The 72,089-nt window shown below is 49.1% G+C and overlaps 1 protein-coding gene across 1 annotated transcript; it reads left to right on the top strand.

Annotated features, from left to right (window-relative positions):
* The first annotated feature begins 22,503 nt into the window (after positions 1 to 22,503).
* On the top strand, positions 22,504 to 69,904 carry LOC142494774 (uncharacterized). The gene is made up of 5 exons (XM_075599214.1): positions 22,504 to 23,039; positions 25,826 to 27,813; positions 28,538 to 28,651; positions 49,071 to 49,184; positions 67,677 to 69,904. The coding sequence occupies exons 1-5, from the start codon at positions 23,026 to 23,028 to the stop codon at positions 68,939 to 68,941; spliced, it is 3,495 nt and encodes a 1,164-aa protein (XP_075455329.1). The 5' UTR covers positions 22,504 to 23,025; the 3' UTR covers positions 68,942 to 69,904.
* Positions 69,905 to 72,089: the final 2,185 nt, after the last annotated feature.

Below are 72,089 nucleotides of genomic sequence, written 5' to 3'. Positions count from 1 at the left end.
TCCGTACTCATTCCTCCCCCTGGTGGACGGAAGAGTACAATGTCTTTTAACTAGTCCTTTACTCGGTCATCCGCAGCATGGATGCGGTAGACCAGGAGGCCAGGACTTTTCCCGCGGTCCACTACCTGGTGAATGGAGCGCTCCTTTTTGGGCTTAAAAGAGGCAACTTCTACTACATCACTCGTAACACAGTCCTTTTCCCTAAGAGCTTGCGAGGCTTCCACTGGGAAGCGAAAAGTAAACCATGTCTCTTTTCTCAAAGTCTCTGGTTCACCCGGCAGGGGGTAAAGGGTAGATACCTTACCACTGTGGTGATCCACGGTGGCCAACAGGTCCTCGGGGACACTGTCAGTTCCCACCTCGACTGTCTTGGGACCTGTCCCCGGCACTTCTGGGGCAGTCCACTTACTCACTGGAACCTTGGGAGCGGGGAATCCCAGTCCTGGGACCATTTGAGTCAGAGCACACGGGCTCGCACTCGGTTCAGTTGTGATGACACACGGATGTCCAGCTACGTTCTTCTGCTCAGCATGAACTTTAGTTGGAGCATTTTTCACGGCCACCTCGACCGGAGCCTGTGGGGAGTAAGGAGGTTCCTCACCACTCCGCTGGCTTGCTATGGATTCCTCTTCCTCTGGAACACTGTCAGGTACCATCTGTGCTTCACTGGACACCACGATGGGACTGACTGTTCTCTTCACTTGGACGATAGGTGATAGGTACTGGTCCATTCGCACTACTGGACAGCTATCTTCTAAGGGAGACACCTCCGCCAGGACGCGATGCCGAGTGGAGCCATTCGTCCTGGTGGCCATACTTAAGGAGCTACCGTGCTCCGCGGTCACCTGGAGGCTCACACCCAAAACCCCTGGGGCAGTCAACTCACTCTTGTCTTCGTTTGTACTGGTCCCAAGCCTAGGACCGAGGGTACCATTGGATTAGGCCGGACTGGCCGTTGTAGGGCACACGGGCCCACAGCAGGGTCCGCAACATCTGGATACACCTCCTCTAGGGCACACGGGCCCACAGCAGGCTCTGTATCCGCCGAGATAGTTGGTTCAATGACGTCACTAAAGTGGTCCGCCGGCAGGCGCATCACCACGAGCGGTTGGTCGCTGAAATCACCAAAAGAAGATGGGGGTATAGACACCTTACCCTGTGATTCCGTAATCTGCGAGTCTGGGCTCGGTGGTTCCTGCTCTACCAATAGGACATCCCCTTTGAGAGTGTCTGGAACCGGTTCTGCAACATGGTTTTGGACACACGGGTCCACTGAGGCCTCTGGAATTAGGACAGACGGATTAGCAGTGTCACTCACTTTTGCAGGGGGTCAGGCTTCCCCGCTTCTTCCTCAACTGGCTCCGTAGCCTGGGGTGTAATAGGCTTCAAGAACCGCACACCGCAGCATTCACATTCGGGCTCCCACGCCAGTGCACCTCTATGACAGTCACAGGTGGGACTAAAGCACTGTACACCCGGTTCTCCGCCTACCTCAGTCGTCTTGAAGTCTAGCGGTAACTGGGACATGTCGGCTCCCTCGTCATAGGCTTCTTGCAGGCAGAGGCACATTAGCATAAGGAGATCTATTCCTGGCGCTCGCCAGGGCACATACACATTGAGGTGTATGTCCTGACAGTCTATCTCCTCCTCATACATCATCTCATCCTCAGAGAAAAAAGAGTCTATTACTGCATCAACATATGGTTGCAAATCCCAGTGCTTGCTCCCCCTGGTGAAATGTGAAGGAAAGGCGAGTCCTACAAGGGAGGGTCTCTGGCTCTGCGCGGAGTCACTCACATCACAGGGGAGGGACTCTGATTTTCGCGCCAAACCCGGACACATTGTTGCAATACTTTCCTGTGCAGACTGGCAGTCAGCAGCATGTGCGCTCTCCTGTTTTGGCGGGAGACGCCATTTTACTGGGTCTGCGTAGACTAGGGGGTATCCCTCAGACGGGCCCCCGGGCATAAACAGTGCGGACGATGCCTCCGCCCGGCATATATCCTTAGTGGGGATTGCCACAAAAAGTATGGTTTTCCATGTGGCCGTGGAATCCTTGTTCTTCATCTAAGACACATGCACACGGCCACCCAGGAATTCTACGCATATAGGACTGGACCCCAACCGCGGGTATAGTTGCGGGAAGGCCTCCTACCGCCACCACCTCACAGGTTCCATATACTGCCTCAAATCCAAGGCATGGACCTCGTGTCCGGACTTTACGAACATTGTGGAAAAAAAATAGGAATTGGACAATTTGGAAAAATGGAACAGGGCACCCCAGGTCAACTATCTCAGCAGCGCCTCCAAATGTAATGGGTATTCCCCCCCCCAATCGCAGATCTGGTGTGGGTGCGGAGAACATACGGTGTTACCAGGTGTGGTGCTTTACCTGTTAGGCTCACAGGAGGGCTGAGCTTCCGCCACGGGGAACCTGGGGCAACTATGATATTATGAGTAACCACTTACTCGGTGCAGCGCCTCCACCTGCGATGGCTCCCACCAGAGGGGGAGTAGTTTCTCGCAGGACAAATACAATAATCACATACACAGTGATGTATAATAACTAGTGACTTTACTAACATGCAAGACAACATATCACGGCAATACCATAATAACCGGTGTCCCTCTCTAGAGGAGACACTTACTGCGTCGCGCAGAACACTTCCCCAACACTAGATGATCCCACCCAGTGTCCCGAGAATCCCCACCCAATGTCCCGTACTCTTGGAGAGAACGTGGGTGACTGGGCAGTCACTATTAAACTAAGGGCCCGTTGGTGCACTTGTTGATTTAATAGTACCTGCCCGAGCACTCCCGTGCTCGGATCTCCAACTGGCTTCACAAAGGATCAGTCGTATGATGATTCCGTCTGATCTCAAACTGGAACCGCAGCATCCGCTGAGCCCCTAACTGACTTTTATAACTACAGGGACAATAATGTACTACAGGCTAGAAAGGGAAATCAATCCCTAATTGGGTGCTCTAAAATAACATCCGTGAAGGCTTGTAAGCAAACAATATCCAATTAGTGGGTCCAGGATATGTAATAACTAAGAGCAGGAATTATTGTCCCCAATGAAAAGATAAGTCCATCATGTAATGGCAGCGCAGTTTAAACACCATAGACAATCACTATAGGGAGGAAAACCTCTAACCTGACTGGCGTGTAAGTCTCACCCGGCGGTCCCTTCTGTGGCAGGTCTCACGCTCCCAGCGGGTCTTCTCGGCAGAGAGTGTATATACTCACATTGCTGCCCTGATGTCGGTGTGCTGCTGTGGGGAAAGAGATTTAGCTGCTCCGTCGCGTGCGTCCGTCCCGGCGGCTGAGTACAGGAAGTAGGTAAGGGGGCTCTGAGCACTGCTTGATGATATCAGGCTGGAGGCAACGTGCGATGAAAAATACTTTATTATGGCATAAAAGCCCGATTAAAAAACATGAGAGACAATTCTCTGACGCGTTTCGTCTTGCGACTTTATCAAAGAGTGCTTTTGGCAGCCAGGGAAGTACCTTAAATAGCCCCCTGTTCCCGTATGAGGATGGGAATCCCCACCCCCCTATGACGTAATCCACACAGCTGATGCGGTAAATGTGTAATGGAAGCTGCGGCTCTCGCAGCGTAATGAGAGAGACTTAACTCAAAAGCTGCTGGTGGATAATGACACCCCCTAAGGACATTCATGCTGGAGCCTAAGTAATTAGCAAGAACCCCGCTGGCAAAATAAACACTAAGGTTCAAATCCTACACATACAGCTATTGGAGTGATATGATATCCAATGAAGTGAAAAACACAGTCATAGCATTAAAAGGGACCCCCTAGCTGCCACAGCAAACTGGCATATAGAGAACGAAAGACCAAACATAAATCTAAAAAAGAAATCATATAAAACTATAACTAAACCACAATAACTATACATCTGTGTGATAACATAGGAACAGATAAATAAAAAACTAACTATGAACTAATCTTATAATTATATAAAGAATCAATATACACCTAATGTGTACTAAAAATAACATATATGAAAAGAAAAAACAGACAAAATATAAACATAATCCCATGTCTATAAAACAGGAATGATGCATAGGAACTGATTAGTAAATGTATCAACAATATTACATTAGCAGGTGATTTAAAACAGACATAACCATATAAGACATTGATATCTAGTTCGAAACTGCAAAAGCCAAAATATATGTAGTTTGTAAAGTACTACTTATAGAATAAATTTAGCACCATAAGTGTACTGCCCTTACCCTCGCGCAACTTCTCCCTAGCTCTCGAGGCCTCCCTGCGCATGCGCGAGCTATCTGGGGCTCTCCTGCTTCTGGGCCATTCCTGCGCATGCGCGAGCTAATGCGCAATGGCGGTGCCCTCCTCGCCCGGCTCCGGGAGCGCCGGGAGCCCTGTGACGCGCGTGCGGCCTTGGCAACCCCCGAGCCGAGACCTGACCGCCCTCACCTCTGCGATCGCCGGGCGGAGCCGCCATTGGAGTCGGCGGCACCCGCGATCAGCAACCAGGTGAGGGGGTGCTGACAGGCTGGGGAGACCTGGCTACATCCTCCCCCTGGTGAAAAACCCAATGCCCTCGCTTGGGGAACGACGTCATTCGGCACAATTTTTATATAATCAAAATGCAGTGCATAGAAAATACAACTGATCATTTCGACTTTACACAACCGGGTACATGGCAATTCACATACCATACCTGAGACTAGGTGAGACCATTTGTGGGGTGCCCCTAATTGATCATATGGGGGTACCTCACTTTTGTGTCCGTGAGCCTCCCCCAGAAAAATCTCTTGGAGAGCACACTTGAGGGCAACAGTCACAGGTTCCGTACTCATTCCTCCCCCTGGTGGACGGAAGAGTACAATGTCTTCCGCCTGTCCGCCCTCACCTCTGCGATCGCCGGGCGGAGCCGCCATTGGACTCGGCGGCACCCGCGGTCAGCAACCAGGTGAGGAGGGTGCTGACAGGCTGGAGAGACCTGGCTACATATGGTTCATGTGCTCTTAAGTAAAGACCTTAGTTATTATACATACGGTGTGCTGATTCTTTGTATGTGTCCTGCAAGGACCTATTCCCGCTCTGCTGGGAACCATCGCAGGTGGAGGCGTTGCACCGAGTACTGGGTTACTCCTAATATTATTGCCCCAGGTTCCCCGTGGCGGAAGCTCAGCCCTCCTGTGAGCCTAACAGGTAAAGCACCACACCTGGTAACACTAAGTTCCCCGCACCCACACTATATCTGCGATTGGGTGGGGTGGTATACCCGTTACATGTATAACCCTGAAAAGAATGGACTTTTCGCATTCGAGCTGTCCAATGAAGTGGGTCCCACCTTGCTGCTAACCGTGTGGAAGCGCCTCCTCAAAAAGGCTCCTACAGGGGGCTCAAATGGAGTCAACAGAAAATAAGATGCACACAGAGCGCAGCGGAGGTTAATGACCAAACCATATAATATTACTCAGGTGCCAATAATCTAAACACTTGCTAAGTAGACAGATGTAAATTTATTGATCAATATAATTATGATAAAACGGGTCCACATAGACCACACAGACCTCACAATACAAGCGATGCCTGGACTGCTAAACTTCACCTGATGTACCCATGTACTAGTCTAACATGGCAACCAATGCAAATACACACATTAAAAAAGACCTGCGGGTCACAGAACATACACCCCAATGGCTGAGCATTCAGACAAATACAGATACTGCTGCCGGGCGAGAAGCTGAAGGGGGGAGGCGGGCACCCACCAGAGAAGCGCGAGCTGGAGGCGCGCACCGATGCCAAAGGTCCGGACTGCACCAGTAGCGGAGATCTCACCACAGCACAAGCTTCCTGGTCTCTGCCTCTACCCCAGCCAGTCAGCACACATGTAGAGTGATCTCTCGTGACCTATACGTGTTTCGCAACAACGTGCTTCGTCAGGAGGTCACGTATGAGGTCACCCACGCGTTTAAATACAAAAATATAGCCAACCCCTCGGTTGACTCCTCCCTACCTTAAAATCGCATCAGCATGTACTTAAATACCTATACTCTGCTGGTAATGCTTCAAATAGGGACAATACAGTATAACAGCCATCACAGATACCCTAAAAATACACCAAAGAAAAAATACATCTTACATAACTGATAATATGAGGTACACCCAATATATACACAAAACAATTGTAATGTTTAAAAATAAACACCTGTTTTAAAAACATAGTATTACAATGATAAAACATAACTGTTTAACAAGGGAATAAAAATAGGAAAAAGATAAGATGTGAAGTAATCTATCTTAAAAATGGTGTGAGCTCTATCAGCTCAATGAAGCCCTTGGGGTACTTCGAATCAAACATATAAATCCAGTACTGCTCCTTTTTACGTAAAGCCAGATCCACATTCCCCTGCCTAGGGTGATGTGGAATGGTGTCAATACCCATAAAAGATACCGAACTAGGGTCACAGTTATGGACTTCTTTAAAATGCTTTAAAAGTGGGGTCAAGGGAAGACCCTTTGCCAATATTTTAGGGATGTTTTTGACATTCTCACTTTAAATGCCTTCTTGGTCTTCCCTATATACTGTAAATTGCACTGACACTGTAAGACGTAAACTACTTGCGTAGTAAGACAGTTAATAAAATTATTCAATTTTAATGTCTTTTTTGTAGTGAACGATGTGACCCGTTTGTCCACCTTGACATGGTCACACGCCTTACACCTCCCACATTTAAAATTACCAACTATTCCTAAACATGACCAAATATTGCCTTGCATCTTAGTCAAAGGGGGAACTTTACTGGGGGCTAATAAGCCCTTCAGATTTTGCGCCCGTCGAAAAACAATGTCAGGTCACAAAAAAGAGTTAAAAGAAATACCATGTAAGATTGATAAAACCAAAGGTGATATCATTAATTTACCAATGCTGGATGGTTTACCGAAGTTCGTGGATGAGATGAATGTGAAATTAAAGAAATTTGAGAATGGGATTATGTTGCTGAAAAATAAGAACATTTTTAAGAGATAAAAATGACTAGGTCTCCGTCTTGCCACCCTCAGGGGCGCGTCGATCGGGGCTTCAGGGCAGAGAGGTTGAGGTCCCTGGATCATGGCACTAGTTGCAGTTTAGATGAGTCCCACTTACAAAACAAAAAATCCTACCACTAGCTGTGAGGACAGGAAAAAGACTAAGGTGCAGGTAGAGGGAGGGGCTTTATGGCCTACCTGCAAAAGTCAATTTCCTGTCCTACCTAGACTGAGGAGGGATTAACCCAAAGATGCCCACTGCCAGGGTGATCAGGAAAAATTACTACACCATGAGAGTTTGGAGTGTTGGGAGAGGGATATTCATGCATAAGGTGGTGTATCTCTCTGAAAATGGCCCATTTTCCCATTCCATCACAATAGTGGATCATAATGGAAGGGAAGTATGCAGGCCTGATCCCCGCCATTACTATTAGTAAGGATTCTCCATGTTGGGAGTTTCCCTGTTTAGTTTCACCATCCAGAGTGGGTGGGTGTGCAACCTACTATGTACAACTGTGTGAACTAATCAAATGTTATTTTGGGCTTGTACAGGTTGTTCACCTGCAGGATGGCCAAGTAAATTTGGTCCAAGTGGGGACCATTGGATTCCACCAGAGGAAGAGTGTAGCCCTGGGTAGTTTTGGGGCTATAGTTCTGTCCTCCTCCTGGCAGTAATACCTGTAAGGGCAGGTTTGCCAGGAGCAGTCATTGGTTTTCCCCACACATGCAGTGCAGTGAGTCAGTGAAGGTAGTGTCATCAGGCCTAATGTCCAATTAGAGGCACAGGGGTGGTGCCTACTGGAGCTTACTTAATGTACTGTAACTTCCTATTTAGTCAGTTGGTCTCTACATTGATAGAGACAGGGTAACCGTACTAAGCTGCCAGGGCTCTGGTAGGCTTGAGGCCCTCCCTGCGGGGAGCGTGGGTAGACCCATACCTCCTATCCTACCAGGGGATAGGGGAAGAACTAGAACCACTCTTGGTGCCCTTGACTGGGAGTGAGTTCAGGGACATCCTGAGGGGGAAGACCTGGTGAGAACTGCTGCTGAATCATGAAGGACAAATAAAGAGCCACTGCATTTTACCTGTACCTCCTGCCTGAGACTGAAGTATATTGGGAGGAGGGGGACGTGTTCTTTTGCAGAGACTTCACCCCATACAGCTGGGGGCTGCACAAGATGGAGGTGCTGCACCTGTGAGTAGAATTTGGGCAAGACCCCAGAAGCCTGTCCTGTTATTCCCCTTTACCACCATGCAGAAGAGTCAGGGCCCCCCGTTAACAGCAGGTATGCACCACTCAGACCGATGTAACCTGAGCAGTATTTCCCCTAGGAGACCCCATGTGAGATTTGGGGGGGAAACAGGGTTACATGTTTTTTAAGTTCACCATGTAATCTTTACATTTTGACACAAAATTATGTTCATAATGTAACCCTTATTCCCCCCCCCCCCCCCAGACTCATCGGTGGTGTCTAGGGTGCGTGAGGGCAGATTACATGCGTAGTGGTGGTGCATACCTGCGTGGAACAGGAGGGCCTGAGCTGCCCGCGTTGTTATTGGGGAGACAGGACCAGGCTTCTGGGGTGGTAGCCTCCATGCTTTCTTAGTGGTGCAGCGCCTCCATCTTCTATACTCCCAGGAATATGGGATAGGACCTGTATAGAAGAACCTCCCTGGTCCAGGGGTTGAATGCTCCAAACTCACAACACAGTCTTTGTATAAAAGTATAGTCTCTTTATTGGTCAGACCAGCGACTCCAAATGTAGTGGCGACCAGCAGCCACAACAACAACAGCAAAGCCCCGGTAGTCACTCTCCTCCTCTCCTCCAAGTCTCTCCTCCGACAGGGTCAATACCCAACAGCCCACCTCAGAGGTTAGCCTCTGGGTGGAGACTGGATTCTCCCCATAACCCCCAGCCGCGGGGTGAGGGGCATTGGTCCACCGGGTCTATTGTGCTATCAGCTCTACTCAAAGTGGCTGAGTCTCTCCGCTCCTCTCCCTGCTCCTGCACGGCGGCACAGGTGAGACCGCACTGTCTCCTCCAACTCCTCGGACAGCACCGGACTCGAACTCGCCCAGGACTAACAGAACTGTCACTTACAGGAGCGGCTGCTAAATATAGAGTCAGTCCCACGCCTCATGATGTCAGCAGAGCCTCCCCTCTGTCTCGTGCTTGCAGCAGAGTCAGGGGCCTGCGTCTACCACTCATGGCAGGGCTAGGAAGTGGGAAAACCCATGATAACTACTGGTGCCATTCCCTTAACAGGACTTACCACAGTAGGAGGAAGATAGGTATAGCACGTGCTGTTTACAGGGGGCTACACTCTCCCTATGGTGGAATCCAATGGTCTCCACTTGGACCTAGTTTTAGCAGACCCATCCTGCGGCGAACAACCTGGGAAACAGCACACAGTATGGGACATTGTCATATACATTGCGTAATGAGGTAGTTAATCGACAACACAACCGGTTCGCCCAACATGGAGAACCCTACAGGTAATGCTTCGGATCGGGCTTTCTTATCCGCCGCCCATTATGATCCATGACGGTCACAGCGAACGACTGAACAGGCCCATGCTCAGGACGATAAGTTACACCATGCATGTAGATACATCGACCTATGCTCCATATGCGGACCAATTCGCTTATTTTATCCTCATTATGATATCCTCCCTGACCGAACTTGGTCCGAAGATACTCCTGCACAGCCTCCCTGAGCCAGTTATCCCTATTCTCTTCTATCTCTCTCATGATGGGCTCAGGCACGTAAGGATACTCATATCCGTGAGACTGCCGGTACCTAGTGTGACAAACGCCCCTCTTTTGTAGCGCTGACATCTGTCTGGGTTCTTCCCGACACAGTCTTCTAGGGTTATTTATACAAAAACAGGATCATGCAAAGTATTATGCTGCTTAACTCAGGCTTCTGCCTGCTTTATTTTCATCCAAGTAAGGGACTGCAGCTTTAACATGTGTAGATTAGAGGTACTCAGATACTTTCATTCAGCAGTTCTCATTTCAGTGTTATAGTATTTCCCACACTGTTATTTCAAGTAAAAAGAAACCAAATTATATAAACAAAATCCTATCCCTTTCAGGGATCTAACTACACATCAGAATAAGTCTCACTAACAGCTGCTGGCCAAATAACCTGGTTCCCCAGCTTAAAACAATGCCCTCTCATTTAGGGTCACTTAGATACAGCACAGTCTTTCAGCAACAGCAGTAAACATTTGTTTTTGTCTTATCTGTTCGTGGTGGGAACTCGGTCCCAAGTGTCCAGGTAAATCCTCTGGTACTGTGATACTTGGAGGGGCCGTCCACCCCGAAACTGGAAACAGGGGAGCAGCGATACCCCCAGCCTCCAGGCTCTAAGGAGAGAGAGTGAAATGCAAAACCTCTCTGCTCTAAATACCTGTGCATGTGATTAGAAGAGCAGGTGAGGGAGAGCTAGAGCCATTGTAATCTGTGGTCTGGATTTTCCATCCAGCTGCCTGAGTTAATGGGAAGCTGTGGAACGGATCATTTTTAACTATTCCTGCACTTTCTGACCTAAAATGGGGCAGAAAGCTGCCTAACATCTTTGGACTATGTCACACTAGCAACTATGGTCTGGTCAGCTCGACTTAGTTTGGTGAGCTTGCGGTGCCCCGCCCTGCTTGGCAGTACCCAAAACACAGGCTCTTCCGGAGCTACTTCATCGTACAAGATACTGGGGCCTCGGGGTACAATCATTTTCTGTTCTATCTCCCGAAACCTATGATCTAACTCATCCTCCACCTCCTGCGGAGTGAAAGAACCAGCCGCCCACCAATGGTCTACTACATTGTTCTTAATTAATAGGAACCGTGTACGGTCCATCCTCTCGTGGTATCCTGTGAACAAAGGCGCCCACCATTTGTCACGGTGCTTGTACTCAGTGGCAGGACTAGGGCGTTCTACCTCCGACTCTACCTGAGATGATACACCGGACGTACCCGCATCAGTAGATCGCGAGCAATCTCTCCTCCCTTTGGCGTTGATATATCTAGTAGGATTCATTTTGTGAACCACCTTTCGGGTATGCCCAGCCTCTACTGGAGTGTGGGACCCACGGGCCCTCCCTCTAGCTGCAGGAGAAAACGGCACAGGGTTAGGCACAGGTATAACACTTGAATACGGTATTTCCCCATCAGAACCCTCATCGCTCAATTCCCAATCCCGCAAGTCCTTGGAGTATTCGGGGTATTTACATAACTTATCCCTGGTAGGTGCTGTGGCACTACTCGTGACGGGGCAGGGGCAGTGGCCGGGGCGATGGAGCTATGGGCTGGGGCAGGGGCAACGTTCATGTCATTGTCCAGCAAGCGGGTGATACCGCGACCAGTGGACGCTTTCTTAAACGTGCTCTCCGCCATGCGTCGGGCTTCCCTGGAGGGGCCTCGACTCTGTAGAGTAGCCAGGGCAATGGCTGAATCTATGCTTCGTGAGGAGAACACTCCTCCCGGCCTTCTTTTTCCGGTGGAGCCAGAAACGACGTCATCAGGGGTGCCCGCAGAATCTCCATCCGCTCCGTGGTCACGCACCGGAAGTGCGTCGAGGACCGGCATGGGCGGTGGCGGAGCATCCGGTGCACGGCCGGACGAGTAGGCCTCAAGCCTCTCCTTCTCGTCCTCCGTGGTCGCTGCTGTCGCCTGGCGGGGGTAAGGGGGTGGTGGAGTCTCCTTACCGCTCCGCTACTGTTTGATGATATCGGGCTCCTCTAGGGTCGTCTCGGTCTCCGTCTCAGCCGCACTGGGAGTCACCACGGCCGTGGGACTCTTACGGGCCTCCGGCCGCACCAGCGCTCGCCGTCTGAAGGTTTCCGGACTCGTCTGCTCCCTCTTGATGCCTCTGGGGTGGTTCACCGGTAGGCGCATCGCCACCGATGTCACGCCAACCTCTTCCTCCGAGGATATCAAGATCGGTTCCTCCGCTATGGAGTCACCCGGTTCTTCTGCGATACAACCAGTGCGTATAGGAACAAAGTAATCTCGCTCTGGTGCCTCCACTGCGGTCGCGCTCTTCTCTGTCGACAGCTCGCTCAGTTCAATAGCGGGCTGGGCCTTGGTTCCTCCCGCTTGGGTATGACGGTGAACCAGGGCAGTCTTGTCTTTGCCTCCACCAACTCCGTTAATGTTCCCGGAGAGGCACCCCGCGGTGTCTCGATCAACGGCCACGGCTCGTTCGGCCAAAGGTAGAACATTAGTAGAAAGGTGAGGGAAAGAACCCAATTTAGCACTCAGGTTCACTCTCTGAAGAATAGTGAATGGTTTAAAACATAATCTTTATTAATAACAGTATATATTAAAAAATGGTTGATAGAACGACGTACTGAAGGTAGGTAGATCCTGAATAAAATAGCCGTGTTGGCTCCGGATCAGACTCATAAGTGTACCAGAGGGTTTTAATAAACTGCTGGTAACATATTAGCACAGAATTCCTGATGTGGACCTGTGTGGTAAGTGAATACTCCAGGTGTGTCCGGGTATGTGCTGAGACTATAAGTCACAATGCTGGTATTATATACTAGTAGGTGATAGTATATGTGACTTATAGCAACTAACATACATGAAGAGCAAATAAACTATGTACATCAGTTGTAATCAATTCAATCAGTTAAGCTCCCCTGATGTACATAGTTTATTTGCTCTTCATGTATGTTAGTTGCTATAAGTCACATATACTATCACCTACTAGGATATAATACCAGCATTGTGACTTATAGTCTCAGCACACACCCGGACACACCTGGAGTATTCACTTACCACACAGGTCCACATCAGGAATTCTGTGCTAATATGTTACCAGCAGTTTATTAAAACCCTCTGGTACACTTATGAGTCTGATCCGGAGCCAACACGGCTATTTTATTCAGGATCTACCTACCTTCAGTACGTCGTTCTATCAACCATTTTTTAATATATACTGTTATTAATAAAGATTATGTTTTAAACCATTCACTATTCTTCAGAGAGTGAACCTGAGTGCTAAATTGGGTTCTTTCCCTCACCTTTCTACTACTGTATACACCCAAAGCACCGTTCACAATATCATTCATTCATTTGTGGCTGCAGCAGGGGCTCCCCTATTATCCCCAAAGGTAGAACATGCCACATTGAGGGCATCAGGCCTTGGTGCTTGGTACCGCGCCCGGTATCCCGCAGTGGACGCACAAACACCGGAGGTACTCGTGCTCAGCTACCTCCACTACCAGTAAGCCTCCTGGTAGTTGGTAAATTAAAGTGTTCATCTCGGACATGGTTTGCTCAGGGTTGGAACAGCTCAGTGTCTCAGCTCCTTGCTCCTCGAATGCCAGACAAAAGTGAAGCTCCTCGCTATGGCTTCCGGTCCCTCCCTTCACTGGGGAGGACTCTCCTGATTGGCTCTCCTTGGGCCCCCTCCCTCTGGTGGAATCCAGAGGCAGGGCCTTTTCTCCTTTAGGGTGACGTGGCTTGGCTTTCTGACCAGTCACAACACCTGGGGGTGGGCTTTCGCGCTGCTCCGCCTGCAAGGAATCTGGGTTTGGCGCCAGACTCTTGCACATTTCCCGCCACATGGATCTCACTGTCTCTTTGCACGATTCACGTGCTTGCTCCAGGATTGGCGGGAACCGCCATTTTAGATCGTCTCTCTTGCTCCACGGAGCACATGTAGGGACGGCCGCCATTTTAGATGTGTCCTCCAAATGTCCATGTGCCCTATTCTCAGTGTCTACTGGGCATCTCGTACCTAAACACTGACTAACCTCCAAATGTGTGCTCTACATTCTGTTTCCTACTAATATGGGGTGGCTGTACCCCAGGCTCAGCGGAACTCCTCTCCTCCATGCACTGTACTCGGTGTCTACCATGCAAGTGCTCTGTGGTGCTCTGTGTTCGGTATGTGCAATTGTGCCCTTCCTTCTCCAGCACTTGCACGGAGAGTGCATCTCACTCTTCCCGTTCCGCCTCGCTATAAGCCTGACCTGTTCTGGCATATATCTCTCAGCAGCGCCTCCAAATGTAACCCTTATTCCCCCCACCCCCCCAGACTCATCGGTGGTGTCTAGGGTGCGTGAGGGCAGATTACATGCGTAGTGGTGGTGCATACCTGCGTGGAACAGGAGGGCCTGAGCTTCCCGCGTTGTTATTGGGGAGACAGGACCAGGCTTCTGGGGTGGTAGCCTCCATGCTTTCTTAGTGGTGCAGCGCCTCCATCTTCTATACTCCCAGGAATATGGGATAGGACCTGTATAGAAGAACCTCCCTGGTCCAGGGGTTGAATGCTCCAAACTCACAACACAGTCTTTGTATAAAAGTATAGTCTCTTTATTGGTCAGACCAGCGACTCCAAATGTAGTGGCGACCAGCAGCCACAACAACAACAGCAAAGCCCCGTTATTCACTCTCCTCCTCTCCTTCCCTCTAAGTCTCTCCTCCGACAGGATGGTCTGGGATGGGGCGTCAATACCCCACAGCCCACCTCAGAGGTTAGCCTCTGGGTGGAGACTGGATTCTCCCCATCACCCCCAGCAGCGGAGTGCTGGGCATTGGTCCACCGGGTCTATTGTGCTATCAGCTCTACTCAAAGTGGCTGAGTCTCTCCGCTCCTCTCCCTGCTCCTGCACGGCGGCACAGGTGAGACCGCACTGTCTCCTCCAACTCCTCGGACAGCACCGGACTCGAACTCGCCCAGGACTAACAGAACTGTCACTTACAGGAGCGGCTGCTAAATATAGAGTCAGCCCCACCCCTAATGATGTCAGCAGAGCCTCCCCTCTGTCTCGCGCCTGCAGCAGAGTCAGGGGCCTGCGTCTACCACTCAGGGCAGGGCTAGGAAGGGAGAAAACCCATGATAACTACTGGTGCCTGCCCTTAACAGGACTTACCACAGTAGGAGGAAGATAGGTATAGCCCGTGCTGTTTACAGGGGCTACACTAATTATCCCAGATTAATTTTTCAGTCAATGGAATGTAAGTAATGTATAATTCCCAACATTCAAATAATTTCTATGTTTTGCAATGAGTTAAGCCAATCCATTATAAGCTTAAAAATCAAATTGTGTGCCTCTTTCTTACATTATAGCATTGCGTGGGTATTACACAGTGATATATTTCTCCTAGTTCCTATAATACACATACGTACACATCACTAATATAGTCCTATAGCAGGGGTGCACAAACGTTATGCCCTGCGCCCCCCTGCCTGCTCTCCCCCAATGCTCGTGCCCCCCCCTTAACTTGTCTCAAGCGTCAAATGACGCTGTGGGGTCATGTGACTCTGCAGCATCATTTGACACTGTATTGCCATGGCGACATGTTGCCGAAAGCTGTCTGAGTCAAAGGAGTTACACAAGCCTCCCGCGGTCCCCCGGCATTTAAATGCTTTGGGGAAGAGCGCAGGGCCTCTGTAACCCCCAGTGTGCGCACCCCTGTCCTATAGTACGGTAGGAAGTGAGTTTTACATTGTGATCTGTTTCCTCTTCTTCCTACTGTATAACACACACACACACACACACACACACACACACACACACACACACACACACACACACACACACACACACACACACACACACACACACACACACAGGGACACACACAGGGACACACACAGGGACACACACAGGACACACACACACACACACACACACACACACACACACACACACACACACACACACACACACACACACACACACACACACACACACACACACACACACACCCATCTCACACACACACACACAATCCTATAGGAAGAATAAGATTACACTTAGACATTAACTACAATTAGACAATTATATTTAGAGTGAGGGAGTAATTAAAGTGGTTACCCTCTTCTATACCAGCGGTGTGCAAACTAGGGGGCCCTAGATTTTCTAAATTAAATGCCGGGGGACCGCGTGAGGCCTCTATAACAGGGGAGCACAATCTTTTCCCCTGCGCCCCCCTGCTGGCTGTCCTCGCCACGCGCCCCCCTCCTTACCATGGTTCACGGTGTCATGACGTCGCGTTGCCATGGCGACGCATCTCCAGATGCCAGCTGAACCACGGTAAGAATTACAGAGACCTTTGCTGCTTCCCAGGCGCTTAATTTAAGTGCCTTCGGGAAGTGCGCGGGGCCTCTGTAAACCACTTCAACACACTTACCTTCCCTTCCAGCGACACGTCGTCATAGTAACCTGGCGTCACGGGATGTTACCATGGCAACGTGACGTCACATGACCCCGAGCGTTATTTGACACTGGGGCCGAGCATATGGGGGGAGGGTTAGGCCTTGACCCCGCTGCCTACTACAGCGTCCGCCGCACGGACGAGAGCCCTCCCCTCAATGGCGCCGGGCCCGCTGCGAGGGGGGGCCGCAGCGCTGGGGCGAGAGCTGCTCCTGCTCTTAAAAGAATTGAGAGCAGGACTCGCGTCGAGTGATACGGCACGCCCCCCGGCGGTTCAGCCAATGAGGGCGAACCTGCCGGGTGACGTCATGGCCGCGCCCCCGTCACTCCCCCACCACGCCCCCCCCCCCGGTCTCTCTTCCTGCAGTGAGCTGCAGACCAGGTAATCGGCTGCACGCGCCGCCAATCTCGCGGGCGCGCGTTGCAGCGGAGATACCGGGGCCTTAGGCTAAGGCCCCGGTCACGGCGCTCTAATGCGCGCCCGCGCTTTCGGCTGCGCGTTCCGGCGATTCCCCGGTCTGCAGCTCACTGCAGGAAGAGAGACCGGGGGGGGCGTGGTGGGGGAGTGACGGGGGCGCGGCCATGACGTCACCCGGCAGGTTCGCCCTCATTGGCTGAACCGCCGGGGGGCGTGCCTAGCCGCTCAACGCGAGTTCCCGCCATTGCGGGGAGGGCTCTGGTGAGCGCAGCGTCCGCCACAGCGGACGCTGCAGCATGCAGCGGGGGCAAGGCCTTAGCCTTAGAGACGCCGAGAGCAGGCAGGGGTGCGCAGGGGGAAAAGTTTGCGCACCCCTTCTATACCACAGATGCCCTGCGATAGAGAATGTGAAACACATTGTTTCATTATTTCCCCACTATAACACTAATACGACTATTCTTAATTATTTTCTAATGTGACAAAATATCACTCATCACAAAACCCCTCTCATTGCAGCATTCAGCTTTGCTGTAGGAGAGGAATTAACCCTTTAGATACCTATCCTAACCGGGTTCCCTAAGCAAATGTAACCACCCTAATAGCATTACAGAATGCATTTCTCTAGACTCTGAATAGAGAAGGGTTTTAGACAAAGCACAACTAGTTCTCCTGTAAACAATCTCTTCCTATGGCATTGTTATAGTGACCATAACAATTGTGTCTTTAACTGTTTTACATTTTACAGGGATATTTATGGATTACCTTAAGGCTGAGTCCATGGTAACTGCAGCCGTGCGGAGGTGCGCTGAGGGTGCTTTCCCTGGCCTTAGTTCGCGCACCGTCCGGGGGCGTGTCGGGGGGCGGGCCAGTGACGTCACAGAGCTGGATCGCCCTCATTGGGCGAACCGCTCACGTGACTGGCCCTGCGCTCCCGTGAGCGCTCAAACTAGAAATTTGGTAAGACCTACGCCTCCGCACGCGTGCCCCTGCTAAAGCCGCTCTCATTGCGGCTGCAGGGGCTCACTGACAAGCGTCAGCGCGCCTCAGCGCTGACCCTGGACTCAGCCTAAGACACACTTGCTTAAAGAAGTATATGAGTAATACTATACGCATGATACATCAAGCTTGGGCCCCTGCAGACGACTTACCAGAATGCCGTCCCCCTTTCTCTGTACGTTCCTAGCTACCAATTAGGCCTCGGACATGGTAAAAAATACCGCGCTGACGCTCCTGCTCAAGCAGGAGCTTTTTTTGTGTCCTGGAATGAGTGTCAGCGAGCGCGCTTGAGAGGCGGTGCTAGAGGCGGGGCTAGCGCGCCACGTCACCGACGTTAGCGAGTGCCATTGGCTTTTGCCGGTCACGTGACCGGCCCTCCGCTTCCCTCAGCGCGAAAACTAAAATCAATCTGTCTCCTGCAATTCCGCACGCCTCAGCACGCCTGCGGAAGCCACACACAAACCAGATGCAGGAGGTACTGTAAGTGTGCTGGCTCAGCGCGGTCTTTTTTACCATGTCCGAGGCCTTAGATTGTAAGCTCCTCGGAGCAGGGACTCCTCTTCCTAAATGTTACTTTTATGTCTGAAGCACTTATTCCCTTGACCTGTTATTTATATTATTACCATGTGTATTACTGCTGTGAAGCGCTATGTACATTAATGGCGCTATATAAATAAAGACATACAATAACCTTTGCCGGATCCCTTAAATATGGTCGCCAATGTGACTTTGCTTAGAAAAGTCTTGTCACTTAACCCAGATAGCAGCAACTGTAAATGTGACAAGACATTAAACATACAGTCTGGGATATTAGTGGGGAAATGTAAGTGAAGGTGTTACATGCCTGAGTGCTGTCCCTGCTGTGTGTGTGTGTGTGTGTGTATACAGTATATCACTAATTTGTGTGAAAGTCCTGGTGACCAGTTGCAGGTCTCGGGGAGAGGATTTCTGGAATCCCAGAGATACAATGTGTAATCATGTATCAGCTCATGTCTGTTTCACTGCAACTTGTGTCTGCACAGAACAGGCAGGGGAGGGCAGGGGAGGGCAGGGGAGGGGGGGGGGTGGGGACAGCAAGTGGGGGACAGCAAGCGGGGGACAGCAAGCGGGGGGGGGGGGGGTGAGCCCAGCAAGCAGGGGAGTGAGGGTGAGCCCAGCAAGCAGGGGGGGGGGGTGAGCCCAGCAAGCAGGGGGGGGGGGGGGGTGAGCCCAGCAAGCAGGGGGGGGGGTGAGCCCAGCAAGAAGTGGGGGGGGGGGTGAGCCCAGCAAGAAGTGGGGGGGGGGGGTGAGCCCAGCAAGCAGGGGAGGGGGGGGTGAGCCCAGCAAGCAGGGGAGGGGGGGGTGAGCCCAGCAAGCAGGGGAGGGGGGGGTGAGCCCAGCAAGCAGGGGAGGGGGGGGTGAGCCCAGCAAGAAGGGGGGGGGGGGTGGGTGAGCCCAGCAAGCAGGGGAGGGGGGGTGAGCCCAGCAAGCAGGGGAGGGGGGGGTGAGCCCAGCAAGCAGGGGAGGGGGGGTGAGCCCAGCAAGCAGGGGAGGGGGGGGGGTGAGCCCAGCAAGAAGGGGGGGGGGGTGAGCCCAGCAAGCAGGGGAGGGGGGGTGAGCCCAGCAAGCAGGGGAGGGGGGGGTGAGCCCAGCAAGCAGGGGAGGGGGGGGGGTGAGCCCAGCAAGCAGGGGAGGGGGGGGTGAGCCCAGCAAGCAGGGGAGGGGGGGTGAGCCCAGCAAGCAGGGAAGGGGGGGCACAAGAGGAAGGACGCAGCAAGCAGGGGGGGGACACAGCAAACAGTGTGGAGGAGACAACTACAGTAGCAGGGGGGAGGAGGGGAGTGCTAGCAGGAGGAGGAGAGGACAGCTAGCAGGAGGAGGGGACAGCTAGCAGGAGGAGGGGAGTGCTAGCAGGAGGAGGAGAGGACAGCTAGCAGGAGGAGAGGACAGCTAGCAGGAGGAGGGGACAGCTAGCAGGAGGAGGGGAGTGCTAGCAGGAGGAGGGGAGTGCTAGCAGGAGGAGGGGAGTGCTAGCAGGAGGAGGGGAGTGCTAGCAGGAGGAGGGGACAGCTAGCAGGAGGAGGGGACAGCTAGCAGGAGGAGGGGAGTGCTAGCAGGAGGAGGGGACAGTTAGCAGGAGGAGGGGAGTGCTAGCAGGAGGAGGGGACAGCTAGCAGGAGGAGGGGAGTGCTAGCAGGAGGAGGGGACAGCTAGCAGGAGGAGGGGACAGCTAGCAGGGCACATCCGGTTTGCAGGTAAGACACAGTAACTATGAGACGTCTCCCCCTGGGCACAGACATGGCTGCTGTGTCATGTAGGAGAAATGAGGCACATCCTGGGGGGGCAGATAATGGAGACGCAAAGGATACCGCGGGCAGTAAGGGCAGTGGGACTGCCCTCTGGGAACCTAAAGCCATTCATTAGCTGTCCCCTGTCCCCTCCCGGCACTGACACTCCCGGCACTGACCCTCCGGGCACTCATCCTCCCAGCACTGACCTCCAGCACTGACCCTCCCAGCACTGACCTCCAGCACTGACCCTCCCAGCACTGACCCTCCGGGCACTGACCTCCAGCACTGACCCTCCCAGCACTTCTCACCCAGGGCGCCAGCTCCGAATTCATTTAACACACACAGCACAGGAAGGAACAGATCCAATATGGCTGCTGACAATGTAACACAATGTAATGTAACACAGACACTTCTATTATTTGCTGAAGCCTCACACCCTGGCTAAGCTGGGCCAGCCCTTACTGAGGAGAAAGTATCACCTTGTACTGATGAATTAACCGATTACAGCCCTAATCTCACACACACACACACACACACACACACACACACACACACACACACACACACACACTATACAGACACTTCAACATTTTGTATATAAATATAGGTCCCACTGTAGTCTCTCTAATTGTGCTGGAGGTACTTGCAAGCAATGCCTATAAAAGTCCCCTAAACTATGCAACTTAGCACACATAATACTTTCTGTTTAATGGGTACACCTGGTCTTTCAGGACCCAAAACATGTGGTGTATCAGTTGCAGCGTGTACATGTGTGTCTGTGTACCAAGCAGTCCCTGATATGTGTCTGTGTGGCACCTAGTTCCTGGTATGTGTGTCTGTGTGGCATGTATGCCCTGGTATGTATGTATCTATCTCTGTGTGGCATGTAGTCCCTGGTATGTATAGTATTGTACAGGAGGGCCCCAGTCATGCGGCTGGTTCCGTTCTATTTTTTGTTAGGTGCGCATTCGCAGGCCGGCAATGTGCCGTTATGCGCAACATCGGCAAAAGCCCCCATTCTGTACATGCGTGACCCTGAACCAGCCCGTTCTGCGAATGCGCGACATCGGATCGGCCTGTTCTGCGCATGCGCAGACATGGCGGCCCCCTTCTCGGTACCGCCGTATCGGCGGATCGCCGAAAAGCAGGGCTCCGAGAAGCGGGGCCTTGCTGTAATGCAAAGATTCTGGATTCAGCCAATAACTTGCACACTCTGATTAAGTAAAAGTTCTTAGTCCCATAATATAGTGGGTGCGCGTGCGGCACTTATAGTTGGCTGTGGATAGCCAGCTGTCCTATATAAGGGCCGCGCACGACAGTGAGCGTGGAGCTGGCCGACAGGAGGGAAGCTTGAGAAAAGTACGTTTTCACGCTGCTACCGCCGCTGTAATGTATGTGTGTGTGTGTGTGTGTGTGTGTGTGTGTGTGTGTGTACAATGTTAATAACTAATTTATTCTTACTCAGTGTCTTTTTCATTTTAAAAATATGTAATAAATTAATAACACACACACATACAAACACACAGACCACTACAAACCTCTCGCTCCCGGCAGCACGGACCACACACACAAAAAGTGTGCTTCACGTGTTCGCACAGGCGCCCGCACCTACTATAGAACGAGCCTTAGAGATGTAATCAAAAAGGGATTTTACTTAACTTCGGTTATGTTCTCAGTTACAGCTTGCACAGCTAAACAGCATACAACAGGAAAACGCTCCAAACACCTGGCGAAGCCCCAATCTAGTCTTATCCCGAGAGAGAGAGGGGAATTCTTGGCCATGCACCTGCACGGTCCGTGGAGAAGCTTCTGCCACTATCCCCAACCTAAGCTCTTATTTATAGCATTTTCTGTTAGGCTTCCTCCAATCAGTGCTATGTGTTGTAGCAAAATGCATACTTCCTTTGCAGTAAACAACTGTATATATGTTAAACATGTGACACACAGAGAGAGAGCTCTGCTCACCCAAAGCACATGCCATGGCACACTTAAGCTGATGAGTGGTCAAATATGTGACGAGAGAGCGAGCTCTGCTTACTTAAAGCACATGTTATGGCATACTTCAGCTAATGAATGGTACTTTCCAATACAAGTATGTATTGTATTGTATGTCTTTATTTATACAGGCACGTTTTCCGATGGGAACACTGATTAAATGAAAGGTTCCGTTCCTGAAGGCATTTTTAACACTAAAATACACCAAATATTTTATGCAGGCAATAAGATATGCAGCACACACATAAATTATATAGTGTATACACTGTATTATATAATATAACATAATAAATAATATATTAAATAGTATAATATTATATATACGCTCTTACGACTCTTCTCTTTTCATTGTTGTTTATGTGAATGTGTATATATATACACACATACACAACGTTGCAAAGCGTCGTAAGAGCGTTGGATAAGCCATTTTGGCGTTGTAAAAATGAATATAGGTATGCATTGCATAGCGTTGAATAAGCCATTCGTTGTAAAGCGAAGCGTTGTAAAACGAGGACTGCCTGTATAGCGCCATAAATGTACATAGCGCTTCACAGTAGTAATACATGTTGTAATCATATAAATAACAGGTCATGGGGATAAGTGCTTCAGACATAAAAGTAACAATAATGAAGAGGAGTTCCTGCTCTGAGGAGCTTACAATCTAATTGTAATTAATCTATGTATGTGTGTCTGTGTGACATGTAGTCCCTGGTATGTATGTGTGGTACATAGTCCCTGGTATGTGTGTATGTGTATCTTTGTGGAATGTATATATGGAAGAAAAGGAAAAAAAGAACAGTGCACATACAATAAACAATGAACACACTGAATAAAGTGATATAAGCGAAATAGCTATTCTTTCCCTGCAGCTGAGGTTTGGATCTCTCACCCAGAGAGAAAGAAGGCAAACATCCAGAAAAACAAACCTAAAGGTGTGCAAAGGAAAAGAAAAACAAAGTGTAATATGTAATGGAAAGGGGCAGTTTCCACTTTGATGGTCCACACAAGAAATCTTCTTGGTCAGACAAAGAGAGAGACAAAAATATCAGGCATCATTCCTAATGGGCTTCTGGTCGTCTCGGTATGATGTCGTGAAGATGACAGATCCAACACTGCTGGACTGTGAATCCCTTCAGATAGATGTCATCTCAGAGGTAGAAGTATGGAAAGATAGCAAGGCAAAAAAACACAGTGTAACCTGATTTAATACATTTAAAATGACATACAAAATGCACATAGCACTCACAATGTGTAAGATATTGTGCATAGAGGGTACTCCCAAAGTCAGTATGCCGTGATTCGTAGATCTGCTCGACTGCCTCGGTGTCCTGCACACACCCCTTCCAAACGCTTCTGCGTTATGTGGGATTCCCGAGACGCCGAGGCAGCCGAACAGATCTCCAAATCATGGCATACTGACTTTGGGAGTCATTCTCTCCCATCTCGACTACTGTAACCTCCTGCTGTCCGGCCTCTCACCTGTCTCCCCTACAATCTATCCTAAACGCTGCTGCCAGAATCACTCTACTCTTTCCTAAATCTGTCTTGCCGTCTCCCTTTCTCAAATCACTCTCTGGCTTCCTATCAAATCCCGCATCTCTCACTCAATTCTCCTCCTTTTTAAAGCTTTACACTCTTCTGCCCCTCCTTACATCTCATCCCTAATTTCTCGCTATGCACCATCCCGACTCTTGCGTTCTGCTCAAGGATGTCTTCTCTCTACCCCCTTTGTATCTAAAGCCCTCTCCCACCTTAAACTTTCTCACTGACTGCTCCACACCTCTGGAATGCCCTTCCTCTCAATACCCGACTAGCACCCTCTCTATCCACCTTTAAGACCCCCCCTTAAAACACACCTGCTTAACGAAGAATATGAGTAGCTCCGTGGCTAATACTATACACCTAGTACATAAAGCTTGGCCCCTTGCAGACACACTTACCAGAATGCCCACCTACTGTCTGTATGTTCTTCCTACCTACCAATTTGATTGTAAGTTCTTCGGAAAATGGACTCCTTTTCCTAAATGTTACTTTTATGTCTGAAGCACTTTTCCCCTTTATGTGTTATTTATATTATTTGTTATTTATATGATTGTCACATATATTACTGCTGTAAAGGGCTATGTACATTAATGGCGCTATATAAATAAAATATAACGAGAAGCTGCACACCACAAAAAATAAATCAAAATACTTGCAAAGACCGGTGCTCCTGGTTCAGGGATATCTGCCTAAAAAATCCAGTATTGAGGAAAGTAGAGAGATCCCGGGCAACTTGTATTCAGCACAAAAAACACAACGTTTCATCCCTCCTAGCCAGTCACTTGATAAAGTCCCCTAACCTCTAACCCTAACCCCTGGGAGGGATGAAACGTTGTGTTTTTTTGTGCTGAATAAATTTTTCTAAAGAAATTCGAAGTTGCCCTGGATCATTCTACTTTCCGCTATATAAATAAAGACATACAGATATACATACAGGTGTCTGTGTGGCATGTAGGCCCTGGTATAGAAGTGGAAGTCAGGTGAGGGGACGTTACTGCACTGATTAGTCTGCATTACCCACTTCTCACTGTATCATATAGAAAGGGGAGACCGTGTCAGTATGGAGCAGAACTGCTGGGCCTGAGAGGGTATCCGGAGCATTTATCAAAGTCTCTCTGATGCCAAACAGGAGCACCCGATGTACAGCTGAACCCCATTATAGCGCGGTCCTCGGGGTCCACCCGAGACCACCGCGTTAGTAGCGGGGTCGTGAAAAAACAAAATGGCTGTCGCAAAAATAAAAATAAAAGAAAATGGCCGCCGCGCTCCCGATCGGGAGGGAGTAAGGCAGGAAGGAAGAGATGGCCGGAAGCCCTACACGTCCCCCAGCAGCGGCCCTCCGAGTCCAGCCGCAACCTGCTCCTTACCTCCCACCACCGGCATCCATCCCCCTCCACCGGCATCCACTTCCTCCCCCCCCCCCGAGGCCCCCACATCTAATGGCCCTCCGCGGCATAATCAGTTTTGGGCTTAGCCCACGCGGCCCTCCGAGTCCCAGCCTGCTCCTCACTCACCTTCCTCCTGACACCCCCCCTCCTCCCGACACCCCCCCTCAACCCAACACCCCCCCTCCTCCCGACACCACCTCCCGACACCCCCCCCTCCTCCCGACAACCCCCCCATCTCCCGACAACCCCCCCCTCCTCCTGATGCCAGCTCCGCTCCGATCTCCAAAGGTAGGGAGTGGGAATGGGAGGTGTGAGTGTGGTGTGCTGTGCAGTGTAGTGTGCTGTGAGTGCTGTGATAGTGTGTTGAGAGTGTGCTGTGAGCAGTGAGTGCTGGGAGTGTGTGCTGGTAGTGTGTGCAGTGAGTGTGTGCTGTGAGCAGAGTGCTGGGAGTGTGTGCAGTGAGGGCTGGTAGTGTGTGCAGTGAGAGTGTGTGCTGTGAGCAGTGTGCAGTGAGTGCTGGGAGTGTGTGCAGTGAGAGTGTGTGCTGTGTGCAGTGAGTGCTGGGAGTGTGTGCAGTGTGCAAAAAAAAAACGGGAGCCACGTAAAAACCGCGTTATATGTGGATTTGCGTTATATAGGGGCGCACTATAACGGGGTTCAGCTGTATTAGCTTTTTTATTCATACTATAGAACTGTACAGTCTATTACTATGTTGCACTAACAGGACATTGCTAGTCTTATGGCTGTTGCTTTCGGACTCTATACTGTGGTTTGTATACTAGATGGTTGTGTTATAACATAATCCTGAACCATTAATTTATTTTGCAGTGTTTAAAATGTAAGTTCCTGTTTGAGGACCATATGTTTGTTTTTGGTGCCCCTGTCTTCTCTGACTCTTTTGTGATTGTTTTGTGTTAATACTCGTAGGTTTGAAAGCTTATACTAAATGCTGTATATTTGTCCAAGAAAACAGATCATACTAATTACATTTCTTCTTCTCTTTTATACAGATACATCTGTCACCCAACAAATATAAATAAAGGAACATCCTATCTCAGCACCTTCAGAGAAACACTGCCCACTACCAGCATGGACAGAGGAGCACTGCCCACTACCAGCATGGACAGAGGAGCACTGCCTACTACCAGCATGGACAGAGGAGCACTGCCCACTACCAGCATGGACAGAGGAGCACTGCCCACTACCAGCATGGACAGAGGAGCACTGCCCACTACCAGCATGGACAGAGGAGCACTGCCTACTACCAGCATGGACAGAGGAGCACTGCCAACTACCAGCATGGACAGAGGGGTCCTGCACACTACCAGCATGGACAGAGGAGCACTGCCCACTACCAGCATGGACAGAGGAGCACTGCCCACTACCAGTATGGACAGGGGAGCCCTGCGCACTACCAGTATGGACAGGGGAGCCCTGCCCACTACCAGCATGGACAGAGGCACACTGCCCACTACCAGTATGGACACGGGAGCACTGCCCACTACCAGCATGGACAGAGGCACACTGCCCACTACCAGTATGGACAGGGGAGCACTGCCCACTACCAGCATGGACAGAGGCACACTGCCCACTACCAGTATGGACACGGGAGCACTGCCCACTACCAGCATGGACAGAGAAGCATTGCCCACTACCAGCATGGACACGGGAGCACTGCCTACTACCAGCATGGACAGGGGCACACTGCCCACTACCAGCATGGACACGGGAGCACTGCCCACTACCAGCATGGACAGAGAAGCATTGCCCACTACCAGCATGGACAGAGGAGCGCTGCCCACTACCAGCATGGACAGAGGGGCACTGCCCACTACCAGCATGGACAGAGGGGCACTGCCCACTAAAAGCATGGACAGAGGGGCACTGCCCACTACCAGCATGGACAGAGGGGCACTGCCCACTACCAGCATGGACAGAGGGGCACTGCCCACTACCAGCATAGACAGAGGGGCACTGCCCACTACCAGCATGGACAGAGGGGCACTGCCCACTACCAGCATGGACAGAGGGGCACTGCCCACTACCAGCATGGACAGAGGGGCACTGCCCACTACCAGCATGGACAGAGGGGCACTGCCCGCTACCAGCATGGACAGAGGGGCACTGCCCGCTACCAGCGTGGACAGAGGGGCACTGCCCGCTACCAGCGTGGACAGAGGGGCACTGCCCGCTACCAGCGTGGACAGAGGGGCACTGCCCACTACCAGCGTGGACAGAGAAGCATTGCCCACTATCAGCGTGGACAGAGGGGCATTGCCCACTATCAGCATGGACAGAGGGGCACTGCCCACTACCAGCCTGGACAGAGGAGCACTGCCCTCAACCAGCATGGACAGAGGAGCACTGCCCACTACCAGCATGGACAGAGGAGCACTGCCCACTACCAGCATGGACAGGGGCACACTGCCCACTACCAGCATGGACAGAGGAGCACTGCCCACTACCAGCATGGACAGGGGAGCACTGCCCACTACCAGCATGGACAGGGGAGCACTGCCCACTACCTGCATGGACAGGGGAGCACTGCCCACTTCCTGCATGGACAGGGGAGCACTGCCCACGACCTGCATGGACAGGGGAGCACTGCCCACTACCTGTATGGACAGGGGCACACTGCCCACTACCTGCATGGACAGGGGAGCACTGCCCACTACCTGCATGGACAGGAGCACACTGCCCACTACCTGCATGGACAGGGGAGCACTGCCCACTACCAGTATGGACAGGGGAGCACTGCCCACTACCTGCATGGACAGGGGCACACAGCCCACTACCAGCATGGACAGGGGAGCACTGCTCACTACCTGCATGGACAGGGGAGCACTGCCCACGACCAGCATGGACAGGGGAGCACTGCCCACGACCAGCATGGACAGGGGAGCACCGCCCACGACCAGCATGGACAGGGGAGCACCGCCCACGACCAGCATGGACAGGGGAGCACTGCCCATTAGTAGCTTGGATCCACACATGTTAAGTGAGTATAGTAGATTTTGTGGTGACTGAAATCTGCAAGGAGGGAATGTCTGATTGTTGTGCCGTTATCTGAGTCAAACACCCAAACTAATTAATTTTTTTGTTCTTATTGAACCACTAGCAGGTAAGATATGTCTTCAAATCTTTGTCATTTTCTGCCAGGAGGGCCAGTAAAACATTTATTTACGACAGATATTATATTATACCAATATAAGAGGAGGTGAAATCACAGGAAGAGCCCCTCACTCCCAGCTTTACATGATGGAATTTCCGTTTCCTATTGCCAGGTTTCCCAGTGATTGTGGAGGTTAGAGATTAACCCTGAGAAAGCAGAGCCACACACTGAGGATCATATGACCCCAAAAAAGAGTGAAATAGTTATATTTCCTGTTGGTGATAAGTACCCTTTATATCCTCACTTGTCTTTATTGAATTTAAAAAATAGACTACAATTTTTTGGGGAAAAACATTACATGTTATAAGAATAGTAATAAGAATTATAAGCTACATGTTCTAGGAATAGAAAACACCAATGAATTGTTTGTTTATTATTGTTATTGAGGTTTGAACATTGGTAGAACCAAAAAAATCCATAGTTTTATTTTAATCAAGTAAAATGAGTTTCTTCTCCCCTCCCCGTAGTATAAAGTATTTCTGTATAGTGATGTCACAGGAAGAGTTTCCACTCCCAGCTTTACGATTCACTTTCCTTTTCTTGTTGGCAGGTTTTCCAGGGGTAGCACCCGAGAGGTTAGAGATTAAGTCAGAGAAAGAAGAGGCGAACGCTGAGCATCATGTGACCCCAATTTCAGGAGAAATAGTTACGTTTGTTGTCGATGGTGAGTACCATAAGATCCTCTTGTTACAAGTCGTACGGTCACCTTTAGGGAGTATTCAGAATTAATTGCCTCATAGGAAGTCCCTGGGTCTGCTGATTTATTCTGGAACAAGCCACATGCAGCAGAGTTAGGAGAGCAATATGTCTCTTCCTCGCTGTTCCTGTTGCGGTCGCGTACGTTGCTGAGTACTGTCCAGGAGACAGACCCACTAGGCAGAGGTGGAGAGCGGAGACCGACCCGTTCCTGAGATCCGAATCCTGACGAGTAGAATAGTGAGGTCCGAGGTCAGGGCAGGAGGAGGCAGGATAATCGTGGTCACTGTTCCGGGGTCAGGACTGGAGAAGGCAGAGTAGTAGGGGTAATTTTCAAAGGTGGGGGAGCCCAGGTATCGTATAAAGAAGAAGACATAAGAACATACTGCTCTATGTTATTGTCACGGTACCCCAGGACTTTTAACACCATTTATATTTAAGGGATCAGTAAAGAGGCAAAACACAATAATGAAATAAAATGAGGTTTATCTGGATAAGACCTCGGAAACACACAGAAATACAAAATACAGAGAATATACACACTTACTTTGGGTCTGGGGGTAAAAAACTAGGCTTTCCTAGGTGCAAGGCGCCTGCTTCAGCAACGGCTCACCTTTTTCGCTCCACGGAGCTGGAATAAGCCTGGAACAGGTAACTTCACTCCTCAGAACCAGTCCTCAGCTTGGCTAGGAATTCCCTGGCATCGCAATGCCCCTGGGAAACCTTACCTGCGCGTCACTGGACCAGTCCCAAGACTATCTATAAATCTGAAAAGCCTGAGAGACACACCCTGATCTGTAGCAGCCCCTTATAGAGACTACTTTGCCCTATGTTTTAACATGTACAGAGCCTTTCAGCCACTCAGAGCATGGGATTATTCTCAGCAGCCAATCAGAGCAGGGCTCATCTGGTTGATGAGGTCAGAGGCAGGGGCATGTTGAACTGGCTTGAAACACCCCGTGGGCGGGACATATGTTCTGGCCAATAGGAAAAGCACCTACAATCGCCATCTTTTCCTTAGCCAGCCCATTGCCTCCCACTGGGCAGGCGCCATTGCTCTAGCAGACCAGAAGGTTTCCCCCCAGGGGGTCTCTGTTCTCCAGACCCAGTACTCCACCCCACCTCGTCCACTTAGCACCCCGACACCTCTCAACATCCCGTCTCCTCCTTCATCCAAGGACTCTATGCAAACTAGCTAGCATCTTAACCATATGCCTGGGCTGTCTGTATTGAGCCTTATAGTAAACGCAAAACACAATATAAAGTACACTTTATTACAGAATATACTTTGGGGGACCTTATACGTAAAAGGGAAATAACTTGGTGATATTTGGGCTCGAAATCCAGGAGTCTGGTGGACACAGGGAAGCCCCGGTGTAATTCACCCTGCGTACCGGCAAATCATGCCTGCTCGCTGGTGAGAATTAAACGACTACCGACAACTTTGGCCCCCCAACTCCTGCAACCAAAATAATTGTATTTCCACCCAAACATCCCCCCTAAAACTGACACACAAATTTACAGTTCTAGGGCTAAGGGAACATAAAATAGGAAAACACAGGTTCATTTTATTTTCCAGCATATATTATCCCTGGTCCCTGGCTTATGGAGCTACCAGGGACCCCACGGATTCAGGGGTAACCAGCGGGCTTAACCTTTATTAGATTGCCTGGTTACCCCTTTCCCATTACAGTTATGTTTTCATAAGTGGATGTGATATGTCTTTTAGGAACCTCAGAAGGTGGAACTCACGTTCTTCCAAAATAAATAAATCACTTCCAAAACTGTGGCAAAATTCTCAGAGGGTCGTGGGGGTCTTACTCAATCCTGATGTGTAGCTCAGGTAGATGTAGAGAGAAGTGATGATGGCAGTGAAGGTGTTAATGTGAAGAGAGAGCCAACATAGCGCAATCCAAATACAAAATATAATTTATGGATACAAAGTATAAAATAAACACGTATACAGTGTTAGATATAATAGGGCACATAATAAAATGGTGTGTGTCCAAGGCGGAACTCTCACCACTGCCTCTGTCACTCTCTGTCTCGTCACTTCCGGTTTTGGCGAACTTCCAGTACTGGATGGAGGAGGATCCGAAATGTTTCTAGTAGGGGCAGATGGGAGTCAGCAGCACCCACCAAACAATGACTATGCGTTTTGCAGGGTTAGCTTCGTCTGGAGTCATGGTGATGAAGTGACCATGTGAGTCACAAAATGCGTAGGATTTTGAACATTGCTGATGGTGCTGGAGACCCTTTTACTGGACTAGCACTGTCTCCTTCACCCAGCTTTTCCGTCTCTCTTCGGAAGCACTGTCGTCATTTGTGAGAAAGCACTGGAGGTGTGCCGATTCCTCTGAGGTTCCCTCTGCTCTGGTGGAATGCCCCGGTGCTTGGCGTGTGAGTATTCAGACACCTGAAGTCAGAGGAACTTGACAACAACTCCCGCTGGGGACTAACCTTATGGAGCGACATCTGCACGATGAGAGAGGACGGCTCCCCCAGATAAGACGGATGCCCTGGTTTTCCACAGATCACATGATGCAATTGGAGCGTGGAGTGGTGAACCCTGGCGTCATCGTTGATAATACATTTTTTAACCAATGTTTTAAAGATTTTTGTTGCTGTACTTGCATCTTTTACCTTTACATATAAATGTTACTTTTACATAGTGCACCATGAGACGTCTGCGCTTGTTTCTCTTTTCTCATTATTATTTATACACCTGCACGGTAATTTTTGCATCCACTACATACTGTATAGGAGCGCCCTTAACATTTTTGTTGTTTGAGAGTAGTGGGGGTCACAGTTCCGAGGTCAGGGCCGGAGAAGGCAGGATCGTCAAGGCAAGATAGATCAGCGAGAATGCAGGATACGGCTTCAGCAGGAATACAGGAAAACTGAACCTTGCACAGGCAAGGAAGAGAGCGGAATGCAGCATTATAAGGGGGGCAGGCAGGTGCAGGCAATAGATGGAGAATGAGGCTGACTTCCTGCTTCAGCGGCTATGTTGGTAGAGGCAGATGTCTGGCCTCGGCAGCCATGTTGGGGATCCTTACGCGTTCTCTCTTTTTTTCTCTCTTTCTCTGAAATCAAATAATTTTTATTGGCATGACAAAAGAACATTTCTGTATTGCCAGTATTCACAGAGAGTGCCCAGGTCTGGCTGCATTTTTCTAGTATTGCCAGTTTGTGTTGGAGGCCCTGTTCTGTTGGAGGCCCTGTTCTGTTGGTGACAGCAGGAGCAGATTGTTTGCTTACAGTAGAGACTTAATCTCTGTGCCAGCCAAGTTGAGCCCAGGTGCTGAGGAGGATTCTAGGGCTGCTGCGAGCTCATTGATGTATATGTCACAAAGTGTGGGACTCAGGCTGCAGCCCTGTCTAACTCCATGGAAGAAGTCTGTCCTTTTTGTTATTAATTTTCACGCAGCATTTGTTTTCAGAGTACACACTTTTGATCGTGTCGTATGTTCTCCCCCCGATTCCGCTCTCTAGTATTTTCAGCAGTAGGCCTGGATGCCAGATGGAGTCGAAGGACTTTTTAAAGTCCACAAAGCAAGCAAAGATTTTGCCCTTGTTGTTGTGGACGTACTTATTGATCAGGCTGTGTAGGGTATAGATATGATCCATGGTGCTGTGGTATGGCAGGAAGCCTCTCTGACTCTTACTCAGTACAAGTGAAAAAATAGTGATATCAACAGTGACGCTCAAACCAAACACAGTGCAAATTCTTAAATAAGAAAGATAATCAGTGATGTGAATAAAACTGATGTGGTGCAATTAATTAAACAGAATATTCTCTGATTTAAATAATAGATACAAAATAAAATTATTCATGAACCAACCGCAGCTCAAACCATTGTGGTGATTGCTCTCTCAATCCCATGTTCGTTTGTAGTGCAAGTCTTGGGGAGCGCAAATATATTAAAAAAAAGGAATAGAAAACACAATAGTATAATGTGCCAATCAGATCTTCAGTATCCTATAGAGTGTGTATGTGACGGTAGGGGGTAACCAGGCTCACAAATAAAGGTTAAGCCCAGTTTTGGTTACCCCTGATCCGTGTGTAAGGGTCCCAGAGAGTTAGCCCTTGGGCCCAGTAACATTGGGCCCAGGGATTCCCGGGCGTGCAATCACACGGGGATTCCCGGGCGTGCAATCACACGGGGATTCCCAGGCGTGCAATCACACGGGGATTCCCAGGCGTGCAATCACACGGGGATTCCCGGGCGTGCAATCACACAGGGATTCCCGGGCATGCAATCACACAGGGATTCCCGGGCATGCAATCACAGAGGGATTCCCGGGCATGCAATCACAGAGGGATTCCCGGGCGTGCAATCACAGAGGGATTCCTGGGCGTGCAATCACAGAGGGATTCCTGGGCATGCAATCACAGTGGGAATCCCGGGCGTGCAATCACACAGGGATTCCCGGGCATGCAATCACAGAGGGATTCCTGGGCGTGCAATCACACAGGGATTCCCGGGCATGCAATCACAGAGGGATTCCCGGGCATGCAATCACAGAGGGATTCCCGGGCGTGCAATCACAGAGGGATTCCTGGGCGTGCAATCACAGAGGGATTCCTGGGCATGCAATCACAGTGGGAATCCCGGGCGTGCAATCACACAGGGATTCCCGGGCGTGCAATCACACGGATTCCCGGGCATGCAATCACAGAGGGATTCCTGGGCGTGCAATCACACAGGGAATCCCGGGCGTGCAATCACACAGGGATTCCCGGGCGTGCAATCACAGAGGGATTCCTGGGCATGCAATCACACAGGGATTCCCGGGCATGCAATCACAGAGGGATTCCTGGGCATGCAATCACAGAGGGATTCCTGGGCATGCAATCACACAGGGATTCCCGGGCATGCAATCACAGAGGGATTCCTGGGCGTGCAATCACAGAGGGATTCCTGGGCGTGCAATCACAGTGGGAATCCCGGGCGTGCAATCACAGAGGGATTCCCGGGCGTGCAATCACACAGGGATTCCCGGGCGTGCAATCACAGAGGGATTCCCGGGCATGCAATCACAGAGGGATTCCTGGGCGTGCAATCACACAGGGATTCCCGGGCGTGCAATCACACAGGGAATCCCGGGCTTGCAATCACAGAGGGATTCCCGGGCGTGCAATCACACAGGGATTCCCGGGCGTGCAATCACAGAGGGATTCCTGGGCGTGCAATCACAGTGGGAATCCCGGGCGTGCAATCACAGAGGGATTCCTGGGCGTGCAATCACACGGGGATTCCCGGGCGTGCAATCACACGGGGATTCCCAGGCATGCAATCACACAGGGAATCCCGGGCGTGCAATCACACAGGGATTCCCGGGCGTGCAATCACACAGGGAATCCCGGGCGTGCAATCACAGAGGGATTCCCGGGCATGCAATCACACAGGGATTCCCGGGCGTGCAATCACAGAGGGATTCCTGGGCATGCAATCACACAGGGATTCCCGGGCATGCAATCACACAGGGATTCCCGGGCGTGCAATTACAGAGGGATTCCTGGGCGTGCAATCACACAGGGAATCCCGGGCGTGCAATCACACAGGGAATCCCAGGCGTGCAATCACAGAGGGATTCCCGGGCGTGCAATCACACAGGGATTCCCGGGCGTGCAATCACACAGGGATTCCCGGGCATGCAATCACAGAGGGATTCCCGGGCGTGCAATCACACAGGGATTCCCGGGCGTGCAATCACACAGGGATTCCCGGGCGTGCAATCACAGTGGGAATCCCAGGCGTGCAATCACACAGGGATTCCCGGGCGTGCAATCACAGTGGGAATCCCAGGCGTGCAATCACACAGGGATTCCCGGGCATGCAATCACAGAGGGATTCCCGGGCATGCAATCACAGAGGGATTCCCGGGCGTGCAATCACACTGGGATTCCCGGGTGTGCAATCACACCGGGATTCCCGGGCATGCAATCACAAGGGGATTCCCGGGCGTGCAATCACACAGGGATTCCCGGGCATGCAATCACAGAGGGATTCCCGGGCGTGCAATCACACAGGGAATCCCAGGCGTGCAATCACACAGGGATTCCCGGGCGTGCAATCACAGAGGGATTCCCGGGCATGCAATCACAGAGGGATTCCCGGGCGTGCAATCACACAGGGAATCCCAGGCGTGCAATCACACAGGGATTCCCGGGCGTGCAATCACACAGGGAATCCCAGGCGTGCAATCACACGGGGATTCCCGGGCGTGCAATCACACAGGGATTCCCGGGCGTGCAATCACAGAGGGATTCCCGGGCATGCAATCACACGGGGATTTCTGGTGCCTGAGTTTAAGGGGGATTTTGCGGAGAAAGTGGTGTCGGAATGTGGATATCAGGTCAGGGACCTGAGTTACTGGTTCACCGATAAATGTATCCGACAATCAAGCCTGATTTTCAGATACATGTATACACATTGCCCCGGCAATATCTTCCCTTAAAAATGTAACCGCGACTCACCACTAGGGTTCCCTGCTTCAGCATAGCTCAAAAAGGTGAATGAAGCACAGGGATGAACAGGTATCCCTGTAGCTGAGGAAATCCCTAGGTTAATGCCTAGGTTAATAACCCCTGTTAGTGCCAAGGTATCCCAGAGCCTGTATTGGGTTTGTGGGTGCCCCAACCAAATATGAGGTTCCCCAAAGTATATTCTCTAATAAAGAGTACTTTTTATCGTGTTGTGCGTTTTCTATTGGGCTCTATGCAGCCAGCCTGGGCATACGTTCAAGATACCAGCTAGTCTGCATAGAATCCATAGATGGAGGAGACGGGATGTTGAGAGGTGTCAGGGTGCTAAGTTGACGGGGCAGGGCGGAGTACTGGATCCAGAGAACATAGACCCCCTGGGGGTGGACGTTCTGGTCTTCCAGACTTAGTGGCGCCGGCCCAGTGGGAGGCAATGGACTAGCTAAGGAAAAAATGGCAATCATTGGTGCTTTTCCTATTGGCAAGAACATATTTCCCGCCCACGGACTGTCCCGAGCTGGTTCAACACACCCCCTGCCTCTGACATCAGCCAGATGAGCCCTTCTCTGACTGGCTGGTGGGACATGTTCCCACGATCTGAGTGGCTGAATGGCTCTTTCCATGTAAAAACAGTAGTCTCTAAAAGGGGCTGCTACAGATCTGTTTTTTGGGGCTCTCAGTCTTTTCAGACTTATAGAGACTAGTCCAGTGACGCGCCGGTAAGGTTCTCAGGGGCTTTGCGATGCCAGGGAATTCCTAGCCAAGCTGAGGACTGGTTCTGAGTACTGTTACTGTCTCTGGGATAAGAGTATTGTGGTTGCCCGTTGTGCGCACTATGGGCTGCCGACGCGAGGCAGGTCCCAGAGGGGCATGTGCAAGGATTCGGAGTGGCACGAAGCCAGCATGGTTGAATGGACTCCTGAGGTTGTGGTCGTGGCCACTACTAGCAGGACCGTGAGCCCGGAGAGTGAGCCCCTCGAGTGTCTTGGAGGAGGAACTCAACCCTCCTATTGTTGCCCCCGGAACCGTGCCAACCACGCTAGTCGAACTGCTAACTCTCTATGTAAGGTTGTGTCCACCCTCAACGGTACCGCAGAGGTTACAGTTCCTCCAACGAGCAGAGTGTTGAGAATCTTGATTTCCTGACAGCCACCTGCTAGCTGAGAAGGTGCCCCCGATAGTCCCAAGAGCTGACACTCTAATGCTAGTGTCAGCTGAGCACCCAAGGAGGGAGAGATCAGCCAACCCAGTGCTGGGGATCTCACCTCCCTGCAGGCTGAGGAGGGCACCACCCGGTAGTGCCAGATCGTGTGTCCGCGGGGGCACAGTCCGAGAAGCGGGTCCCAGAACCCCCGGGGGTGCCAGTGAATCCGATAGCCCCAAGAGCTGACACTCTACCATCGGAGTGTCAGCTGAACGCCAATGTGGCTGAGAGAGAGATCAGCCAAGCTGATGCTGGAGATCGTGCCTCCATGCAAGCCACCATGATAGCAGAGGATGGTGTCATGCGGGTGCCATGCCGTATGGCTGCCAAAATGGGGACCAGTTGTGTGCCAACATGGCCACAGGCAGAGAAGCGGGTAGTGACCCCCGCTGTAATTACTTGTGCCCCCCGAGCCAGTAACCCCAGTCTGGGACAATGTTCCCCAACTACAGAGAGGACGACCGACGAGATGCTGTCCCCTGAACTCAAGCAGCCAGTAGCCGTGGAGCAGAAGCTACAGGAAAATACACTGTAAGGGATCCCTGCAGCCCCTGCCAGCGACACAGCTATGGAGCTATAAGGACTCACGGGCCCACAAGCGTCCCCGCGCAGGTCCCGCGCAGGTCCCGCACTTACCTGCGGCCCGCTCCGACGCCCGCTGTCGGCCCTCCGCGTTCCTAATCTTTCTTTCTTCCCGCATGTGCAGTGTCCTCCGCAGGAGCGGCGCCCCCCGCTGGACCGGAGCGCAGGCACGGACCCCGCATCGTGGGATTGGAGGCTGGACGCACGGTGCGTCACCAACGCACCACGCAATCGCATGCGATGCACCCGAGCGACGGGTCAAGAAGAGCTCATTAGCTCCATCTCTTGCAGCTGCCTTATCCCATCCAGCCTATCACTGGACTCTGCAGAGGACAAGCCTCCGCTACACTCCCTGGGGGATTGGTCAGTGCTTGCTACTTATGCTCAGCTGTGCCACTGGCACTTTGGCTGAGCATAGACTCACGTTACCTGTGTTTTGCCTCTGCTTAACCTGCCTCGTTCCTGTCCTGTTACCTTGTTCCTAGTTCTGATCTCCCGTGTACCGACCCAGCCTGCCCTTGGACCCTTCACTCTCTGGAATACTGATCTCGGCTTCACCTGGCCCGCACCTCTCCTACCCTGACCCTGGCTTTGAACTTTGACGACCCGCATCTCTCCAATTCTGACCCTGGCTTTGAACTCCGACGATCCGCTCTTCTCCAGTCCTGACCTTGGCAATAGTACCTTCCATGCTCTGGACCTCTCCTGCATCGGACCCGGCAAGTACACGTTTATTCTGATCTCTCCTGTCCTAGACTCGGCCTGCAAGACCATCCTACATTCTGGACGGGGTCCCCGTGTCTGTGGCTGGTGTTTGCCTATTCCCATCTCAGCACAGGGGTCTCGTCTAGTTTGTGGTGAGCACAGCGTAACATTATGCTCAGCCCCACAAATATAGACCCCGCTGGGGTGGGAGATGTAGTGGCATCTCATGCTGCTATGTTCTCCAAGCTCGAGAAATACCTAGAAGTCTGATCGTCGCATGGACTCATTACAGAAAAACCTCCAGGCCCTCTCAGTCCAAGTACAACAGGTTAATTTACCCACATTTCTTCCACCTCTGCCTACTCCTCCGGTTAACCCCTGTCTGTCCGATCCACGACTTCTCACTCCCAACCGGTACTCCGGAGATCCCTTAGAATATCGTGGATTCTTCAACCAGTGCTTTATACAGTTCGAAATGACTCCCTACCGGTTCCCTACGTCTAGATCCAAAGTAGCCTATCTAGTCTCATTGCTCACAGGGTACGCATTGGCCTGGGCCTCTCCCATCTGGGAGCAGAGAAGTGACCTCACACAGGACATTGGGCAGTTCACAAAGGAGTTCAGACGTATCTTCAACACCCCGGGTCGTAAAATTACTGCGGCTTCCTCCCTTCTCCACATGTCACAGGAAAATCGTCCAGTGGACAGGTATGCCTTGGAATTCTGGACAGTCGCTTCTGAGACGGGGTGGAACGACGAGGCTCTCTCTTCTGTCTTTTGGCAAGGCCTTTCTGAACAGTTGAAGGATGAACTTGCCGCACAAGAGCGTCCAATTGATTTGGAGGAACTCATTGTGATCTGCATTCGAGTGGATCAACGACTACAAGAGTAGGTCCGAGCATTCTTCTCACTGTCAGGTAAACCCCAGGACTTCTCTTGTTCATTCCTCCTTTCCAGAGGCCTCTGCTGCTGACGCCTGGAGCCCATACAACTAGGTGTCAACAGGCTGTCCCCTTCTGAGAAACAGTGTCTCCGATCTTCCGGACTCTGCTTGTACTGTGGTAATCCTGGTAATTTTTTTCCACACTGCCCCCTCAAGCCCGGATCCAAGTCGGGAAACGCCAACTCCCATTGAGGCCCAGAGGAGTCTCTGTGGGAACGCTCTCTGAATCCTCTACCACCAAGGAACCTTTACCTAGCAGAATTTTGATTCCAGTATCGCTTTTGGCCCCAGGGGTCTCGGCTGCTGCCTCAGCATTTATCGACTCCGGTTCCGGAGGGAACTTTATTGATCAAGAGTTCGCTAGGAGGAATAACATCCCGCTGGAGAGGAAGAGGACCCCGGTGGGACTTGAGGCCATTGACGGACGTCCTCTGCAGCCAGCATTCATCGTTCTACAAACCATTGAGCTGTCCCTCCTGGTTGAGCAGACCCACAGAGAGAAGATCTCCCTGGATGTCATCCACTCTCCATCAGCCGAGATCATTTTGTGCCTTCCATGACTTCGACGCCATAATCCACATATCGATTGGGTCAAACCAGAACCCATGTCTTGGAATCAGTAGTGCTCCACGACCTGCGAAGTACCATGGCAAACTATCTGCAGTCTGAGGAATCCCAAGGAGGTACTGAACACCTTACCAAGCTGTTATTCGACCTTCAAAGATGTCTTCGATAAAATCAAGTCAGAGATCCTTCCTCCTCACCGACCTTTTGATTGCCCTATAGATCTCTTGCCTGGGTCCGTTCTTCCTAGAGGGCGATCATACCCCCTTTCCCTTCCGGAGACTAAAGCCATGTCGGATTACATTCGAGAGAATCTCAAGAAAGGGTTTATCAGGAAATCTTCTCCGGCTGGGGCAGGGTTCTTCTTCGTCAAGAAAAAGGACGGTACCCTTCGTCCATTCATCGACTACAGAGGGTTAAAGATTACGATTAAAAAACGATATCCCTTACCCTTAATATCCGAATTGTTCGATCGTCTCCAAGGAGCAACCATCTTTTCCAAATTGGATCTACGTGCGCATATAACCTGGTAAGAATTCGACAAGGCGACGAATGGAAGACGGCCTTCAATACCAGAGACGGTCACTATGAATACCTAGTTATGCCGTTCGGCTTATGTAACGCCCCTGCGGTCTTCCAGGATTTCGTAAACTAAATATTCAGGGATCTTCTCAATGTATTTTTCATTGTTTATCTCGACGATATTTAAATTTTCTCAAAAAACCTTCCTGAACACATTGAACAAGTCAAGTAGGTACTACTACGCCTTTGTCAGAACCACCTCTATGCTAAATTGGAGAAATGTCACTTTCATCAATCCACTACCACGTTCTTGGGTTACATGATCTCGGATTCCGGGTTTGCCATGGATCCTCCAAACTGAAGTCCATCTTGGACTGGCCGCTTCCCACCTCCCTCAAGTGCATTCAAAGGTTTCTTGGTTTTGCTAACTACTACAGAAGATGTATCCGCAACTTCTCGTCCATTGTCGCTACAATCACTGCTCTCACTAAGAAAGGAGTCGATGTCACGTCTTGGCCCCCTGCAGCTGTTCAAGCCTTTGACTTACTGAAGAAATCCTTTTGTTTCAGCACCGGTCCTGATTCATCCCAACCCTAAACTTCCGTTTACACTGGAGGTGGACGCATCGGACACCGGAGCCGGCGCCATCTTGTCACAAAGTCTCCTTCAGCCAATTTGCATCCCTGTGCATTTTTGTCAAAAAAAATTCTCCAGCATAACAGAATTATGACGTGGGCAACAGAGAATTACTAGCCATCAAGCTCGCATTGGAGGAATGGAGGCATCTGTTGGAAGGTACGGAGAGCCCAAGCACTATTCTAACAGACCACAAAAACCTCATGTATTTGGATAGCGCTCATCGTCTGGGAGCTCGTCAGGCCCGATGATCTCTTTAATTTTCCCGCTTTAATTACATTATTTCTTTTATTCGTGTGTCCAAGAACTTAAAAGCAGACGCCCTTTCTCGTCAATTCCCAAGTGAGGACAAAACCGAGGCCAGAGGACCATACTCCCTTCCAAGTACATCATATCTGCCAATAATTTCGATGTACTGGACAAAATTCTCATGGACCAGTCCAACATTCCGGAGGGTCTGGAGGTCCCGGACGGTTGTCTTTTTGCTACACCCATTCACCGCAGGAAGATTCTGGAATGGGGTCACTCGTCTAAAACTGCGGGTCATCCGGGCACCAAAAGAACTACGGACCTCATTGAACAGACTTTTTGGTGGCCCAACATGCGAGTTCGTCAAAGCTTGCACCACATGCGCCCGAAGTAAGGTTCCCAGCAGTAGACCTCAGGGACTTCTGCATCCACTCCCCATTCCTGACTGCCCCTGGAACCATTTATCGATGGACTTTATTGTGGAGCTCCCTGTCTCAAAAGGCATGAACACTATCTTGGTAATTATTGACCGCTTCTCTAAGCAGGCACACTTCGTCCTACTCAAGGGTCTCCCCAATTCTCCTACTTTGGCGGACATTTTCACCAGGGAGATCTTCCGTCTCCACGGAATTCCCTTGACCATTGTCTCTGACGGGTTCTCAGTTTGTCTCGAGATTCTGGTGGGCCTTCTCTAAAAAACTTGGCATATCCCTGCACTTCTCATCTGGGTACCACCCTCAGTCTAATGGGCAAACGGAGAGGACCAACCAGTCCCTAGAACAGTATCTGCGCTGCTTTGTCTCTCAGACTCAAGACGATTGGACGGACCTTCTCCCCTGGGCAGAATTTGCCCATAATTCCCTGCGGAATGAGTCTACGCAACTCTCTTCATTCTTCGCGAACTATTCCCATCCAGCCTATCAATGGACTCTGCAAAGGTCACGCCTCCGCTCCACCCCCTGGGAGATTGGTCAGTGCTTTCTACTTATGCTCAGCTGTGCCACTGGCACTTTGGCTGAGCATAGACTCATGTTACCTGTGTTTGCCTCTGCTTAACCTGCCTCGTTCCTGTCCTGTTACCTTGTTCCTAGTTCTGATCTCCCGTGTACCGACCCAGCCTGCCCTTGGACCATTCGCTATCTGGAATACTGATCTCTACTTCACCTGGCTCTCCGCACCTCTCCTACCCTGACCCTGGCTTTGAACTTTGACGACCTGCATCCCTCCAATTCTGACCCTGGCTTTGAACTCCGATGATCCGCTCTTCTCCAGTCCTGACCTTGGCAATAGGACCTCTCCTGCATTGGACCCGGCAAGTATACGTTTATTCTGATCTCTCCTGCCCTAGACTCGGCCTGCAAGACCATCCTACATTCCGGACGGGGTCCCCCTGTCTGTGGCTGGTATTTGCCTATTCCCATCTCAGCACAGAGGTCTCGTCTAGTTTGTGGTGAGCACAGCGTAACAGGAGCTTCCAGACGGGCAGCAGCCATCAGGCAGGAGGACCAACCTGTCCACAAAGATTTGTTTTTTCATCCAGGGGTCCCAGGCAATTGGCAGGCGATTGGCCCAGGGGTCCCCTGCAACAAGGTACTCCCTGGGCAGCCTGATGGGGTCTGGCCAGGGCACCGGTTCCCATGGTTAGGGAGACCGGTGATAGTACATAAAGAGGATGCTCTTGTGACCGCAGTCACAGAGAGCCACTGTTGGGCAGTTGCCCAGGCAGAGGTGCAGTCGGCACCGATGCCCACCAAGGTAGTTTATGCTCCCCAGCTTTTGGAGCCCACCCCCCAGATCATTGCTCCCCTGCTTTTGGAGCCCATGCGCATGGAGGACCTTGAAGGGACCAGGCAAGTAAGTCAGATCATGCCCGACAAGTGTCCCCATGTATACAATGTTCCCCATTGTGACCTTTTTTCTGACTGTGTGACAGGGTACCAGGAGATGGTTCAGGCAAATGCTAATTTGCCTTTGGACCATAGTAGGCGTTTTTCCTGGGTACCAGCCCCTTCAGAGACAGCAAGGGACCAGTTAGTGGTTCCTTGTAGGTTTAGGGAAGGCTCTGTGGAGCCAGGGGAGACAGCTCCCCAGCTCGCAGCTCTCCTCTGGAAGTGGACAAAGTTATGCTCATGGAGAGACTGACTGCCTTCCTTAAGCGCTCGACGGAGGTCTTTTATAAAATATGGGAGCCTTGGCTTAGCCAATGACTTCACATAAAACTCACCTAATTTGGCCTTGAATGCAAAAGACGGTCTTCAACCCGAGCAGACGAGCCCTGACAGCGGAAAGGGGGATCCCCCTCCTTCCCCGTCACCTCCTTTCCCTTCCTCTTTTTCTGGCCTTACTCTCACTGGTCCTCTTAAAAATAAAACCCCATTTTGTATTAGGCTGCCGTTGCATTTCAATGTATGTAAACCATAAAACCTGCCTAAGAAAAACGTTTGAAAAAAAACAAAAAAAAAAACTACTTCCTATTCGATAACATATTCTATCATCAGATCCAGGGCACTGCTATGGGGACCAGCTGTGCCAATCTATACCTAGGCTGATGGGAGGAGATGGTGGTCTTCAGCGATGTCCTGGAGATGTATACTGACCATATTGAATTATGGGCCAGGTTTATCGATGATGTGATAATCCTGTGGAAGGGTTCAGAACAACTATTGGGCGAATTCCTTAACATCTTGAACCTCAACGAACATAACCTATGAGGTTAATAAAGATACTCTGCATTTCCTTGACTTAACAATTACTAAAGGCCAAGATAGTAGACTAAATACATCCATCTTTAGGAAAAAGACTGCAACCAATAGTCTACTTAGAGCAGAAAGTCACAACCCTACACATACTATCGCCCAATATCCCTACGGGTCAATTCCTATGACTGTGGAGGAATTGCTCCACCACTAGTGAATTTATGAAACAGTCGAGGGACATGACCAACAGATTTCTGGGCCGGGGATATAGTAGGGGTCTTGAAAAGAGGGCATACCAAAGAGCAGTATCTACCCCAAGACATAAACTACTGACCAAGGGCCAAAGACAACTTACTAACAGTGACAACATCATTCGATTCATTGGAACATTCAACAATCAATGGTCAGCCATCAAAAACATCTTTAAGAGACACTGGCATCTATTGATGCAAGATGATTAATTTAAACAGGTTCTCAGACCAACACACACGATGTAGGAGGGCGAAGAACCTCAAAGACAGGCTTGTCCATAGCCACTAACACAAGCCACACATAAAAACATGGCTGGAAGATCGTATACCTTTAGGGTCATACCCATGTGGCAGATGTAAGGCCTGTGTGTATACCTAGAAGGCTATTTAATTTTCTTAGACATTCAAAATCTCTCTAGTCAAATTCTTCAAAGGGAGTGTCACGGTAGTTATTTCGTGTCATCTATGGAAGAACTTGTATAGTAATAACTTTCTGGAAAAGAGATTCACATCTTTGATGGATTCAAAGACGTCTAGTTGATGTGTAGGTGAGTGACAAAATCTTAGATAGGAGCTCAATGTGATGGGTATTAAGAACTTTATTAGAGAGGTTAATTATTTGTGTTGTTCCTGTCTGGTCTTTTTGGATCCTCGCGGTCTCGTTTGGCCCTAATATGCCCAGACTTCCCGATCCCTTAGAAAGCCTTCCCTTCCCCCACCTGGTCTTCCTTTTCCTAGATGGTCTGAGGGGTGTCTGAGAACCTCTAAAAAAAGGTATTACTGGAGGGAGAGGTGAGGGGTTTCTACTTCCTGCATCTTGTTCCCCTTCACTTGTAGACTGTTCCCAGTCAGTTGAGGACTCGGGTTTGGCCAATTCTGGTTTACCTCTCTTTTTCTTGCTCCTATAGCGAAAGATATTGCCCTCCTTAAAATCTGTATTGTCACGAATAAACTTTTTTTGTTTTCTTTCCTTAATCTCTGTTGTCATTTTTATCATATTGAGCTTAAGTTTTTCCTCAAGACTGGTAAATTCAGCATATTCTTTCCATGTGTCAACCTCTGTAAGTAATCTATCAATCTCTTCATTTGTTTTTGCTAATTTCCTACTTCCGTAGTCAATGAGTCATTTCATCAATTTTGATGAACATTGAAGTAGAATTTCCTCCCAGTCTTTGACAAAAGTCTCATCTGGGATCTGGTGGGAAGGAGCGAGATGAACTCTCAAGCCCCTTGGCACTAAATCTGCCTTGATGTAATTCTCTAAACTTTCAACTTCCCACTGCCACTGTGACTGCCCCACACCTCTGGAATGCCCTTCCCCTCAGTACCCGACTAGCACCCTCTCTATCCACCTTTAAGACCCACCTGAAGACACACTTGCTTAAAGAAGCATACGAATAGCACTGTGAACATTCTGAACATGATACATAAAGCCTGGCCCCCTGCAGACGCACTTACCAGAACTCCCTCCTACTGTCTCTGTACGTTCTCCCTACCTACCAATTAGACTGTAAGCTCCTCGGGGCAGGGACTCCTCTTCCTTAATGTTACTTTTATGTCTAAAGCACTTATTCCCATGATCTGTTATTTATATTATCTGTTATTTATTCGATTACCACATGTATTACTACTGTGAAGCGCTATGTACATTAATGGCGCTATATAAATAAAGACATACAATACAATACAATATCTTAGTTTGTTGTTTCAGGTTTTTATCCAAATCAGAGAAGAAGCTTTTAATATCATTAGTAGGTATCTCTGGTGTGAGGGTCCCATCAACTGAAAAGACAGTGAAAGCTTCGCTCTTCCATGTACCAAAAATCGTTTTTGGAAGATAAGAAGTCCACCATAATACTATGTGTTGGACCAACTGTTCCTAGACTGGGACTCAAGAGGAATCCTATTAGCTGAATAAGGCCACAATAGTGTTGTCAGTGATACTGGTAGGTAAGAGAAAGAAAGGATTAAATCCTTCCTTAGTAATTGATATAGCAGATACAGCTCAACCAAGTTATAACGCGATCCATTACAAGGCGAATTCGCTTATAACGCGATCCAAGCGTGGCTCCCAATTTTTGTATTTATGAATACTTTACAACACGATTATTGGTATCTTAAATACTTTATTATACAATGCATACAATTGTACATTATTTCTAACGCGATCCGCTTATAACGCGATGTGATTCTTTGGACCCCAAGCACAGCGTTATAAGGGGTTGAGCTATATATTGGAGCCTACCGCTCACCTCGTAAATCAATATAATAAGTAAAGAGACAAGGTGCATAAGGGAATATACTGAATCTATATACACACTGGAGGTGAGGAGCAGTGGAGCATGCCTAAAAATGGGGAGGGGCACCTTGTACTGTGATTAAGTATGGTTGGCTTTTCTTTACTCAGGGAGTATTAACCCCTTGGAAATCTTTCATTGTTTAGGTATTCTCTGCTATCTCCTACTCCCTGTACTGTGATTAACTGTGTTTGGAGTTTCTTTACTCAGGGAGTATTAACCCCGTGTGGGGTTAAGGAAAACTTCCCCACATATGAGTACTCCCCATTATATATATATATATATATATATATATATGTGTATATATAATCCCATACCCTGTGTTTGTTTGTAGATAACTAATAAAGATTTAGTTTTTTAGTTTTCACCACTCATTAGACTGGCTGTATAGGATTACATATATCCTGGATCAATGTTATCCCCCAATTAACTATCATACATGAGTGCAATTTTTGAGGGCTCCTTGTGGTGGGAAGATTTTCTTTAATCCTCATCTCCAGTGTGTATGTATGTCCATTCGTACCTTGATCACTCCATCTATATGATAGTCCTGGCTGCTGAGGCCCCATAGTGTCATTTTCTCCGCCGATTGCAGAGGCAGGTGTTTGTAGGGGAAAATCATAGAAGGACCAGTAAACGATGGTTACCTGGGAACCAGTGTCCAATAGTGCGGAAGCGTAGATCCCCTCATTCAGTACCCGTAATAGTGACGTAGGGTCGACCCTGCTTCAGAGGCCGGATGGGGATTCCTTTCTGGGAGTAGGTGTTGGCTCATCCCACTGACGGGCAGCTGATCCTTAGGGTGAGTAGCAAAAGTCAAAGGCGCTAACTTAGCCATTGCCTTCTGAGTATAATTCCTCCTTACGTAACCCTCTTCCCCACATTCGTTGCAGCGAAGGGTCGGTGCCAAACTGAAGTAAGGAGCCAGGCTCCGAGACGCCAAAAAGGAGTACGAGGAACCGGCCGATCTTGCACCCGATTTAATTAATTCTTCAAAACTAGGAGGGTTCTCTGTAGAAAGGGGGCATCTAAGCAGAAAGACTATTGGGTGTGAAGGCAATCATTCCCGCAACAACTATTTAGCTCGATATGTGTCCACCGCTGATAACACAATGACCTTCTTTGAGATCGGAGTCCAGAGTGCTAGCTGTAACCGTCGGATGAACACAGACAGGTCTTCCCCCTCGTTTAAGAGCGTGGATTTTAGCTAATAGTTCAATGTCATCATCCTTAGTGCTGTAAGCCTTGGTTAAAGTCATGACCAGGGCTTGGCCGTCGGCCTCCGAATGGTGCTCGCGGTACATCCTGGCTATGGTGGCAGCAGTGGGCAGTATGCATTCAACAATCCTCTAGTTCTTTACGGCCTCAGAGCAGAACCATTCATCTATTACTTGGAGCGTATCATCTTTCCACTCCCCAAACTTCACTTTGCCCAACAAAGTAGGCAGTACCCCATTAAAGGGTTTTAGTTTGTGGTAGTGTTGAGCCTGGGACAGAACTGGTACTCACAGCTAGCAAGGTTTTCTGCTAGCTGTTGCAGTATTTCCGAGAGTACTAGTTCTGTCACCGGACTACCTCCTCTGCTTGCCGGCCCGGAGCCACAATTGGGTTTGGGGCTGCCCCATGCCTCCCGAAAACAACCCAAAGCCAACGGAGCCAGCCGCCTAGGAAATTCTGTGTCCGGACCCCAAACTAGCTTCCTCCGCCTTGATCTCTGCCTCGGAGTATATAAGGGGGCATCCCCCAGCCGGGGCTCTGTAGAGGTTCAGGGCCTTGCGTCCCTCATTTTCCTTTGTCATTACTGCTGACAACTACTACCGTATCCCAGGAGGGGTCCTGACCCGATACTTGGTCCACAACCCAGACTGTAGTTACCCCCAGGGACTGCATCAAGGATAGACACACATCATAGGTTGAGGGTCAGTTTTGGAACGTGTCAAATCCACGTCGCGGGGAGGTACCTGGCCTGCCAGGGCCCACTGACGGACCTTCTGTCTGGACAGTAAGGACATGGTTATGTCTTTACATTTTTCTCTTTTTGCGCACCCCAGTCTAAATCTCAGCAGCGCCTCCAATTGTAACACCCCTATCCCCATAAGGGAGATCTGTTGGGTAATGTTTGTTACTGGTGCTGTGATGTTAACCTGTTTGGGGACACAGGGGGCCTAAGCCTCCGCTTATAGGGAGCGTGGGGTGCAAGGTGCAGCGCCTTCACCTGTGAGGATCCCGCCACCGGCGAGATGACCCCTCAAAGGAACCTATATATCTATACCGTGAATAACCACTGGAAGACTTTACCAACAGGGTCCTACATAACACATATGCATAATAACAGTAGTAATACCAACACAGCAATAATATCAGCAGTTATACCAACACACTCCCCTCTCCTCTTACAGAGAATATGCAGCTCTATCCCCAATACCCCGGCATAGTATATGTCCGCCCAAGGTCATAGGTCGTGTGCGTGAGGTAGCGCTACCCCCTTGATGTCGTTGGTGCACGGTGGGTACCTTCCCTTTGGCTAATCAACAACGTAGCCTCCCTCTTAGGAGACTGACATCCATGGTGACCCACGGTGCTCCTTACCACCGCCAGCCTCTCACGTGTTCTCCAGGCCTGAGGAGTTCCTTCCTGAAGTCTGTCCCGCTCCGCAGCACCTCTGCTGGTATCACAACAGTGAAGGGTCCCTAATTTATGGACAGCCCTAAAACACTCAGACTACTGTGGCTGGGATCTGACTGGGCCCTCCGGGGAAACCACTAACCTATTCCCAGGCAGCCTCGCTGGCTCCCGGGACAGTCCTAGCACCTTGCGTTCTCTGGCAGCCCTGACTGTGCGTGTATCGTCTCCTGCTCAGTGTCAGAGTTCAAGGACATAGAGTTTCTTTAGTCCTCTTTGCCTCTTCAGAGTCAGACTGAGGAGCTGTGTAAACGCCCCTAGTGGTGTGGAGGAATATCCTGCTACACATACATACTACCATATTGGGGGGGATAAACATTACAACATGGATAGAATTATAAGATACATGTTCTAGGAATGGGTTAGGGATATGTCTGTTGTTTATTATTGTTATTGAGGTTTGAACATTCGTAGCACCAAAAATGCCACACTTTTTTTTATTTTAATCAAGTAAAATGAGTTTCTTCTCCCCTCCCCTTATTATAAAGTATTTCTGTATAGTGATGTCACAGGAAGAGTTTCCACTCCCAGCTTTACATGACTCACTTTCCTTTTCTTGTTGGCAGGTTTTCCAGGGGTAGCACCCGAGAGGTTAGAGATTAAGTCAGAGAAAGAAGAGGCGAACACTGAGCATCATGTGACCCCAATAAAGGGAGAAATAGTTACGTTTGCTGTCGATGGTGAGTACCACAACATCCTTTTGTGGTGACACAGGTTATCTTGTTACAAGTAGTATGGCCACCTTTAGGGAATATTCAGGGTTAATTGCCTCTCATAGCAAGTCCCTGGGTCTGCAGATTATTCTGGAACAAGCCACATGCAGCAGAGTTAGAAGAGTAATATGGCTCGATCTCGGTATAAAAGTTGTATAAGCAGAGTTACAGCATGGGTCACTGACCATCAATAAATGGGATTGAGTGCATTTGCAAACTATTCAGAAATAAGGGATCATTTTCTGGAATACCTAATGGATAACAAAATGATTAGTATGTCTGTCTCCGTGTGTCTGTGTGCCTGTCTCTGTGTGCCTGTCTCTGTGTGCCTGTCTCTGTGTGCCTGTCTCTGTGTGCCTGTCTCTGTGTGTCTGTCTCCGTGTGTCTGTGTGCCTGTCTCTGTGTGCCTGTCTCTGTGTCTCTGTCTCTGTGTCTCTGTCTCTGTGTCTCTGTCTCTGTGTCTCTGTCTGTGTGTCTGCCTGTCTGTGTATGTCCTGTGTGTCTCTCTGTGTGTCTGTCTCTGTGTGTGTCTGTCTCTGTGTGTGTCTGTTGTCTGTCTGTCCCTCTGTGTGTCTGTCTGTGTGTGTGTGTCCGTCTGTCCCTCTGTGTGTCTGTCTGTGTGTGTGTGTTTGTGTGTCTCTTTGTGTCTGTAGCTCTGTCTCTGAGTGTGTGCCTATCTCTGAGTGTGTGTCTCTCTGTCTCTCTGTGTGTGTGTGTGTGTGTGTGTGTCTGTCTCTGTGTGTGTCTGTCTCTGTGTGTGTCTGTCTCTGTGTGTGTCTGTCTCTGTGTGTGTGTCTCTCTGTCTCTCTGTGTGTGTGTGTGTGTGTGTGTCTGTCTCTGTGTGTGTCTGTCTCTGTGTGTGTCTGTCTCTGTGTGTGTGTCTGTCTCTGTGTGTGTGTGTGTCTGTCTCTGTGTGTGTGTGTGTGTCTGTCTCTGTGTGTGTGTCTGTCTGTGTGTGTGTATGTGTGTCACTCTTTGTCTGTCTCTGTGTGTGTGTCTCTGTCTGTGTGTCTGTCTCTGTCTGTGTGTCTCTCTGTGTGTGTCTCTCTGTGTGTCTGTGTGTCTCTCTGTGTGTCTGTGTGTCTCTCTGTGTGTCTATGTGTCTCTCTGTGTGTGTCTGTCTCTCTGTGTGTGTCTGTCTCTCTGTGTGTGTCTGTCTCTCTGTGTGTGTCTGTCTCTCTGTGTGTGTCTGTCTCTCTGTGTGTGTCTGTCTCTCTGTGTGTGTCTGTCTCTCTGTGTGTGTCTGTCTCTCTGTGTGTGTCTGTCTCTCTGTGTGTGTCTGTCTCTCTGTGTGTATCTGTCTCTCTGTGTGTGTCTTTCTCTGTGTGTGTCTGTCTCTGTGTGTGGCTGCCTCTGTGTGTGGCTGCCTCTGTGTGTGTCTGCCTCTGTGTGTGTCTGCCTCTGTGTGTGTCTGCCGCTGTGTGTGGCTGCCTCTGTGTGTGGCTGCCTCTGTGTGTGTGTATTGTATGTCTTTATTTATATAACGCCATAAATGTACATAGCGCTTCACAGTAGTAATACAAATAACATAAATAACATAATACACATCATATAATTAACATAATATAAATAACAGATCATGGGAATAAGTGCTTCAGACATAAAAGTAACATTAAGGAAGAGGAGTCCCTGCTCCGAGGAGCTTACAATCTAATTGGTAGGTAGGGGAACGTACAGAGACAGTAGGAGGGAGTTCTGGTAAGTGCGTCTGCAGGGGGCCAAGCTTTATGTATCATGTGTCCAGGATTATTCACAGTACTATTCATATGCTTTTTTAAGCAAGGGTGTCTTAAGGTGGGTCTTAAAGGTGGATAGAGAGGGTGCTAGTCGGGTATTGAGGGGAAGGGCATTCCAGAGGTGCGGGGCAGTTAGTGAAAAAGGTTTAAGGCGGGAGAGGGCTTTAGATACAAAGGGGGTAGAAAGAAGACATCCTTGAGAAGAACGCAAGAGTCTGGATGGTGCATAGCGAGAAATTAGTGCTGAGATGTAAGGCGGGGGCAGAAGAATGTAAAGCTTTATAAGTGAGGAGGTGAATTGAGTGTGAGATGCGGGATTTCATCGGAAGCCAGGAGAGGGATTTCAGGAGTGGAGACGCGGAGACAGATTTAGGAAAGAGCAGAGCGATTCTGGCAGCAGCGTTTAGAATAGATTGTAGGGGAGACAGGTGAGAGGCAGGAAGGACGGACAGCAGGAGGTTACAGTCTCTCCCGTGAGAGAAGGAGGGCCTGAGTCAGAGTTTTAGCAGTCGAGCAACAGAGGAACGGGCGTATCTTAGTGATATTGCGGAGGAAAATGAGACAGGTTTTAGAAACGTTTTGAATGTGAGGGGAGAATGAGAGAGAGGAGTCGAGTGTGACCCCTTGGCAGCGTGCTTGGGCTACTGGGTGAATAATCGTACTTCCTACAGTAATGTGGAAGGAGGTAGTAGGGCCAGATTTGGGAGGAAGTATGAGGAGTTCTGTTTTTGGCCATGTTGAGTTTAAGGCGGCGGAGGGCAATCAAGAATGATATGGCAGAGAGACATTCAGAAACTTTGGTTTGTACAGCAGGTGTAAGGTCAGGTGTTGAGAAGTAAATTTGTGTGTCGTCAGCATAGAGGTGATATTTAAACCCAAGAGATGTTATTAGGTTACCTAGCGAGAGTGTGTACAGAGAAAAGAGCACAGGTTCCAGGACAGAGCCCTGGGGGACCCCCACAGAGAGATCAATAGAGGAGGAGGTGGTGTTAGCAGAAGAGACACTGAAAGTACGATGGGAGAGGTAAGAAGAGATCCAGGATAGAGCTTTGTTCCGAAAACCAAGAGTATGGAGAATTTGAAGGAGAAGAGGGTGGTCCAAGGTGTCAAATGCTGCAGAGAAGTTGAGCAATATGAGCAGAGTGTAATGACCTCTGTCTTTGGCAGCATGGAGGTCATCAGTTATTTAGTGAGGGCTGTTTCCGTGGAATGAGCAGTGCGGAAGCCAGATTGTAGAGGGTCTAGGAGAGAATAGGTGTTGAGAAAATGAAGCAAGCGAGAGAATACAAGACGTTCAAGGAGTTTAGAGGCAAAAGGCAGGAGTGTGACAGGTAGATAGTTAGGACAGGTAGGGTCAAGCTTGCTGTTTTTGAGTAATGGTATAACTGTTGCATGTTTGAAGGAGGAGGGAAAGGTACCAGAGCAGTGGGAGGAGTTAAAAATGTGTGTGAGCGTAGAGATTATTGTAGGAGCTAGAGGTTTTAGGAGATGGGAGGGAATGGGGTCAAGAGAGTAAGTAATAGAGGGAGAAGAGGAGATCAACAGTGACACATCCTCCTCTGAGACAGTGGAAAGGAGTCAAGGAAGGCCGGAGGAGAGTTGAGAAGAGGTGTAGGGTGGGAGGAAGAAACAGAGGGGATGTTCTGCCGTATGGATTCCACTTTTCCTTAAAATAGTCGGCAAAGTCCTGAGCGGAGATGGAGGAAGAGGCAGCTGAGGGTGGGTTGAGTAGAGCGTCAAAGACAAAGAAGAGTCGGCGTGGGTTAGACTTGTGCGTGTTGATTAGTGAAGAAAAGTAGGCTTGTTTAGCTTGCGAGAGGGCAGAGTTGAGACAGGATAGCAAACATGACCCAGTTTTGATGCCGTCTTCATTTGCAAAAGTATTTTAGCTTCCTCAATCTCACAGATATTTGGTAGTTTATAGCATATTCCCACAAACATTTTCTTTATACTTTTACCTCCACTGCTAATTTCTATCCACAAAGTCTCTACATTTTCATCATTCCCTTCATAAACATCATCCCTTATAAAAGGTTTTAGATCCGGTTTAACATATAAACATACTCCATTGTTCGATCCTTCCGAAAAAAGGAATAACCCTCTAAATTAACTGTCCAGTCATGAGTTTAATCCCACCATGTTTCAGTAATGCCTATGATATCATACTGCTCCCTTGCAGCTATTAATTCAAGCTCCCCCATTTTATCTGTCAGGCTTCTTGCATTAGCATATTGCATATACATATATGTTTGTGTGTGTATGTATATTTATGTATGTGTGTGTATATATATATATATATATATATATATATATATATATATCGGTGATTGGTCCAGCTAGCTCTCTGCCTAGCCTGTCATGTAAGATCTAGTAAGACACAGACAGTGACAGGCTGTCCCATGGAGTTTTCCCCCTCCTCTTGCTGACTTCCTGAGTGACCGGAGTGGTGGTGCTTGTGCTGGGCCCTCCCTCTTTGAGCAAGGAAGTGACTATCCCAGGAAGAGATAGTGGAAGCCCTCCGCAAGAGGATGGGTGAAATAAATTTGGGAGGAAGATGCCCCAAGGGTCCCTCCATATTTTATTAGGAGGTTGAGTTAAGTAAGCCTCAGTTCTGGGTATTACCTGGTCAGGGACATGGACATAAAATTCAAAGGTTAAGTTGTGCTGACCATGCTATTTTCCATAGATGCAGCCAATCTCATGGTTACACTTTTCCCGTATGTACCTGAACCCATAATGGATGAGATTGATCTATATCGTCATGAGTGGTTAAGGTTAGCAGTCATTGAGAATATTAAAGCCAAAACGAGTGATGATAGGTTTATTAAAGATGGCAAGATTCGCTCGGTAATTGAAGCACCTGGCTCGTGGGCACCTGTATTTTCAAAGACATGGTAGAGGTTAGACAGTGACCTGGACCTCCTAAGGTATACTATATCTGGACCAAGTTATTCGATGGGAGAGTGGTCAAGGTGCCGGAACCAAAACATTATAAGTTAGTGTGACGGTAGGGGGACTTAATAAAGCTGGAAGACTTAATAAAGAGAAATCCCAGCTATTTACCCCTAAATCCATGTAACTTGGCCAGCTATGTAAGGCTTATTTCATCCAAATATAATTTAATTTCAGAGGGAGATCAGGGAATGTATAATGCACCATGTCTGTAAGAATGCATTTCAAAGCATGTATTCTGTCTTTCCTGTGACAATCCTTTCCCCAATCAACATTGTTCTGTGATGTGATTTAGGCTAGCTGTGTGTAATGCTAACTCCTGTCTTTTACATAATTGTCACGGTAGCTTATGACAAGATATAATGACCACCAAATATCTGGGTTGAACTGAACGAGGCTTAGATATAATAAAATATAATTTATTCCTTAAATAAGGTGAACACAGCAATATAGTACAATTAACAGGCAAGAAGATAACACTTACTTAGGGTTGGGGAGTGGAGAAGTATCCAATAGCAATTCTCCAGCAGTCCAGTGACACTCAAGATCGAATCAGAAGCACAACTCCAGCAATCCAGTGACATTCAAGATGGTATCAGAAGCACAACTAAAAACTGTAGGGTTGACAGTTTATATACCTGTGCAACCCTATTCTTATCATTGAACACAGCATATTGGTGAACAATTATCTGTATCCACTCTCTAATGTGGAGACACAGACTAACAGACTAACCCATGCCCTCAGGTAACAATTAGACTGGTAGAGTTTGTTGATTGACTAATACTTAATCCCTAGACATTGGGTAACAATCAAGGCAGTTACTTTTTGATCACCGTGCTTAGGCTACTCAGCCGTCTGCCCTTCATGACTTATTAGCCTAGCAAATGGCGTCTGCATTTTCAGAACAGATCCAAAATAAAATATATATACACTTTAATATCTACACATATTAATAAGTTCCATTCTGGTGGGCTCAGTGGGTCGACCTTTGCCAATTTTTAATGCCTACAGTGACTCCACATATTGGCCAAATATGAACTCTCTGCGACCTCCAGAACTGGAGATACAGAAATGCACTTTAAAACATTAAAATACATGCTTATAATGAAACAGGGGAACATACATTTTCAAGGTACAACAAGGTGCAAACCTCATCCCTAGACCGCAGTCCAGTTAACCCCTTGTCTCTCTGGTGAGGTCAGGGGATGGCCATATGGGGTGCAACCCCTTTAATACCGGGCCACCCCCTTTCTCCCTCTACAATAATTACCCTATGTCTGTATTTATGCCTGTGTTAGCAATTCTCCCCAGCTTAGGTACAGTAGTTGGCATTGTGTGGTGATGGAATTAACATGCAAGAAAGTAAATGAGATTTACACTGTTACTGTCATTTCTAGGAAGACTAAGTAATTTACTCAGTTGAAGCTCTCCATAGAAATAGATCAGAACAAAGGTAGGGGATCAGATGAATTGGTTATCAGGTCTGAGCCCCAGGCATTTTTTCTCCTGGCTGGCTGCCGTATGTTAAAGAATAGCCACCAAGGGATATTTAAGGGGTGCTGCTGATCAGAGAATCAGTTATCCATCAGAAAGAAGTCCACCTCTAGGAAGGAGTGTGGAGTTTGCAGAAGTCCACCTCTGGGATGGAGTGTAGAGTTGGACTGTGACCAGCTGGAGATCCCTGTCAGAGTGTCTGCTGTGTGCAGCACTCTGATATCCTGAAGCAGAGAAGTGGACAGGGGAAACCCATTTGAAATGGGTCCCTGCACCTAGGAAAGGTAGATCTCATTCCCCAGGCCCCCGTGTGTATATTTTTTTCAGATTGTTGCTATGTAGCGGGGTTCCCAAGTTATGGGATACCCCAAAGATGTACCCGGGAATCAGGTAAGATTCTCGGGCACATTGAAGCACAGTGCTCCGGCAAAATACTACCCTGGAAACATTCTTGCGACTCACCGCCAGGGTTCCCTGTTTCAGCACAAACTGGAAAAGTCAAGCAGGCATGGGGGATCAAAGTATCCCCAGAACGGGGTCCCTAGCGTAAGGTGGGATGCCCAGTCACCCTGAACCTGGTATAGGGGTTCAGGGGGTGCTCCAGCTATGTCCAAAAGCTGCGAGGGTTTTTATTGTGTAAATACAGTTTGTCAGGGTTTTGCAGTGTGCCAGGGATAAGGCTGGTAAACATAGGGAACATGTATTCTTATTCTATCCCTGACACCGGAACAGAAGACTTATACCAGTTAAAACACAAAGACACATAAGCAATGAGAATTTTATTAAAGGTTTTTTTTAAATAAATGTGGATGCTTGTAACATTGTATATGGGGCCGTAGGATTCCAAATCCGTGGTTGCGCGAGACCAGATGGCTACCAAGCTTGGTGCCACTGAGTCTACTCGAGACCCGGAGTTGAAAGCCTCAGGGATGCCAAGGTGTTAGAACAGGAGGAGTACTGCAGTTACACCTGAGTACCTCCGTCCTGGGCAATCCGGCATCCATTTGCCCATCCCCAGACTCTGCGGAGCCTGGACAGCGGGTGGGATCGATATGCTAAGAGGCAGAGGGGCCAGGTTGGTGCATGCGCCTTAGCAGAATCCAAATCGGTGCCCACCCAATGCAGAATATTGACAAATCGGTGATAGGCTGGCAGGAGAATTCCCACGCGCTGATTGGTTGTAGTGGTTTCTGAATGGGACTCTAAAACCTAAAAGAAACCTTGCAGCCAATCAGGACCTCAGATTCCAAGCGCCAAACCATCAGCGGCAAATGCAAAGATGCTCTGTGAAGAACCGACGTGAGTCGGCTTCAAAGATTTTGACTGAAGGAATGTTCTAAGTCCCGCTTCTTGAGGACGTAGCGGTCGCGGCTGGGATTGCATGCCGAATTGCGTTCCAGGACTTTCGTGAGTACCTCCCGGTCATTGGAAAGGGCTCCTACAGAGGTCATTTGTGAACTTGTCGTTTTAAGGAAGAGTTATTTTGTTAGCCCCGTTCCCAGTAAGTGTGTTTTCCGTATAAATTGTGTTACTTTGTGTGTATGTCAAATGCTGGAATAAATTACAATTTATTTTACTGCTGTGTCTTGTTCAATCAGATGATCCCGGTAGGAAAAGGTGTTAATAACCCTGGTCTCCCGTGACAGGCTTTTTTGCTGGTGACAGCGGTGGGATCGATTGATCCTATGTTATAAAATCCTGTGGGGTCCTATAATATAGCGGGAAACTTGTAGATTGCGAGCTCCCAAAACAAGCAGTAGCATACAAACGGTTCACAACGTGCAGAAAACACAGGTTCTCTTTGCCCCTTAGCTTAGAACAGTAGGCGAACATGGACAAGCGATCAGGTCGGTACCGGTCATGGTACAAGCCAAGATTGTTGCCCAGTGAAAAGCTATGGATTGCCGACGGACGGTCGGTCAAAGACTTTACTGGTGGAGGAATTGGAAGCTCATGATGCTAGTATTGCTTCACCAGAGGGGGACACCCTCTCAGCTGCAGTTGCAGTGATCACACTTCAGCCAGGAGTGCTGGAGGTTAATCCAGCAATTGTGGCGGAGGAACGACATCAGGTGGGAGCGGATACCAGCAGGGACTTTGTTGGGGAACCAGTTCGGGGGAATGCGGCCGTGGTAGCCCCTGTGGCTATTGAACTTGCCACCCGCGGAATCGCCGCACTCCTTGGAGAGGGGGCTACCACGGACGATCGGATCCGGATGCTTGCAGCAGCCCAAGGAACAACCGCCCCCACACTCTCACCTTGTTAACTGGGAGCAAGCAACCCCGCGCGTGGACCACCACAGTTTTTGCAAGTTTGTTGATGGCACAGACAAGATCGGGTTTTTGAAGGACTTTGAGACCCAATGTCGACGGTACCGGGTACCACAACGAGACTGAGTTTGCAATTGAACCCCTTATTGTCCGGTGTGGCCAAAGAGATTTTGTAGGCTATCCCACCAGAGGATGGTGATGAGTATGGCCATGTAAAAACCATGTTGCTCAGCCAGTATTCGCTCACCCTAGAAGCGTACCGAGGCAAGTTTAGGACGGGGAAGAAAAAACACTGGGAATCCTATGTGTGGTACGGGGCCCGCATGGCATTGCAGGGGACCCAGTGGGTGGAGGGTTCTGGTGCCACCAAGTACCACATAACGTTTCGACCAACAGGTCTTTTTCAAGTGAAAAAGTCGTGTCGTGTGGCACAATACATTCATTATCTTGAAATCCGTGGAGCGCTGGATCTCTCTTTTTTCCTCAGTGTACTTTGGAATTTCCTGGCAGGTACTTCCTTGAACCAGCAGCACCGGTAAACTGTATGTATTTATTTATATATTGTGGTGTGCAGCCTTAACCCCCCCCTTTACATTGCCACCAAGTACCACACATTATTGGACTTGATGCTTTAAGAGCAACTTTTGCAGCAGTGCCCCTCGGATGTGAGGGCATGTGTGTTTGACTGCAGACCTAAAACCCATGTGGAAGCTGTAAAAATGGTTGATGAGTTTGTGACCAGTCGTGCTTTAATACACAGAAAGGGGGTACAAAGGACACGGCCATTCTGGCCAGGGCAGCCAAGACCACCCCTCAGTGGACAAGCAAGTCTGCAGCAAAGGGTAGCGCACCCAAATCTGCAGAATACAAGCATGAAAGGAAGTGTTACCAGTGTAACAAAACAGGTCACATCAAGCCAGACTGTCTGGACCATCCAAGATCCGGTGGACCACAACCGTGGCAACGCTCTCCAGCTGCGAGACCGGTCACCCGTGTGCGACTGGTACACACAGAGGAGCCAAGTACAGCTGTTGAACCAGCCCAGAGAGGGACTTCCACGGAGAGATCTGCACTTGCCAGCCAGGAACAAGCAGCGGAGATAGATATCCGATTCCGTCAGTCGGTCTGCAGTCCACAGATGTCCGGCAGAAGCATCTGCGCCAAGTGACCATCGGAGCTCGCCAAGTGTCCGGCTTGCTCGACTCCGGTGCCACTGTTACCCTGTTCCTACCTGATTTGGTCCGGCCAGAGGATTTGTTCCCAAACACAGGGATGCAAGTGACCATGCCAAGTGGAGGACCGAGGTCACTCCAAGTTGCCCGGGTATTCCTTGATTGGGGTGCCGGACATGGCATGAGGGAGGTGGGGGTATTGCCTGGGTTTTATGCTGAGGTCCTACTTGGCAATGACCTGGGGCATGTTACATGCGTGTTTACGGCAGAGCTGGCTCCTGTTGCCGTGATTTCCAGGAGTCGGTCATAAGGAGTTGCACCTGAAGGATCCGCCGTCCCCCTGCATTTGGGACCAACAGTTCCAGGGGTCTCAGAGGAGACCAGGCAGTTAAGCCAGACTGAATCGCGACAGTGTGCTGACTTACCTTCCCCTTTACATGTTTCCTGTCCCCCCGACAGGGTGGATGGCCAGAATTAGGGACACAGTTTAGGGATGTGGTGAGAGCTGATCCCAGCTTGGAGGGCATGAGACTCCAGGCATCCGAGTCTGCCTCTGACAGTGGGTCAGATAGTTTCTCATGGCACCGCGGGGTCTTATACAGAGAGCAGGGGTCTCCCGGGCTAGATAGGGTCTGGACTGGTAGACGACAGTGTTACCGAGGGAGTATAGGCAACAGTTGTTACTGGTAGCCCACTCCATACCACTAGCGGGGCATTAGGTGATCACTTGGACGAGAGCCCGGCTGTTGCAGCGTTACTACTGGCCGGGGCCATCAGGGGCAATGGTAGAGTTCTGCCGCACCTGTGATGCCTGCCAGCGAGTGTGTAAGGTGGGTGTTCGTGTGAAGGTACCCCTGAACTCACTACCAGTACTTGGGGAACTATTCCAGAGGGTAGCTATGGACATAGTGGGACCCCAAATGATCCCCAGTTGGTTTGGCAAGCGTTACATACTCACAGTGGTGGACTTTGCCACCAGGTACCCTGAGGCTGTAGCCCTTGCCACCATCGATGCTACGGCAGTAGCAGAAGCATTGTTAGTAATTTTCACTAGAGTAGGTTTCCCTAGTGAGATTCTAACCGATCAAGGGTCACAATTCATGAGTGAATTGTTTGTGTCTCTGGGATGCGTGCTGGGTGAAGCACCAGCGCACGACCCCTTACCACCACCAGACCAACGGGCTATTTGAGAGGTTCAATGGCACCCTTAAGCAGAGGCTTTGAGCGTTTATAGAAGCTGAAGGGAAGGACTGGGAGGTTCACCGGCAGCACTTGCTGTTTGCATACCCCTGCACACCCCTGCCTGTCCACCAACTATCAGGATCATCTATCTGGCATAGGAAGCCTTACCAAAGACTGCCCAATTGGCTCACGGTATTGGGGTTCATTGGACTTTATTCACAGCGCCTGGGACAATTTATTTGTATGTTTATTGAGCTGCTGCATGGTCGCAGGGTCCAGGGTCCTCTTGACCTATTCCGTGAGGGATGGGAAGGGGAGACTACCAATACTGATGCTTCAGTACGTGGTAGATCTCAGAGACCGGTTAAAAATTCTTATGGGGTTAGCACAGGCTAATCTCAGGGAGGCTGAGACCAAGCAGAAGACTTGGTATGACCAGAATGCCCGTAGCAGGTCATTCATCCCAGGATAGGAAGTACTTGTTCTGAAGCCCACTCGTCAGAACAAATTAATGGCTGCCTGGTCTGGACCATACACGGTTCTCAGAAAGATGAAAGACTGCAACTATGTTGTACAGTTAGATGGAGAGACAGGTAGAAATAGGACATATCACATTAACATGCTTAAGGAGTATTTTAAACAGAGTGAGGCATCAGTGTTGGTTATCTGTAGCCCACCAATGGGGAACCCGGCGAGCAATGCTCTGCTCGACCTCCTATGGGGACTCTAGGCAGGGGGGCACGTAGCATAGGTAGAGATAGGATCCCAGCTAAGCGCACAGGAGAAGGTACAGGTGAGGGCTATTCTAGAGCAGTATAGGGTTCTGTTCACGGACAAGCCGGCAAGAACACATTTCACCGATCACTCGGTGCTCACCAGTGAGCTGAGACCTCTGCATAAGCATGCCTATCGGGTATCAGCAGAGGTGAAGGGCAGTATAGAGAGTGAAGTGGACGAGATGCTGGCCCTAGGGATATTTGTACTGTCCCAGAGCCCTTGGCCTTGTCCGGTAGTCCTAGTGCCTTAGAAGGATGGGACCACCCGGTTTTGTGTGGACTACCGGCAGCTCAATGCGGGAACGGTGTCAGATGCTTATCCTATGCCCCGCATGGACAAGCTATTAGATGCACTTGCGTGGGCAAAGTATCTGTCCACCACGGATCTGAGCAAAGGGTATTGGCTGGCCCAGGAAACTAGGGACAAGTCAGCATTCATTACTCCAAGTGGCCTCTATGAATTTTTAGTGATGCCATTTGGGATGAAGAATGCCCCGGCTACCTTTCAACGCCTGGTCAATGGGTTGCTGGATGGGATGTGGGGTTTTGCATGGGCATACCTGGACGACATTGCAGTATTTAGCGGGACGTGGGACAGCCACCTGGTTAATGTAGCAGAGGTGCTAAGCAGAATGAGGAAATCAGGGCTCACACTGAAATCCAGCAAGTGTTTAGTAGGTATGGCAGAGGTTTTGTACCTAGGCCACAGGGTGGGCGGAGGGCACATCAAGCCTGAACCAGCTAAGGTTGAGGCTATAGTGCAGTGGCCAGTCCCCAAGACTAAGAAGCAGGTTATGGCATTTTTAGGCCCCGCTGGGTACTATAGAAAGTTTGTCCCACAGTACAGCGCCGTGGCTAAACCCTTGACAGATTTGACACAGAAGCGACTCCCAGTTCTGGTAGTCTGGTCTCCTGCCTGCGAAACAGTGTTTCAGGCCCTCAAGACAGCGCTGGCCAGTGCACCAATCCTGGCTGCCCCGGACTATTCAAATAAATTTTTAGAGCAGACCGATGCCTCCGATTAAGGTTATCTATACCACAATTGAAAAATAGTGTTTGGCAAGCTGCAGCCCTATATGTATGGCCGGACTTTCACCGTGATCACAGATCGCAACCCCTTGAGTTTGCTACAAAGGGTGTCTAGGGAAAATGGCAGCTCCTTCGTTGGAGTCTTGCCCTGCAAGAATTTGACTTTTCCATTTAGAATAAGAAAGGCAGTGAACATAGAAATGCCGATAGACTTTCACGCCAGGACAGTCCCAGTGAGCCAGCAACCTCAAGACTTGTCAGGCCAGTTAAACCGCCGGGCGAGGCGGTTGTAACAGAGCCTGCATCTTAAGGGGGGAGGTGTGATGGTGAAGGGGTACCCGGGCTCACTACTAAAGGTTCAGCCCACTTGGGTACACTGATCCGTGTGTTGAAGTCGTAGAGTGTCCGTTCTTGGACCCAGTTGTAAGAAATGCATTACTGTGACTGTGTGCAAATTATGCAACATTAAAGATTTTTATGTGTTTTGCCTTCCTCAGGGTGCTGGGACTAGGAGTTTTCTAGGCTGTAGGTCTCAGGGTGGGTTTGCCTGAGAAAGTCTTCACAGAATGTGGCTATGTTTCAGGGTTCCGGAGTTCTGGGATATCCCAAAAGTTGGATCCGGGAATCGAGTGAGATTCTCGGATGCAGCCAAGCACATTACTCCGGGAAAACTCTGACCCTGAAAACGTTCTTGCGACTCACTGCCAGGATTCCTGCTGCAGCATAATCCAGACAAGGTAAACGGGGCATGAAGGGGTAATGTATACCTGCCACCATAAAGGGAATGTAGGAAAGACTTGCTGATCAGTTCCACAATCACAATTGTGCAGGGTTGTCTTTGCGTGGGGATACTATGCCAGCTGCTACAGCGCGTCCACTGCCTGCTTCCGCCCCCCCAGGGGTTGGAGTGCCCTTCCGTGTCACGTGACGGCTTCAGACTGCGTTACCACGTGATCTCCTCACGCTCCCCCGCCTCCGTAGGGCGTCGCAACAGCGCGGCACTTCAGGGATCGTGACTGTGAGAGTACTGCAGTGCTGAACTTCGTGAGGGAGAAGACAGGGAGCGGGCTGACTTTGTTAGACCGGGCTGTGGTGAGATCATCCCTGAAGTGCCGCGCTGTTGCGACGCCCTACGGAGGAGGGGGAGCTTGAGGAGATCACGGATGTTTGTGAGTGTATTGTTGATTGATTTTTTTCTGTGATTTTAACCTAGTAAAACTTTATTTGCACCAGGAAGTGTGTGCTTTCTTTTCTTCTCATACCATACAGGGAATGCCTAGTATAAAGGGGGGTGCCCCACTACATGCCCAGGTACCCTGAACCTGGTATAGGGTTTCAGGGGATGCTCCAGCTATATGATAAAGCTGAGAGTGGTTTTGTGTGTAAAAAGTTTAAAAGTTATTTCTAGAGTATGCCAAGTATGAGGCTAGTGAGTGTAGGCAAAATATACCCTTACTCCATCCCTGACACCAGAACGGGTCTTCACATTTTTATCACAAAAAATACAGGCCACAGTATATTTTATTAAAGGGCTATGTTTATTAGGAATATGTACTGATAACCTGTGACTGAACTGTGGGATTTCCAAGTCATGGATTCCGAGGGACCAGGTGGCTTCAAAGCTTGGTGCCCATGGGTCTGTTCGGAATCCAGACTTGAAAGCCTCAGAGATGCCAAGGTGTTGGACCAGGAGGGTAACTGCAGTCATGCTTGAGTACCCGCATCCTGGGCTAACACAGGGCTATTCGGCCACCATTTGCCCAAACCCGAGACACGGGGGGCGGTATGCAAAGAGGCAGAGGTGCCAGGTTGGCGCATGCCCTGTTGCAGAACAAAAAAGGTGCCCACCCGGCTTTACAATTCCGGCAAATCGGTGATTGGCTGGCAGGAAAATTCCCACGCTCTGATAGGCTGTAGAGGTTTGTGAATGGGACACTGAAACCCATAAGGAGCCTTGTAGCCAATCAGAGGAGGTGATTCCAAGCGCCAAACCAACAGCGGCAAATTCAAAGATGCTCTGAGCTGAATAGACGCGAGCCAGCTTCAGAGTTTGACCCAAGACATTTTCTAAGTCCCGCTTTTTGAGAACGTTGTGGTCGTGGCTGGCATTGCATGCCGAAATCAGTTCCAGGACTTTCGTGAGTACCTCCCGGTCATTGGAAAGGGCTCCTACAGAGGTAATTTTTGTGAATTTCTTTTAAAGAACAAATGTATTCATTAGCCCCTTTCCCAGTAAGTGTGTTAACTGTGCAAATTCTGTTACATTGTGTGTATGTCTTTTCCTGAAATAAATTACAATTTATTTTACCTCCTTGCTTTGCTCAATCAATGATCCCGGTATAAAAGGTGTTGATAAACCTGGTCTCCCGTGACACCCAGTGAATGCCCAGGTAGCACAGAACCTGTATTGTGGTTCATGGGCAGTCCAACCATAATTATGAGGTTGTAAGGTGACTCTTGGAGTCCAGTCCAAGTCTATGAGATAGTGTGTGGGGAATATAGGCTAGTAGGAAATAAAGTGCGGCTTTCTATCTATTCCCCATACCCAGAGACTTATGACATATTAGTATATTTTTATTAACATGGTGCAATTTAGTATATACTGGTGTGCGCGGTAAAGGAGCTAGGACTTTCAGAACCAATGTTCCGGCAGGCTACTGGGGCTACCAGCTTGGTGCCAATGAGTCTGCTGAGACATCCGAGATCAAAGCCACCAGAGAATGCCTGAGGTGTGAAGGCCATTTGGTAGTGAGGCTGACGTACTTCTCTATGCACATGTGCATGACATCACACGATCTTGCAAGTAAATATAATTCGGTTCATGTTCTAGGATTAAAATTTTCTATTTTTGTATGCTACTAGCCAATGATAATTTGCGCTCCCTACAGTAGACGGAGGTATGCAAGGTGGCGGTGCATAACTTCTGACGTCACGGCAGCGTGAGAATTTAAAAATCCCAGTTTTACCCGGTTTTTTTACACCATGATGAAGTACTAAATGGGCAAAACGCGTTGTGTGTTTTTTGGGGGTCTATGTATTAACCATTAAAGCTCTCATATTTTTATTGAATACCTGTCACGAGAGCTTGCGACAGGCTGTAATTGACACCAAAACTATATATAAATATATATATACCTGGGTTTGAACTGGGACGAGACTTAAGATATAATAAAGTGATTTTATTCCTTGATAAAGGTGAACACAGCAAATATGTACAAATAACAGGCAAAATATAGACACTTACTTAAAGATTATGGCAAGAAAGCCAGCAGGATCACAGACTGCCAGTTCTCCCATATTTGAGTTGACATCACAGCAAAACAGGCAGGTCACATGCATGCATGAAGATCATTTGCATGAAGAACAATGAACATGAACAACTTTGCATGAACAGCATGAACAACTTGGGTAAAGGGTGGCTTTGACTTATATATCATTTTAACCCTGGTACCCCCGTTTACGGCTTTGTGCCGTCTGGCAAATGTCCCTTTCAAGCTTTTGAAGCTCATTTTGGGACTTCCAGCTTGGGGTAGCCCCCCCATCAATAAACCCTTTGAAGCAGGGAGGACATTTGTCATGTTCACTCCTGCAGGAAACCTGGGTATGTAAATGTGAGTTACCACGTTTACAAAAACATCCTCTTCCCTGCTCATTATCATAGCAGGGGGGCTGCAGTTTCTCAGAACTTCAACCAAAATTTCATATTTACTGCAAATCATTGCATAACTTCCGTTCCGTAATACACACAGTCAGGTGAGATATATTAATACGGTCTGTGACACCTGACGGTCGTAGAGAGACCCATCATTACATTGTAATATGAAAATTAATAGAGATATTAATATCTGGCATTTAGCAGCAGGTACATATACAGTGTTTAGACTCCCAAAGATCGGCTGACTCCCGCCAATACACTTATGTAATTCTTAGCTGGTTCAGCCAAGGACATCTCATAATATTCTTATATTTATTAAAGTTACTCACTTTTGATATCCTGTTGGGGGTAGCCCCCACCCCCGGGCCCCATCAATAAAACCTTTTGAAGTGGGCTTTTGCTTCTTGCATAAACAATTCCCCTGGGAAGCCAGGCTCCAATCTGGCCAATGCACACCTCCCTTTTGATATGCACTGGGAGAGAGGAAGCGTGCATAGGCAAGTGACTAGACTCAGATGAGGCAAACCATTTGGTTTCTGGTACATTACAAAGGCAGGCAGAATGCCTGTACATTTTAAAAACCCTTCTGCTTTTCACCTTCCACTCCAATTAAGCCCTTTGAAGTCCAGGTTTCCTGAAAAGACACCATACAGTGGAATTTCCTTAAACTGTAGCTTATTAACCCCTGATGATCCAGTGTGTGTGTTATGCAAACACTGATTAACCCAGACATTACAATGGGACAGGGAAACAGGGGGAGAATACATTTACAGGTTATAACAAGGGTAAAATCACATTTCTGGGCCTCAGCCCAGTTAACCCCTTGTCTCCCTGGCGAGGTTAGAGGGGGCCCTTGGGGTGTAACCCTCCCTACCGTCACAATACCCTCTTTGGATCCTTATTTTTCGCTCAGAGAGTGCTCCATTTTTCCTTTCTCACAGGAAACGCTTAGTTGAAGTCATTGCTTCTCAAGGTGATTACACCAGGTTCTGAATCTAAAGGTTCATATACTTTTTTACACATGGATATTGAATGTTGAATAAATGTTGAAAAGGTATACTGTTTTTTGTGTAATTTGTTTGATCAGGTTATCTTTATTATGACTTAGATTACGATATACTAATGAAACACACAAACATAAAATACCTATTAATTGTGTGCACTAAGAGTTGGACATAACTGGTACAACGAATCAGTGATTATTGTATTGAGCCTACAAATTAACCTTTAATAGACACTTAAGCTGTAACTAATTCTAATATCAGTTAAACCAGATACCTGTATCTAGTAAGAGGACTGAAGTGCTAAGGGTTGGGGATATGGTCTATCGGCTCAGAACAGCAGTATTGCGTGAGGCTAGCTAATAGTGAGTAAGAGTGGCTGCAGTTTACTAAGGGTTAACCAAGAACACCAGGTAGGTATTAGTGAGGCTGAGTGCAGTATAATACAGGAAGAATACAACGGCCTCAACTGTGTAATGCTATATAAGCCCCTGAAGGTAAGTGGTAGAGACGGAACACTATTACAGAATTGAAATTCTCCTGTTTGTCCCCTCCACCTCCGATAAATATACTCTGTTTGTAGCCTGAAGCCGATGCTGTGACAGCTGTGTAGGTCATCACTAAGCCCTCCCCTTTCCTAGCAGGCACCTAAGGCTCTATTGGTCCGACGCACATTTCCCTTTAAAGACGGAGCTTTCTCAAGGGCAATCAATTCAGCAATGATTAATTTGCCTTGGGAAAGCTCCGTCTGCAGAGGGAAATGTGAGTTGGGCCAATGGAGGCTTAGAATCTATCTACCTATTGGCGTGCACCTCCACCCCTGGGGATTTGAGTTCACTCATTACCACCCACTATCTCTGAGTGTGATGAGTCCTGAGCAGACTGCCCTCTCCTTTGTTGTTCATCTAGATTAAGATCTATTAAAAAATTCTCGCCACTGTATACCTATCAAGATTAATTCACAGAGCTGCCATAAACAAATTGCAGGTCTTTGGGGACCACCACCAAAGTCATTGGCAGTGGGGTCACTGCATATTCACGGGCCACAATTTTAAAGCCATGGGTATAGATTAAAGAAAATATTTTGTTATTTAAGTATTGATGAATTTAATTCTGCAAATTGTTTTTTATTAGTAATTTGATTTACAGATTGAAAACATTTTAATTCTGTCTTTTTTTTCTTCTGTTAGATAACTTTCTAAATGAGAAGCAGAACTGGAGCTCTGATATGTCTAGAAGCAGGTTGATTACTCGCAGCCCAGTAGTGCCAGAAACCAATGATTCTTGCCACATGTTGGATTCATGCAATGAACCAGTGCCAAATGATGGTGAATTTACATGCCTTGTACAACACCCAGCACAGACTGACTCTAAGTATGGGTCAATCAAAAAAAATGCGAGCAATTCAAGAAGCCGTGGTGTTCATCTTTTTGTCTGTCGTAAGTGTGGGGAAAACTTCTCACTGAATAGTGACCTGCTGACACACCTTTGTGTTCACACTAGTGAACAACCCTTTACCTGTACAAACTGTGGAAAAGGTTTTTCACTGAAGCGGAAACTCCTTTCACACCAGATGATTCACAAAATGGAGAAACCTTTCATATGTGCAGAGTGCGGAAAAAGCTTTTCACAGAAGAAAGACCTCATCATACATGAGAGAATTCACACAGGAGAGAAACCTTTCACATGTGCAGAGTGTGGAAAAAGCTTTTCACAAAAGACCAGCCTCCACACACACCAGAGGAGTCACACAGGGGAGAAACCTTTCACGTGTTCAGTGTGTGGTAAACAATTCAGTACTCATAGCAACCTCCTCGGACATGAGAGGATTCACACAGGGGAGAAGCCTTTCACATGTACAGAGTGTGGGAAAGCATTTTCTTGTAAGAATAACTTCCTCAAACATCAGAGGATTCACACAGGGGAGAAACCTTTTACATGTACAGAGTGTGGGAAACAATTCAGTGACCAGAGCAACCTCCTCTCACACGAGAGGATTCATACAGGGGAAAAACCTTTCACATGTACAGAGTGTGGGAAACAATTCCGTGAAAAGAGCAGCCTCCACATACACCACAGGATTCACACAGGGGAGAAACATTTCAAATGTGCAGAGTGTGGGAAACAATTCAGTACTCAGAGCAGCCTCCTCAACCATAAGAGGATTCACACAGGGGAGAAACCTTTCACATGTACAGTGTGTGGGAAAAGCTTTTTATGGAAGAGCAGACTCCTCATACATCACAGGATTCATACAGGGGAGAAACCTTTCACTTGTGCAGAGTGTGGGAAAAGCTTTTCACGGAAGTGCAACCTCCTCAAACACCAGACTAGTCACACGCGAGAGAAACCATTCACATGTACAGATTGTGGGAAAAGCTATTCAGAGAAGAGCCATCTCCTCACACACCACAGGAGTCATACTTGTGAGAAACCAGTTGTTTGTTCAGAGTAGGGTTGGGCAATTTACCGGTAGAATAGCAATACCACGGTAATAAAAATAGCTGTTAATGCAATCTTAACATTTTTTACCATGTTATTTCTATCTGCTAGCTTCAGGGAGATCAGTGGGAGCAGGTATGGCAGAGGGTGCATTGGAGGTGTGTCTGGCAGAGTGAAAAATAAGTGGTGTGTGTCTGGCAGAGAGTGAGGAAAGGAGCAGGTCTAGCAGGGATAGATGATGTGACGGGTATGGAAGCGCCATTATTTTTCACATCTGCAGTTTAAAGGAATCCTTGTGCTGGTAATCTCACTCTTACTCTTCACCCATGCCTCAATCCCTTCCTCTCCACCCTCATGCTCTTAACTCCTCTCCACCCTCATGCTCTTAACTCCTCTCCAACTCAATCCAGATAGCGGAGTTGGGGAAGTCTGGCAGAGAGGAGTGAGGGCACCCCTGGCAGAAAGAGAGGAGTGGGGATCACTCTAGCAGAGAGGAGTGTGCATGGCTCTGGTGGGGATATAAATGAGGGGGGAGATCTAACAGAGAGGATGGGGTTTGTCTGGCAGAGAGAAGTGGGGTCTAGTCTGGCAGAGAGTAAGGAGGCAGTGGGTCTGGCAGAGAGAGTGGAATTATGGAGGGTCTGGTAGAGAGAGGAGTGGGTGGTTCTGGCAGGCAGGAGTGGTATCAGGTCTGGCAGAGAGATAGACGTGGGGGTGGGTCTAGCAGAGAGGATAGGGCAGGAGGGTGGTGGAGGGGGTGGGTCTGGCAAAGTGAGAGAGTAGTGGCGGCAGGTCTGGAAGAGAGGAGGACAAAGGTCTGGCAGAGAGTAGGCATCTCTAGCAGAGAGAGAAGGAGGCATCTCTAACAGATGGGGCAGGTTTGACAGAAAGGAGGGGATTGGAGTAAAGAAAGGATTGGGGTAAAGTCTGGCAGAGAGGAGTGGGGGTGGCTCTGGAAAAGATAGGAGGGGGATATCTGGCAGAGTAAGAAGGCGGGGAGGAGGGGGGTTGGTGTGGTGGAGTGGAGGCAGGTGTGGCAGAGAGGAGGGGGCAGGTATGGCAGTGAGAGGAAGGGTGATGGGTGTGGCTGAATGGAGGGGTGCGGGTGTGGCAGTGAGAGAAGAGGGGGTGGGTATGGCAGTGAGAAAGGAGGGGGCATGTGTGACAGAGAGGAGGGGGTTACAGTAAGAGGAGGAGGCAGATGTGACAGTAAGAGAGGAGGAGGCAGGTGTCCCACGTATTCCCATCCCCTTTGCCCCATTCCCATCCCATATTTGCCTCATTCATCCCATATTTGCCTCATTCCCATCACTTTTTGCCCCATCCCCCTTTGCCCCATCCCTCTTCGCCCAATACCCCTTTGCCCCATATCGATCCCTCTTCACCCCATCCCTCTTCGCCAAATCCCTTTTCGCCCCATTCCCATCCCTCTTCGCCAAATCCCTTTTCGCCCCATTCCCATCCATCTTCGCCCCATTCCTCTTCACCCCATTCCTATCCCTCTTTGCCCCATTCCCACCCCTCTTTGCCCCATTCCCATCCCTCTTTGCCCCATTCCCATCCCTCTTTGCCCCATTCCCATCCCTCTTTGCCCCATTCCTCTTCGCCCCATCCCCATTCCTCTTCGCCCCATCACTTCGTCCCACTCCCATCCCTCTTTGTCCCACTCCCATCCCTCTTCGTCCCATCCCTCTTTGCCCTGTCCCTCTTTACCCCATCCCGATCCCTCTTGGCCCCAACCCTCTTCACCCCATCCCTCTTTGCCCCAACCCATCCATCTTTGACCCATCCCCATCCCTCTTCACCCTATCCCCATCCCTCTTCACCCTATCCCCATCCCTCTTCTCCCCATCCCTCTTCTCCCCATCCCCATCCCTCTTTGCTCCATCTCCATCCCTCTTCGTCCCATCCCCCTTCGCCCCACCCCCGTACCCATCCACATTGTACTGTGTGAGGGAAACAATTTACTAATTAGATGAGCCTCATGTCACACTAGCGGATTCACACAGGAGGGAAACCATTCACATGTACAGCGTGCAGGAAAAGAGGTAATCAAAAAAACTACTTACACCAGAGGATTCACATAGGGGAAAAACCTTTTGATTGTTGTACATGTGGGAGGAAACAACTCTGTGTAATGGGGAGCTTTGTGTAAACCAGAAATCATTTAGGAGAGAAAACCTTCACACGTGGAGTGTGAGAAACAATTCAATAGAGGAACCTTCTCACACCAGTATATTTATACAGGGGACAAAACTTTCACAGGTGCAGAGCGTGGGAAAAGCTTTTCTCAGGATAGCCTCCTCAAAAACCATATGATTCACGCAGTTGTGAAAGCTTTTGCTTGTTTATAGTGTGGAAAACAATTCAGTAATAGGGGAGACCACCTATCACACCCATGAATTTACATGGGAGAAACTATTTAGTGTTGTGTCAACTTCAGAAACCAATGGATTAACACAGTGGAGAAACTTTTCACATGTTCAGAGTATAGGAAAAGCTTTTCTTGGATGAAAGACCTACTCACGCCACAGGATTCCCAGAATTATTTGCTTGTTCAGAGTGTGGAAAATTGTTCTATATTCTGTAAATGAGTTCTACTGTTACACCAGCAAATTTACACAGGGAGAAACATTTCAATCTTAAGTGTGGGAAACAATTCAGTTCTGAGAGTCACCTCAACACACCCCAAACAAGCGTGAAACATATGCTTGCGGGAATCAATTCAGTCAAAGGCGAAAACTCCTCAGACACCAAAGTATTGGGGAGAAACCGTTCACGTACAGTGTGGATAACGTATTTCTCAGTAAGAAAACATTTTCACCTGAGTGTTCACATAGGGAAGAAGGCGTTTTGTGTGTAGAAAGTAGAAAAAATAATGTGTAGTCCTATTGGTCCCTTATCCCATGTAAACAGTAAGTAGTAAAAGACTTGTATTTTATCATTTTTAACACTTTTCCCATCTTGCCCTCCACCCCCCTTGGCTCAATCCAGGTTTTGACAGGGGACATCACTCCCAACCTCAATACTGGAGTGTGTTACGGCAGGAACAGGGTCTAGCCCAGCATTGCCCTCTAAGGCTAACAAAGGTTCCCACACTAAGGACACTTTATGAGATTTCTCCCTTAAAAATGCCACGAGTCTTTACATTGTTAACATGT

Source organism: Ascaphus truei, chromosome 5, assembly GCF_040206685.1.
Source record: "Ascaphus truei isolate aAscTru1 chromosome 5, aAscTru1.hap1, whole genome shotgun sequence".
Taxonomy (NCBI): Eukaryota; Metazoa; Chordata; class Amphibia; order Anura; family Ascaphidae; genus Ascaphus; species Ascaphus truei.
Note: the sequence above shows the minus strand (reverse complement) of the source record. Positions and strands in the feature narration are given on the sequence as shown.

Excerpts from the sequence above, each read along its gene's own strand:
- LOC142494774 (XM_075599214.1), top strand. Across the intron at positions 27,814-28,537 it reads CTTGGATCCACACATGTTAA|GTTTTCCAGGGGTAGCACCC; the intron begins GTGAGTATAGTA and ends TCTTGTTGGCAG. Across the intron at positions 28,652-49,070 it reads AGTTACGTTTGTTGTCGATG|GTTTTCCAGGGGTAGCACCC; the intron begins GTGAGTACCATA and ends TCTTGTTGGCAG.